Below are 72,089 nucleotides of genomic sequence, written 5' to 3' on the forward strand. Positions count from 1 at the left end.
CCCCACTTCACAACACTACTAAAATCCACCTTTTCCTCTCCATCCAAACTGCTACCATCTTAATACAATCCCTTATCCTACCCCACCTTGATTAGAAAGAGCACGGGCTTTGGAGTCAGAGGTCATGAGTTCAAATCCCAGCTCTGCCACTTGTCAGCTGTGTGACTGTGGGCAAGTCACTTAACTTCTCTGTGCCTCAGGTCGCTCATCTGTAAAATGGGGATGAAGACTGTGAGCCCCACATGGGACAACCTGATTCCCCTGTGTCTACCCCAGCGGTTAGAACAGTGCTCTGCACATAGTAAGTGCGTAACAAATACCAACATTATTATTATTAATTTGACAAGAAAGAGGGAAATAAAGGAGAGACTCCATTTTCCAGATGACAAAAGATTAGAGTCACTTTATTTCCCATTGGAAGAAGCTGTTTTACAAGATGTGAAGCTCCTAGAGTGAAGTTGGAGAGTGCAGATATGGCTCAACTCACTTTCAGTTCTAACTTACTTAACATCTGACCTTTTATGCTTTCTACCCCAGATCTGGAACTATATGGGTGTCGTGAGCTCCCTTTCTCGTCTCCCCACTACCCGCCCCCCCTACAGCCGCCATTTCATCCCAACCAGGACTTTTCTGGACCAGGTAAGCCTTGGTAATTCATAGTAAAGTCAAATCATACCTGTGATCACCAAGGTTACTGTGGAAAGTTTTTTTTTTACCTAGCTTTTACCAACATGCAAGGGAGAGACATACACACTGTCACTCCACCAAGGTCCAGTACCAGTCTGTAGTCAAAAGGAGCCTATTCTGTCAATGCTGCTTCTTTCTGCTTCCAAGTGCTGCTGCATTCTGTGGCTTTCTGCTCCTTTCGAATGCTGTTCTCCTGCTGCTTCTACTTCAGTGCTGCCTTCTCTGCATGTGCCTTTGTGTGCCACTCTGCATGCTTTTTTTTTGTTTGTTTGCTTGCTTGTTTGTTTGTTTGTTTTGGGGCTTTAGCATGCCTTCTGTATACCCCCTTGCAAGTCAAACCAACTGCCTTTTATCTGCCTTAGGCATCACAGCTGTGGCTCTATGTGGCAGTCATTGATTGGTCCAGGCTCGTTACTGGGTAGAACTGGGAGAGAAGGTCATACCTCCCTCTATGCTCCACCCCCCACAGGCCAGCAATCACCTGCCTCAGGTAGAGCCCATTAGTGCCTTAGCCAGTCTCTTTCTTCTTGTTCACAGAATCACAAACAGTCACTAATAAAGCAACTTGTTGTGGTTTTATCACAATGGGAAGACATCTCTATTACCATAACAGTGTTTGGAGAAAAGGTAGGTTAGAAAGATAAGGTTTGGTGGTTTCCAATCAATTCTTAGGGAAAAGATTAATCAAAGTAGTAAGTGCAGGTGTACTGGTTTTCTATTTTTCTTGTTATGTAGTGCATTTGTAGATTCTGTTGTTTAAATACAAATTTCCTCTAATTCCTTCCAAAAACATATTCCTCAATAAAAGATGACTTGTTAGGTAGTATTATATTTGGTGGCTCTCTCAGTGGTGTTCAAGGAGGCATATGCAAACTCCTGTTCAATCCTGGTCAGCTCCTTATCATTTTGATTCTTTCTGAATGCATTTTCTCTGGTAGAGGTTTTATATTAGTCATGGAAATACAAATGAGCTTGCCCCTGAATCTTCTAACAGTAGCAAGAGATAGAATCAAAAATGGTGGAGGACATTGCAGATAGCAAATGCAATGCTACCACTAAAGAACCTTCTTTCCTGCTTTTAGAATAAAGGGGACTCTTAGTCATACATCTGCTTAGTTACAAACAACTGGGATAAATTATCCACATCAATTAAAAGTATCATCTCCCAACTTGAACTATAAAATGGAAGGAAAACATTCAAATTATATAGCTATTCTACATAGGTTTCTTTGTGTTATACAATCTCAAACTCAAGGCCATTTATATTTTCTTCACTGAGTATTTAGGCTTTAAAAGTGCTTTAAATGTGATGGTCTCAAAACAAAGATGAATGAGCATTTTAATTTCAAAGCAAATGGCTAGGGCTGAACATTATCAGATTAATTCAAGCATGACTAACTGTAGGTTTTGGCTCACCAGAACAAAAGAAGTAATACAAATCATCATATTCCATCATTATCCGGATTTTTCGGGGTTTAGGTCTTTTGATCAATGGTTAGCAATGTAATTATTTATTTAAGTGTCTGATCAGGGAAAACAGACGCATATAATTATGCATGAGAGACTAAAGTAGTTTAGGACCTGCTTCAGTGATCCTCAAAGCATCTAACTTTGTTTTGTATAAATGAAAGTTGTTTAAAGTCAAATAAGTCAAGACAAGATTCAATAAAATATTTCCAAAATATTCCATCATTTCAAATCATGTCAAAAATATAAAGTGATTGTCTGGATATAAAGGTAGATAGAAATAATATTGCAATTTTCATCATCTTTTCCCATGGGCTTCATGAAGCAGAAATGTTAAAAATCTCTCTCAAATTTAATAGGAAAAAGTCTTCATTATTTCCAGTACTCATCTTGATGAGGGTCTCCTACCCTTTAGGCTAATACCATCTGACCATATACTGAACAAAACTGCATTTCAAAGAAGAATTAATTCTGACAAGTATAAAATGTAATTACTTAATGCGGGCTTTTGAAAACTAAATCAGTTAAGCTAACTGTCCAACTAATCATCATTTTTTTAAAAAAATATTGAAATTGTTTGTGAAAATTACCCATTGGAATTAAAGAAGATCATTTTCAGATCAAAATGACAATTTTGCTGTAATTCAATTTGATATATTTTGATTAACTTTTCAATATCTTTAAAAATAATAACTCTAAAATGCTTGCTCAAAATTGTAATTAACCTATTTTTCTAAGCACTCTGCTCAAGTTAGGATTTCTGTGTAAATGTTCAAGCTAACTGGAAAGATTATAAGCCTGAGGAAGAGAAGGTGGGGTGGAATGTTCTGTCATACATATGACATGCAACTATTCAGATTGTGGTGTACTTAGTCTCCCCTAATGACAGATTAGAAAGCTGGAGAGACTTAGATATTGTTTATGAAATAACTTGTCAGAGATCTAGAAAAGGGACCAAATATAATTTCTAGCATCTCCTTTGTCATCAATGCAAGGTGAGTGGGGATATGAATTTTCTCCAATAATAGCAATTATAACTTCTATGCCTCAGATACAAAACTTCCATATAATCAAATATAAATGACAAACCCTTACAAAATGTACATATGTATATGTACATATATATATGTATAAAACATATTACAAAGTTCTGTCTACTTGCTCCCCATCATGAATTTAAGTTGTTTTAGTATGGATGATAGGGTGGAGGAAGGGAAAATATCTTAAGATATAAATTTGAACATATGCATCCCTTGTAGATAGCAGTGAAAAGAGAAACAATAAGGAAAAAAATGTAATTTTGTCCTCACAGTTCACTGTGGATTCTATTAGCTTAAATGCCTGTAACTGGCACTGACCTTTACCATTCTTAGTGGCAATCAACAGTGTAGTTATTATCAAGGTCCAGGAAAATTGGCATAAATCATTTTTTCTTCCTATTCCATGTTTTAAGGTATTTTGAAATTTTATTCTTTCCAAATTATGTCTTGACATATGTGACATTGTAGAATATTGTTCAAACCCCCCAAAAAACTAGTTACTAGAGGTAATGATAATTGGAAGAGAGGACTGTGGATATAGAAAACTCACAAGGAGTTTGGAGAAAAAGGGTAGGATGGAGATGAGCTGATAACTTAAGAAAGCTGTGGGGTCAAGGGAGGTTTTTTTTTTTTTAGGATTGGGGGGGCATAGACATATTTGAAAGCAGTAGGGAAGAGGCCGTTGGAGAGTGAAAGGTTGAGGATGGCTGTTAAAGAGGTAAAGGGTGAGAGTTTTTATAAGTTGTGAATGAATGAGGTCTAATGTGCATGTGGAGGCGGTGACATTTGAGAGGAAGCAGGCCATCTCCTCTGGAGATACTGCTGGGAACGATGGAAAAGTTGAAGAAGTGGCTGGAAGGAGGGGGCATTGAGGAGTGGGATGGGTGATTTGGGGAATTCACATATGATGGTGTCAATTTTTAAAATAAATTAGATGGCCAAATTATTGGGGGCAAGGGATAGGAGAGGAGGAGGGACAGGGGGCCTGAGGAAGGAGTTAAATATCTGGAACAACTGGCAAGGGTCATAGGCATAGGTGTCAATAAGGGAAGAGAAATAGTTTTGCCAAGCAGAAGAGGGCAGAGTTATGGCAAGAAAGGATAAACTTGAAGTGGACAAGGTCAGCCTGATGTCTAATTTTCCACCATCAGGGTTCTCCGGCTGCAATAAGAGCAAAGGAGATGGATAATAATGGTAATGGCACTTGTTAAACATTTACTATGCATCAAGGACTGTTCTAAGGGCAGAAATAGATACAATTTAATCAGGTTGGACCAGTTCCTATCACACATGGGGCTCACACTGTTATTCCCATTTTACAGACGAGGTAACAGGCACAGAGAAATGAAGTAACTTGACTAAGTTCTCACAGCAGACATGTGGCAGAGCCACGATTAGAACTCAGGTCCTTCTGGCTTTCAGGCCTATACTCTATCCACTAAGACATGCTGCTTCTCCAAACATAAGTGCTCTAGGGTTGGGAGGTTGGGGGGTGAATAAAGACAGCAAGTTAGAGCAGTGCATAAAGTGATGGGAGAAGAGAAAAGGAGGGCATAGTTAAGGAAGGTCTCGTGAAGGAGATGTATGTTCAGTAAGATTTTTGAAGGTGGGCAGAGTAATTGTCTGTTCTAGTTGAAGAGGGAGATCAGACCAGGCCAAAGGCGGAATGTGATCTGAGGGCAACAAGGATTAGGTGAGACTGTGGTACAGTGAGGAGGTTAGCATTAGAGGAGTGACGTGTGTGAAATGGGTTGCCGTAGGGGAGTAGTGAGGTGATGTAGGAAGGGCAAGGTATTTGAATCTTGGAAGCCAATGGGGAGGAGTTTTTATTTGATGTGGAGGTGGATGGGCAACCACTGGAGTTTCTTGAGGAGTGGGGAAATGTGTCTTGAATGCCTGATCCAGGCAGCAGAGTGAAGTATAGACTGGAGTGGGGAGAGACAGGAGGCTGGGAGGGCAGAAGGGAGGCTGATACAATAATCAAGGCAGGGTAGGATAAGGGATTGTATTAGCCTGGTAGCAGTTTGGATGGAGAAGAAAGGGTGGATTTTAGCAATGTTCTGCAGGTGGAACCAACAAGATTTAGTGTTGGATTGAATATGTAGGTTGCACCTCTATGCAGATGATACCCAACTCTTCATGTCCAGCCCTGATCTCTGTCCCTTTCTAGTCTCATGTTTTTTCCTGCCTGCAAGACATCGCTACTTGGATGTCCTCCTATCACTTCAAACTTACAATGTCCCAAACAACTTCTTATCTTCCCACCCAAACCCTGTCATTCCCCTCACTTTCCTATCACTGTGGATGGCACCAACATCCTTCCTGTCTCACAATCTCATAACCTTGGTGTTATCCTTGACTTCTCTTTCTCATGTTTCAACAGACATACTCAATCCACCATTTAATCCTGTCAGTTCCACCTTCATATCATTAAAAATCACTCTTTCCTCTCCATCTAATCTGCTACAAAGTTAATCCAATCATTTATCCTATCCCAACTTGATTAATGTATCAGCTGATTTCCCACCCTCTTGTCTCTCCCCACTCCAGTCCATACTTGGTTGCTCAGATCAATTTTCTACAAAAATACTCAGGCCATGATTCTCCACTCATCAAGAAACTCCAGTGGTTGTCCATTCACCACTGCATCAAACAGAAGCTCCTAACTATTGGCTTTATAGCTTTCAATCACCTTGCCTACCTTACCTCACTACTCTCTTACTACAACCCAGCCAGCACACTTAGCTTCTGTATCGCCAGCTTTCTCACTGTACCTCATTCTTTTCTATTTCACAACCGGCCTCTTGTCCACATCCTGTCTCTCATATCCAACAGACAATTCCTCTCCCATGCTTCAAAACCTTATTGAATGCACATCTCCTCCATGAGGTCTTCCCTGACTTAAGCCCTCATTGTTTTTTCTTCCACTCCCTTCTGCTTTACCCTGACTTGCTCCCCTTATTCATCTCCTATTTCAGCCCCTCAGCTCTTATGTACATATCTTTAGTTTATATTAATGCCTGTTTCTCCCTCTAGACATTAAGCTCATTATGGGCAGAAAATGTGTCTGTTTATTGGTATATTGTACTCTCCCAAGTGTTTAGCATAGTGCTCTACCTACAGTAAGTGCTCAGTAAATATGACTGACTGACTATAATGTTTCCAGGAGAAGAGGGTGGTTCTACAGAATCTAAAACAGCTGAGAGGTCGAGAGGAATTAGGATCAAGTAGGTACTTTGGGAGATGGTTTGTAATCAGTTTTGCTGTAATGCATTTCTTCAACAAAAGCTTTGGATAAAATTCCATTACAGATTTAGGGAATGTTCTACTAATGATATAAGCCTGGGCTTTCATTTAACAATATTGTAAAATCTATGCATAATGACTTTATTGCTCAAGAAAGAGCAACCGAAAGCAATTTTAGTATATTAAGAATCACTTCATTTAAGGATTAGTTTTAGGTTTAATCAGTGGCAAAAAGCAATCTATATGAGATGGGCTGACCAACTAGCCTCTCGTTGGTTCCAGGACTGATTTTGTGGGGTACCCATGTGACATTTGATGTCACTAAGCCATACTTCCCCCGATTAGACTGTAAGCCCATCAATGGGCAGGGACTGTCTCTATCTGTTGACGATTTGTACATTCCAAGCACTTAGTACAGTGCTCTACACATAGTAAATGCTCAATAAATACTATTGAATGAATAATGTCATTGGAGCATTCTCAGTGATTTTGCCATGATCCTGCCCCCATCCCAAAATCACTCCCCAGCTCTATAGGGTGGAAGAGGCCAATAGAAAAGACTGCACATGTGGAGTTATAAGCTCTACATACAGCTTCCATCCACACTGCCTCTCCCATGCCACTCTCCAGGATTTAGCCTACATCTATTTAGGCCCCTGCAGTGAAGGAGAAGTGGTAGCCAGATGGAAATGGTAGGAATCCTAGGGCTTCCATCAATAGGGGGTTCAAAGAGCAACCAAAGATATGACAGCGAGAGATGGGAAAATTTATCCTGGAACTCTTGGTCTCATGAGAGCAGTGCCCAGGGAGTTCCACTGTCTCCTTTCATACTGGACTGTGATTTATTTTAAATGTTTTTTCCCTCTGTAGTTTCTAATCTCCTTATAGGTGGGATCACACCTACCAACTCTGTTGTATAGTACCCTCCCAAACACTTAGTTTTCTGCATTCAGTAAATGGTCAATACCCTCAAGTGACTGAATGTATAATGCAATAAGTTAGAGATTCTGCATATGGAAAAGGCACAAAGTTTACTTGCAGGTCTCATATTCTAAGTAGTAATATTTCTAGGAGGGTCTTTGGAAAGCCATATGACTCAACTTAGATTAACATATTTTGGACACAAAGTCAGGAGGACTAATTCTCTGGAGAAGACAATAATGTTAAGAAAAGTCCAGGAAAAATTGGAAGAGGCAGACCAGCACCTAGATGGATAAAGACAACAGTGATATCGGAAGAACCGTTAAACAGATTACGGACTATGGCAGAAGACAGGACATTCTGGAGAAAATATATTCAAAGACTTGCTATGAATTGGAAATTACCTGATGGCCTTTGATAATAAAGATAATATTTTTAGTTCCTTTATAGTCAATGCAACTACAGTCAATGTCAATTTTGCATCATAGTTGTATCACATCTCCGCAGAAACCGTGGACTTTGCTATTTTTGAAATTCCTGCCGAGCCTGTCCAACTTATGACATGCACTAGGCTGTGCTCCTCTGTAGAAAGCATTTATTACTAAAAGTATATTACCAACAAGCTTTGCCCTGCTTATGGCTGTTACATTCTACGTCCAGGGCAAGATATGGTCAGATGTTGGAGGGCTCAAAATAAGAACATTGTAAAGAGCAGTAATAACAGTACTAAATTTGATTAACCAACTACCATGGGAGTTTTAACTGTGAGAATACAGAACTATGCAGAAAGATAGAAAAAGATAGAATGAGATATTTGGGAAAAGATGAGATGGTGTGTTTTGCTTCTGCTCAGTGAGTACTTGAAACATTAGCTCAAAATTATCAATATGATTTTCTGTCCCTAAAACAGTAGAATAATTATGTTCCTTTTTGCTGGCAACAGTAATTTTATTGTCTGATGATCTCTATAAATGTACTACGATGATTATAAGAAATTTACACAATTAGATATGGATACATTAACAACCTTTGTCCAGTGGGGGAACATATATCATTATTTGAAAGTTAGGGTAGGCACTAAGGAATTTAAAAAAATGGGTGTTTGTTGTTATAATACTGCCACTATTTTAAAATAACTAATTACATAGCTGAAATGTCAAGTTTGAATATACATATTCATTTTTTATACCAATTAGGCAAAACAGCATGTCAACTTTAAGGACAATAATGGAACTGCAGCAGCTTTGAAACCTTCCAATATGCAAAGTATAAGTAACTCCAAGTTTGGTTAATTCAACACACATGTCCAGTTATCAGTGATATCTGCTCATCAGGACTCGTACATGACTGTTATAAATATATTAATAGCTGAATATTCATATTTTGTGCAGTGGTAAACATGTCCAGGATTTCACTGGCTGTGGTCTCAAGCAGTTCAGATGAGTTGTAGAGGTAACTAATTAATATTAAAAAAAAAAAAAAGCGATCAGATCCCTTTCAGGAACTTGGCACTAAATAATTCTATCAGTATTTAGTTTGGTAATGCATTTTTCTCCACCCAATCCAATCCTCAAACTAGTAGAATAAAAGAGGAGTAAATACACACAGGTAAAATGTTAACTGATTTCCTGGACTATTTTGAGTAATTCAGTGATTGTATACTAATTGAGATGTTGCGAAGATTCATCTCTGGAAGTCAACCCTTGGGACTAAGACTTAATTCATAACCACTGTGTCAATTCTGGTGTCCCAAGAACGATCACCTACTTACATGAAGGAACTTATTCTGTCTAAGAAGAAATATTCCTTCCTATATGGAAGATGATTAAGTAATGAGATTACTAAAATTAGGATTCATCTTTCCTTCTTGATCATGATGGTGAAGAAAACACACAGGGCAATGAGGAAAGATTGTAAATATCTACAAATCGACATTGATTCTACAAAAAATTGTCATTAAAAACTTCATTTTTCATGTTCTTAATCATTTTACTTAACCTTCTAGCTTGTTTCAAAACACCACAATCTTACTTTATAAAAATCAAAATCTCAGAGTATGTTTAATTCATAATTTCATGTTTTTCTCAAACTACTAAAGCAGTTTGAGACATACTATAATTTGTCATGTTGAAAAAGTTAAATAAGTTTAACAGATAATACTGATTCATGATGGGAATACAGGTCAGATTTCATTTGGTTAGCCATCTGTAATCTATGGATCATCTATGAACTGTGAATCATTCTAATCTTGATATTACTTTTACACAAGAAATATGTCAGAATCTTCTTCAACTAATACTGTACAACAGAGGGAAAGAAGATAGCATTCTAAGAAGTGCAAAAGAAGGAAAAAATTTGTAGAGCAAAGGAAAAATTATATAGCAAACTAAAAACTTATTAGGCTACATCTACTGGTGGTCTGAGGAATCATCATCTGTGATATTTATTAATAATAATAATAATAATGTTGGTATTTGCCAAGCACTGTTCTAAGTGCTGGGGTAGATACAAGGTAATTAGGTTGTCCCACATGGGGCTCACAGTCTTAAACCCCATTTTACAGATGAGGTAACTGAGTCACAGAGAAGTTAAGTGACTTACCCAAAGTCAAACAGCTGACAAGTAGCAAAGCTGGCATTAGAACCTACAACCTCTGACTCCCAAGCCCATGCTCCTTCTGCTAAGCCATGCTGTTTCTCATTAACCTGCTTATTAAGCACTTACTATGTGCAAAGCACTGCACCAAGTACTTGGGAGAGTTCAATATAAGAGTTGGCAGACATTTTCCCTGCCCACAGTGAGTTTACAGTCTAGAAGAGAAGCAGCATGGCTTAGTGGAAAGAGCTTGGGCTTGAGAGTCAGAGGAGGTGGGTTCCAATCTCAGTTCCATCACTTGTGTGCTGTGTGACCTTGGTCAAGTCACAACTTCTCCTGCCTCAGTTATCTCATCTGTAAAATGGGGATTAAGACTGTGAGCACCACGTGGGGCAAATTGTAAGTATTTTTAAAATTTAATTGTTTGGTCTCTATTTTTCTATAGCAATGGCATTTACTGAGTGCTTACAGTGTGCAGACCACTTTACTATTTGGGAGAGTACAGTGCAACAGTCACAAGCATCTTACACTCTAAAGGAGGAGACAGATATTAATATAAATTAGTTTAGATATGTACAATTACAAATATGTCCTGTGATGGTGAGATGAATACTAAGAGCTTCAAGGGTACACAGAGCCAAGTGGATGAGGTGATAAAGAAGGCAGAGAGTAGGGGCAAAGAGTGGAAGGCCTCTTGGAGATGTGACTTTATAAAGACTTCAAAGGTGGTGAGAGTGGCTGTCTTTGCTAAGGGGGTACAGATCCAATTGTCTAGGTGATACAGAAGGGATGGAAAATAGGATGGGGAATTGAGAAGTCAGGAAAGGTTTCCTGAAGGATATGTAATTTATTAGGATTTTGAGTATGGGAAGAGTGGTGGTCTGTCAGATTTCATGGAGAAGAGAGGGGGGATGTAACAAAGGGCCAATGGGGAAGGAAAAGATTGAGGCACAGTAAGGATAATGTTTTTGAAGAAACATTGTGCAGGCTGGAGTATAGTGGAAAAGATGCATAGGGAGAGGAAGGGAGAGATCTTAATTAACATCTTAAAAATAATGATGAAGAGTTTGGGGCAGAGGTGGATGGGCACAACAAACTGGAGACTTACTTATGTGGAATGGGGATGAATGTGCACAGGATGAATTTTCAGAAAAATGTTGTGATCAGCAGAGTAAAGTGTGGACTGATAAGGGGACAGCTTGAAGGCAAATAGGTCAGGAAGGGTGGAATAGCTAAGGTGGAATATGACAGGTGACTGGACTAACAAGGTAGCAGTTTGGATGGAGAGAAGGTATGAATTTTCCAGGATACATGTTCCATCTTGGCACTGCCCTCTCCTGGTTCTCCTCCAAACTCTGGAAACTCCTCAGTCCCTCCAAAAACTCCTCTTCTGCCTCCCATCTTCTGTGAGGTTCCTTAAGGCTCAGATCTGGGTCCCCTTATTCACCTTACTCCACTCCTGTGGAGAACTCTTTGTTACCATTTCTATGCAGGTGATACCCAAATCAACCTCTCTTGCCTTGATCTCTCTCCTCCGTAGAATCATATTCTTTCCTGCTTCTGGAAGCATCTCTACTTAGATGTACTGCTAGCACCCCATTCTGTATTAGTGATGAAAATCTTTGGTTTCCTGGGAGATTCTCTCTAGATTCATCTGGTTCATAACCTGAGATTTCATCAATATATACTTCATTCTATAGTACTATTCTAATTCGTGAAATAATTCCTTCAGCCAAATGTCTTGTTTATGTGACTAAAAAGCACAGGCATCAGCACACAATTCCCAGATGATTTCTCCCAAACTTTTGTTGAGGCTCTAACTCTGTTTAGCTGTAAGGTTTTTCCAATGCCTCAAAAGTCTACTTCTAGGTCTTTTAGAATGGAGGCCTAGAACAGAGAACAAAGGTATAGGTCAGATTAAACAGGATTTAATCTACTTTATAGCTTTATTTTGATAGTGATCAGCAAAGGGTCAGAAGACATGCTTGAATCCTGACAAGACTGAATATATCAATCTTGGATTACCCCAAGTATATAGTGAACTTCATAGGCAGCAAAACATGTTTAGCAGTTACCAAATGTATTTGAATGCTTATGTGTGCAGAGTTCTAAGTGCTTGGGAGAGTACAGTACAACAGAGATGGTAGACATATTCCCTGCCCACAAATTCACAGTCTATTGGGGGAGAAAGACATTAATGTAAATAGATTACAGATATGCACATAAGCACTTTGGGGCTGGGAGAGGGGGGTAAAGGGAACAAATCAGGGAGAACAGAAAGAAGTGGGAAAAGAGGAAATAGGAGCTTAGTCAGATAAGATCTCTTGGAAAACATGTGCATTCAATTAGGCTTTGAAGGTGGGGAGAATCATTGTCTATCAGCTTTGACAAGGGAGGAAGTAACAGGCCAGAGACAGGATGTGGGCAAGAGATCAGTGGTGAGATGGACAAGATTTAGGTACAGTGAGTAGGTTGACAGTAGAAGAATGAAGGGTGCAGAATGGGTTGAAATAGGAGAGCAGAGAGAAGAGATAGTAAGGAACATGGTTATTGAGTGCTTTAAAGCCAATGGTAAAAAGTTTCTATTTGATACAGAGGTGTTTGGACAACCACTGGAAGTTCTTGAGGAATACAGAACATTGCCTGAATGTTTTTGTAGAAAAATGAGCCAGGTAGCAGAGTGAAATATGGGATGGAGTGGAGACAGGAGGCTAATACCGTAATCAAGGCAGGATAAGATAAGTACTTTTTTTAACATGGTAGCAGTTTAAATGGAAGGGAAAGGGTGAATTTTAGAGATGCTGTGAAGGTTGAACCCACAGGATTTATTGACAAAGCAGTTGGATATCAGCTTTACAAAACGATCCCTGAATTTTTTCTGACTCCTTCCATTTTCAGAGAAGGTATATGATTTAGTCTGAAAATACACTGTGACTCATGTAGTGTAGGGTTGACTGAATTTTTCAGTAGTCTGTCCAGAAAGATTCTGGTTACATATTTGCCAGCAATTTCTATAGTCAGCTCTCTTACCTTTTATCTTTCAAGGCGTTAAATATAGTGGCATAATGTGCACATAAAATGTTCTGTTTTGTCATGACAAACTGTGATTAAACTATGAGTTTAATGTATTTAATATTTTTATTCATTATTCTGTGACCACATGGGAAGAAACATAGTAACCAAGGTTGAGTGATTTGATCAAGTTCACCCAGCTGACCATAGACAAAGTTAAGAATAGAATTCATATCCTGACATCTCATATGCAGGATACGTTACTTTTGAAGAGCTGGGAAAGTGACACTCTTTTCTGGCATCATAGGCTCTTTAAATCTATGCTAACAGTAAATTTACAGTTGCTTTTCTTTTGAGCAGTTCAGAGTTGTTTTAAGATCAATTTCTGTCACAGTTTGAGTGACAGTACAAAAACTGTTGACAAATTTGTGGAAATTATTTTCTTTTTTAGCAATTTGAAGACTCATATGCCAAAACGATTAATTTGCAAAACATGAAAAGTGCTAATTACTCCCATTTGTATTTTATCGAATAAAGGTATTTCCAGAAATTGTTGTTTTTTTTTATTTCTGATCATAAATGGAATTACCCATGTTCAAGTATTTACAATTAAGGGCTTGGGAAGTTTTAACATCAGCAGTGGGAATAGGGATTCTACACAAATATGGGTATTCTGTTATATTGTCATACATGCTTACTACAGTGCATTGTAGCTAATAATGATTATTATATTTGTTAAACATTACTAGGTGACAAGGACTGTACTAAGCACTGAAGTAGATACAAGTTAATCAGGCTGGACACAGTCCCTGCCTCACATGAGGCTCACAGTCTTAAGTAGCAGGGCATAATGACTATATAAACCATAGAGAGGATGAATTGTGGAATTTGGGACATTTCACATTAGGTTAATATGAGATGGTAAAAAAAACACAAATAGATTAAGATAGTGAGAATAGTGTTTCACACTAATATCTCAATCAACCTACATTTGTCAAAAATTTTGATTTTCACTAGCTAGTATATTTCTTAAATTTCTTGATTGAAAAACTTGAAGATTACATTTCAGTGAAACTTGGAGAAGTATCTCTCAACCATAGGCCATTTAATTGGTTATTAGATGTCTTTTTTTCTAAATTGTCTCCAAGTAGTCATTTATGAGATTTTACCTTATATCAGAGAGAAAAAGTTTCTCATAAACACAGGTCTTTTCCAGTTCTACACAAACTAATACCTTTCCTTTCTTCCGACTAGTGTCATAACTGATGGAACATAAGTCTAATTTCTCCGTACTCAGTTTTGGCTTAGCTAACATGTTTTTTGTTTGTTTTTTTTTTGACAATCCTTCTACAAGTCTTCCTGAAAGGGATTGGAGTACATCTGCAAAAATTGCTCCTATAAACTTTATTACGTTTTGTTGTTTTGGGAATGTTGATAAGCATTCTTATTAACAAAACTATTCCCTTCATTGCCTATTGACTAGATCGTGTACCTTTAAACAGCTGATATTCTCCACACCTTCAGCTCCACAGCGTTACAGTTAACTCCTTATAGGCAGGGAAAGTGTCTATCTACTATGTATTGTACTCACCCAAATGCTTAGTATAGATAAGCACTAAGATAGAGTTCATTAAGTAACACTGACTGCTTGAGAATACACATTAAAAAAAAAATTCCTAAAAAATGCAATTATTTTTCCTCAAGTCTGTATGATCAGCACCAAGCAAACGTTAACAGCACTGATTTTTCCTAGGGTGTGTGTGGGGGGAGATGAGGGGTCCTGAACCTCTCTTAAATGGTTGTTCTTGGCGTTTTGATGAACCCAGATGGGTAGGTTGACAACAAAATGTCAGGGGCAATGGGGATCCACCAAAATCTATGAAAAGCATATATCAAGCAGGCATATTCAGTGCAAGCAGGATGGTGTAATGGACAGAGCAAGAGCCTGGGAATCATAAGTCATGAGTTCTAATCCTGGCTCTGCCACTTGTCTGCTGTGTGACCTTGGACAAGTCACTTCACTTGTCTGTGCTTCAGTTACCCCATCTGTAAAATGGGAATAGAGACTGGGAGCCCCATGTGGGTCAGGGACTGTGTTCAACCTGATTTGCTGTATCCATCCCAGCACTTAGTACAGTGTCTGGCACATAAGTGCTTAACAAATGCCATAATTATTATTATTATAATGCCTGATACAAAAATGAAGTCTGTAAGCATCTGGTTACATCCCTTGTGTAACATTTGTATATGTAACTTTATATTTTATTGCTTCTCCCAATTTGTAATTTTTTAGTGCTTCTCTCTCCAGTTAAATTACTACTTTAAATTCCTTGAGGGCAAGGGTAATGTCTACTAACTTTAGTGTACTCTCCCAAACACTTAGCACAATGTTCTGCACAGGGTAAGTGTTCAATAAATACCACTGACTAACAGTAGGTACATACAAGATGACATTTTTACTAAGGACAGACCAGCTTTATCCTAGGTCAAGCTTACATTTTTGAGTCCTACAGTGAAAAATTGCATAAAAACCAAAATCCTTGTATTAATCAACTGTATTATCTGAGCACAAGTGCTTGGGAGAGTACAATATAACAGATCTTTGTCCACAACGACCTGATAGTATACAGGACAATTCATCCTAAGGTGAACTACATAATGTTTGAGGTATTTTAAAAGAAAGTTGAGATGTGGGGTAATCCAGTGACATTTTTCCAGAACATTGATATCCATAATTGTACAACAAAAATTTAATTGAATAGGAATAAAAAAAATACAAGCACAAAAGATTCACAGGTATCAACCAAAAAGTTCATTATGTTGCCAAATAATATGTTATTTGATTCTACCTGTAACTCCCACCCCATTTGTATCTGAGACAGCCACTCTTTAGAGGTCTTCAAAGAACTTCAATTATCACTAGGTCAAGGGAAGCATAAACAAATTCACTGACATAAGTTATTGATGAGATGGAAAGATGGAAATATATAGGGAAAGGATATGAAGGTGGCCACAATGGCCTCATCTCCTGCACTATACCCAACTACATGGCTAATCCAACCCCTGTGATGAAACTACTGGAAAATATTCCAACTACTTGGATGTATGTCCCATTGTTCTGATTCGGCATAGCACCTCTTCTGATCTTTTAGGATCAACAGCGACATTAGGAGTATTTTGCCCTTATCATGTTTAGCAATCTGCATGGCAGGGGTCTAATGCTTTGTCAATTTGTTTCTTTATTAAAAACAACAACAAAAAACCCCTCAACTTTATCATACAACATTTATATGTTTGAAATAATGGTTAGCAAATGCTTTTTGGTATAATAATTGTGGGTCTTGTTAAGTGAATATTTGTGCCAAACACTGTTCAAAAGAACTGGGATAAATACAAATTAATCAGCTCCCATGAGGGGTTCACAGTTTAAATAGGGTAGCAGAACAGGCATTGAATCCCCATTTTGCAATGAGGGAACTGATGCACAGAGAAACTAAGTGACTTGAACAAGGTCACACAGAAGACAAGCAGCGGAGTCAGAATTAGAACCCAGATCTGACTCCCAAACCTATGCTCTTTCCTCTGGCCTGCACTGTTTCTCCTGCATCTACCTATATCGATCTTGATGTTTTGCAGGTGAATCATAGTGAATGGTGATAGAAGAAAGAACACTTTGGTACTAGCCACATATTTGGATGCTTGATAATCAAAAACCTTACTTTTTTGCCCTTTTGACAGGGTAAATATATTTTAAGGAGATTCTAAAGCAGGGCTAAATTAAAAGTCACTCATAAGTATATCTGCTGTAGCATATTTCATACTTATATTCTTTAAACCATTTCCCTAACTGAATGTAATCTCATATTGCTAAATGGAGAAGCATCATCAAAATGCAGCCTATCCCCTTTTAGCCTTTCTTCCTCACTGGTGCAGTTGACTTATTTCAGTAGGAAAGAGCTGATTTCCATTTCATATTCCTGCAACAGAAGATCCTCATTTAGCAAATCTACCCTATCATTACATTTATACTGAACATTTCCCTTCATTTCATCAATCCCATTATCTCACACACTTGGAAAGGTTTGAATTGCCAACCAGCACAGTGTCATATTACCTTTATTTAAGGTTCAATTTTTATCAAAAGACTAATGAGGCAAGTTTGGGTCATATTCTTTTAAAATCACAATCTTACTGTTCCTATTTTTCTAAAGTATGGGCTCACTTTAATCATTCAATTTATTCTCAGTTTACTATTTTTAGGTAAATGTATAAATTTTAGATGATGGAATAAAGTTGTAGGCTTTATTAATTCAAAAAGAAACAAAAGCATGCCCCAATTTTTTTTTATATTAATGTCCATCTCCCCCTCTAAACTGTATACTCCTTTTAAGCAAGAAATGTGTCTGCCAACTCTGTTGTATTGTACTCTTCTAAATCTTGCTTCAGTGCTCTACTCACAATAAGTACTCAATAAATACCTTTGGTTTATTGATTTCTCTCCACCCAAACAAAGATTATAAATTAAGGTGCGATATCATCTCCAACCTCGTGCACCTATACTGTCTACTACTCAGAGGAGGAATATGACAATTCAGTTTATCCTTAATTGGGAGATACGAGGTGTTTGTGGGTGAGGAGAGGGCATGGGGTTAAGGAGAAAAGAATTATTCTCCTGAAAAGGGGCTCAAACTTCAGAAACACCTGTCAGTGCAAACAACATCTGGGAAACCTTTCATTGCAAGAACCTTAATTTTGAAAGACTTCCAGAATCCTGGCCCTATTTTAAATTCTAAAGGGATAGGCAGACACTACACTTAGCTAAAGATATGTAAGTGGCAAAATGACTGATAACCTGCCTATACTACCCTGCCTACTGCCACTTCAGTAATGTGTATGCCAGAGCTTCAGGTTATTTGTAAGAATAAAGGTCTTAGAAGTTAGTTCATCATATAATATTTTTTTCAAATACTTTTGTTTCCAAGAAACATGAACTGTCAGTTATTTTGGTTTTATATCAGCTGTGAAAAATGTAATCCCTATCAACCCAAAGAGTTAGGAAAAAGTAGAAAATGATATGCGACTTAAAATACTCAAGCATCTGTGTGCATATACATAAATACATATACACACACAAATATATACATACATATAAGTATATATTTCAATTGCAGAAATCCAGTAATCTGAAAATGAGTAGCTTCAAGATAGATGAAGAATGAGAAATAACTACTGATTTGAAAAAAAATATAGCTCCATAAAAGCTTAACTAACTCTGAAGGAATACCACAAATACAGGAAGCACAGGTTTATGTTATATAATGAATAAGTAACCCATGAAGGGATTAGAGATAAATACCCCCTTAATCACTTTTGCCATCTGGGATTTCAGGATTACTGACGGACCAAATTCAATCTCTGCTACTTACCCTCTAACACCTAATATCAGTTTTATTTTACCCATATACAGAATCAGCCACTTCACTGTTATCCATTTTAGCATAGAAGAACATTGGTTGAATTAGCAAATGATTGTAGGGAAAATTATGTATTGTATTTGCTCATGAGTCATGACATTGATTTGAAAACAACTCCTATCTAATTTGCTGGAAAAAGATCTGCTAGATCATTTAACAGCATCATGTGGTGCCAGGTGGCAATCTCTTCTGTTAATACTGTTCTATATTATCATTTTGTCTACTATAAAATTATTATCAAAATTAAAGCTTTTATGATTAAACAGAAGATTTCTCAATTAGCCTTCACAATTCCAGATTTACAAATAGTAATTGTCATGAAAGAAAGAGCAAGGAGTTATTTTACAACTATGATGTTTACCTACAATTTCCCTTCTTTTTAAAGCCTTTACTCCCAGGAACAAGTGGAAGATTATTTGATTATGTCTAACCTGACCAACTTCTATCTATCCCAGTGCATAGCACAGTGTTAGACATATAGTGAGGATTTAATAAGTACCATAATTATTATTGCTGTTTCTAATGATCAGTGATACTGAGTGTTTTCTGTGTGCAGAAGCACTGTACTGAGTGCTTGGGAAGATTATAATATAACAGAGTTAGTAGATATGTAACAGAGTTACTAGAAACATTCCTTTACCACAATGAGATTACAGTCCAGAGTAGGAGACAGACATTAATAAAAAAAAAATGCAGATATGTACATAAGTGCTGTGAGACTGAGGGATGTGAGAATAAAGGGTGCAAATCTGAGTGTAAGGGTGACACAGAAGGCACTGGTAGAGGGAGAAAATTACATTTTAGTCAGGGAAGACCTCTTAGAGACATGCTTTTAAAAAGTTGTGGAAGGTGGGGAGAATGATCATTTGTCAGTTATGAAGAGGGAGGTCGCCCGAGACCAGAGGTAGGGAGTATATGAGAGGTGAGCAGTGATATATACAAAACAAGGTACAATGAGTAGGCTGACAAAGGAGTGAAGTATACAGGCTGGGTTGTGGTAGGAAATCAGTGAGGTAAGGTAGAAAGTGGCAAGGTGATTAAGTGTTTTGAAACTGGTGGTAAGGAGTTTATTGGATATGTGGGTGGATGGTCAACCACTGCAGATTCTTGAAGAGTGGGTAAACATGGATTGAGTGGTTCTGTAGAAAAAATGATCCAGGAAACAGTGAAGTGTGGACTGTAGTTGGGAGACACAGGAGACAGAGGGGTCAGCAAGGAGGCTGATGCAGTAGTTGAGATACAATAGGATAAGTGCTTGTAGCAGTTTGGATGGTAAGAAAAGGGGAGATTTTACTGATGTTGTGAAGGTTGAACTGACAGAATTCAGTAACAGAATGAATATGTTAGTTGAATCAGAGATGTCAAGGATATCACTAGGAATAATGCCAAGGTTATCATCAAGAATAATGCCAAGGTTATAGGCTAGTGAGACAGGGAAGATAATAATGTGGGTATTTGTTAAATGCTTACTATGTGATGAGCACTGTTCTAAGCACTGGGGTAGATACAGGGTCATCAGGTTGTCCCATGTGAGGCTCACAGTATTCATCCCCATTTTACAGATGAGGGAACTGAGGCCCAGAGAAGTGAAGTGACTTGCCCACAGTCACATAGCTGACAATTGGCAGAGCTAGGATTCAAATCCATGACCTCTGACTCCCAAACCCGTGCTCTTTCCACTGAGCCACATATTGTCTGAGTCATGAAAAAGTCATGGGGTGGACAGGGATTGGATGGGCTTATAAGGTTTCTATTCTGGACATGTTAGTTTTGAGGTGTTGGACACCTCTACAAGTAGAGATGTCGGTGGCAGAAGGAAATATGAGACTGGACAGGGCTGGATATGTAGTCATGGGAATCATCCATTCAGAGGTGGTAGTTGAAGGAATGGGAGGATATGCAGAAGTGAGCCTTGAGGGACTCACACAGTTAGGGGGTAAGAGGCAAAGGAGGAGCCTGCAAAATAAACTGAGAATGCAGGGTCAGAGAAATAGGAGGAGAATCAAGAGAGGACAGTTTCAGTGAAGGCAAGGTTGAATAATGTGTCCAAAAGAAGGGGGTGATGACCAGTGTTGAAGGCTGAGAGGTTGAGGAGGATTAGGATAGTGTAGAGACTGTTGGATTTGGTAAGGTAGAGATGGTTAGTTACCTTTGAGAGGGCAGTTCGTTGGAGTGAAGGGTGCAGAATCCAGATTGGAGAGGGTTAAGAAGAGAATTGAAGGAGAGTATTAACTCTGTGATATTGTACTCAAGTTTTTAGTACAGTGCTCTTCGCTCAGTAAGTGCTCAATAAACAAGACTGATTGAGAAAGTGGAGAGAGTAGGTGCAGGCAACTTTCTCAAGGAATTTAGAGAGGAATGGTAGGAGGAAGATAGGATGGTAAATTGAGGGAGCTGTGGGATTGAGGAAGGGCTTATTTAAGATGGGGGGAAATGAGCATCTTTGAAAGCAGTGAGGACAGACATTGGAGAGTGTACAGTTGAAGATGACAGAGAGGAAGAAGGAGGGATGGGGCCAAAGGCACAGGTGGAGGAGTGGATTTTGAGAGAAGGCAGGAAATCTCCTCTTGAGACACTGTTGGGTAAGAAGGGAGAATTGAGGGAAGGGCAGAAAGAGGAAGGGAGTGGAGAGGAGCAAGGGAGATTTTAGGACTATCACGCCTGATATTTTCAATTTTCTCAATAAAGTGTATGGCCATGGCCATATCATTAGGGCCAAGAAATGGGAGGTAAGGGAGAACAGCGGATTTAAGAAAGGAGTTAAATGCCTGAAACAACTGGTGAGAGAAATGGGCATGATCGTCAAGGATGTACTTTTTTTAGAGGAAAGTCGTACACACAAAAAAGTAGGGAAATAGTGAATTGGCGGAACCTTACTCAGTACTTTTTAAGCAAAGAACCAGAAAAAATTGTAAAAATTTTAAAAAGCCATGCAAGTGTTCTGCACTGTAAGATAATGGTAATGGTAATAGAATAGAAAGATGAGAGGTTTTAAAAAAATCACACTGGTTTTTTGAAGGAGTATTAATCTAAGCCCATTGCTCATTAATTTAATGTTTGGAATTAGCAAAAAAACTCAATAATACTGAAGTGAAATTTGCAGACTTATTTTTTGATTTTCTGGATTAGGGCATGCTTACTCTAACAGATGTCCAATTAGGGCATGTCCAATACAGAAAACGTAGACTTTTATTAACATAATGGTTTCCTAAGACTATCTTTTTGCCTATTAACTACAGCTAAGAAAATGAGCATAAAAATGAACAGTGAGGGAAGAACCAAATACTGTATTGATAAGCAATGTGAGTGAAGATAACTTAATTTATAAATCCAGGGACCATCTGGTAAAACTAATCTTGATACATGAGGGAATGTCTCTGTTGCTGAATTGTACATTCCAAGCGCTTAGTATAGTGCTCTTCACATAGCAAGTGCTCATAAATACAATTGAATTCATGAATGAAAATATAAAACTCTAGATCGTAAGATGTTGGATTTTTTTATCCCTTGTTTATTATTGTTTAAGGGTTTGTCTATTCTAAATTGGCAAAGTTTATGATAGAAGCAAAGTTTTAAATATATCCTTCCATTAGGAACACCTTGTCCATTAACCTGAAAAGTTAGGATGTGTTCACTTGAATGGGTTTTTTAGTACAAGGGTTATAAACTTTGCTGGAATGGCTGAATGGAAGGCAGTTTTACAGATTTGTGGTGCTTGTTAGGAAATTAAGAGATTACTCCATTCATGTACAGACCAGATGGTTGGTGGTTAGGATATTTTGAGGAAGTCCATGTATATTTCCAGCACTTTTACAATTATCCATCAGTCTAAGGATTCATCAAATTCAATAGTATTTATTGAGCGCTTACTATGTGCAGAACACTGTACTAAGTGCTTGGAATGTACAATTAGGTAACAGATAGAGAAAATCCCTGCCCAGTGATGGTCTCACAGTCTAATCGGGGGAGACAGACAACAGTCTAATCGGGGGAGACAGACAACAAAGCAAAACAGAACAAAACAAAAACAAGACAACATCATCAAGATAAATAGAATCAAGAGGATGTACACCACATTAACAAAATAAATAGGGCAATAAATAATGTATACAAATAAGCACAGTGTTGAGGAGAGGGGAAGGGGGAGGGGGAGGAGGGGAAAAGGGGGGCTCAGTCAGGGAAGGCCTCTTGGAGGAGGTGAGCCTTCAATAGGGCTTTGAAGAGCGGGGGGAGAGTTAGTTTGGCAGATCTGAGGAGGGAGGGCATTCCAGGAGAGTAGTGAGGTCGCCAGGAGAACCAGTCCAGAACAGCTTGGGACAGAGGAAGGCTGCCTGGTCAGACAACTGACCAAGGGAATTCCATCTTTGCTAGTATCTCCCTAATCCTGTTGCTAACGTTCCCCAAAGTTCTTCTTTAACCTAGCTTTGTCATCAGTCATCACAAAGTGACTGTATGATAAATTAGTCAAATTCCTGACACAAGCTGAAGTGTTTCTGATCATTAATCAGTCTTCCTGTATTAATTCCCTAAATATTAATATAGAGCACACATATCAGACATCAACTACAAGACAATTCAAGTTCAGGTTTGAGTATCCTCTTCATGGGATAGCACTAAAAACAAATGTAGTATCAGAAAAATCCTCCTTCCGTGGTCTTCACCTTTGGTGAGGAATGTAATTGAAAAAAAGAAAGCCCTCCAGCTACTGAACCCATCTATATATGAAAAAGGTACTTTAATTTCCCTTCAAAACCTGAATGATAAAACTCATAGGTATATATATGTATAAAATGGTATTTATTTTTTATTGTATGAAAAGAACTGTACTAAGCATTTGGGAAAGTATGATACAATGGAGTTGGTAGCCATGATCCATGGCCACAAAAAGCTTACTGTCTGCAAGGGGAGACTGACATTAAAATAGATTAGGGAACACACACTTACAGCTCTTTGAATTTATAATAATAATATAAATGAGCCCGTTATTGGGCAGGGATTTTATCTGTTGCCAAATTGTACACTCCAAGCGCTTACCTTAGTACAGTGCTCTGCACATAGTAAGCGCTCAATAAATACTAATGAATGAATGGTACTTAAGTGCTTACTATGTTCCTGGCACTGTATTAGGCACCGAGGTGGTTACTAGCAAAGCAGGTTAGACAAATTCCCTGTCCCACATGGGGCTCACAGTCTCAATCCCCATTTAACAGATGAGATGACTGAGGCCCAGAGAAGCAAAGTGACTTGCCCAAGGTCACACAGCAGACAGGTGGCAGAGGTGCGATTAGAACCCATGACCTTCTGGCTCCCAGGCCAGTGCCCTATCCATCAAGCCATGCTGCTTTTCACTTATGTACTTCAACTAGATTGAAAAGACATCTTCCTTTTAATCAGCCCTGTGCGGCATAGGGCCTACATAGAACAGTTTAGATAAAACAATAATGAATAGTTAGAATGATCTTGGGGGCTTTCATGGTGAAGAAGCAATGAAAAATAACACTTGCTTTAGATAACTGAACTGGCTTCTGAGAATGCACATTCATTTAATATAATTTTAATGATCTGGCTAGCATGTTATTCTAATTGCAAGAATTATGTTTACAATGGGTACTGCACTGCATTACATTATGGTCCCCGTGCTCAGTGTGTGTGTTTGTGTGTGTGTGCATATGTGTATGTATATGTACTATTTATATATCTAATTTACTCTACCCAATATATGATTGTTCTAATTATTGTACAATAATCCATCCCATTAATGTGAAAACTTCTGATACATCAGAATACATTGCCAAAACCTTACTCTTGTAAGAGGTAAAGTTTAAATGTTACAAAATATATCAAAACTGAAAAAAAATGTGAATAAAAGCAAAAAGTATGACACCCTTTATATTAAGATATTCAGAAAGGGAATATTTTGCAATAAATGAAGTATAAAAAAGTTTCTAGGACATTAATATATTAGGCCATCAAGCTGGTGGAAACCAGCACCATGTGGGTCAAACAGGCCACTTAAGCATTTAGCTAAAATTACTGAGTACATTGCTTGCAAGATAATTGTAATGATATAAAATGATTCAGTTCAATGATTCCAGTGTGATTTAATGCTAATGAATCTTTTCTATGACCCACCTTGGGAATATTAACCTTATTGAGTCCTATAATTGCTAATGACTTTTTTGGAAGGAAAAAGGAGAACACACACATATCGGTTAAAATGAGTCTTCAGTAATCATAAAACTCATTCATTCAAATGAGAGTAAATAACAGAATTTTGAGATTTTATTATGATTTTCCTTGGATCATTAGGGAGTTCGGCAGAGTAATGATGTATCCCTCATTCTTCATTTGATTTTTCAAATTTTAAATAAATATATTCACTTTGTTCCACAAGGCAGCACTGGAAATATAGGAAAACAGTTTTATGTAGCATGTGTGCTCTCCATTTAGTTCCCTGCTCAGAAACTACAGCATAACTGAATGTTTGGAAAGAAATGGGAGATTTTTAAAAGTCACATGAAAATCCTTTCTCCTTATGGGTAAATCTAGATGAAAAGTTTATGCCAATTCAAGCATTAGAAATTAAGAAACCTAATTTTTTTTGAACAATTTTTTAATTTTGTATTTTGTTTCCCTAAATAAATGCATAAGAATGGAATGCAAGTTCTGAAGCAATAACACTAAAATATATATTCAGTAAATGTCAATCTGAGCAGGTGAGCAAAATCCTAGGCTAGGAAATAGTTCAGTGGCAGGCCAGCTCAGCTCAGTTACCTCATTTGCATGGGGTTAAGACTGGGAGCCCCAAGTTGGACACAGATTGTGTCCAACCTGATTATCTTGAAGCTTCCACATAGTAAGAGCTGAAGAGTGCTTAATAGTATTAAAAGAAAAAAAAGTTCAGAAACTCCCACATCTGTGATCCTAGACTCATAGATTTTAGAACTTGATTTTATTTTTCCTCAACCACCAAAAAATATTTACTTTTTTATCTATTTTAAACATTGAAAATATGTGCTTCACTTTTTTCTTTTTTTTAATGTGCAGGGGCTGTCTGTTGTACTCTCCCAAATGCTTAGTACAGTGCTTTGTACCCATAAGTGCTCAGTAAATAATAATGTTGGTATTTGTTAAGCACTTACTATGTGCAGAGCACTGTTCTAAGCGCTGGGGTAGACACAGGGTAATCAGGTTGTCCCACATGAGGCTCCCAGTCTTAATCCCCATTTTACAGATGAGGGAATTGAGGCATAGAGAAGTTAAGTGACCTGCCCACAGTCACACAACTGACAAGTGGCAGAGCTGGGATTTGAACCCATGACCTCTGACTCCCAAGCCCAGACTCTTTCCAGTAAGCCATGCTGCTTCTCTATGAGTGAATGATTATGAAAACATTAGAAAGTGAATCAGCTCACTTATAATTACCATCACAGCTCTAACATAAAATTTATAATTATGGTATTTGGTAAAAGCACTTACTATTATTTATGGTATTTGTTAGGTACTTAATATGTGCTAGAAACTGTTCTAAGCACTGAGGTAGATACAAGGTAGTCAGGTTGGAAACAATTCCTATCCCACATGAGGCTCACAGTCTTAATCACCATTTTAAAGATGAGGTAACTGAAGCACTAAGAAATTAAGTGAGTCCAAGGTCACAGCACACAAGTGGCAGAGCCCGGAACAGAACACAGGTTCTTTGGACTTCCAGGTCCATGTTTTATCCACTAGGCCATGCTGCTATTTGCCAAGCACTGTAGTATGCTGGAGTAGAGTATAAGATAACCAGAGAAGCAGCATGGCTCAGTGGAAAGAGCCTGGGCTTGGAAGTCAGAGGTCATGGGTTCTAATCCCGGCTCTGGCGCTTGCCAGCTAGGTGACTTTGGGCAAGTCACTTCACTTCTCTGTGCCTCAGTTAACTCATCTGTAAAATGGGGATTAAAACTGTGAGCCCTGTGTGGGACTACCTGATCACCTTGTATCCCCCAGCCCATAGAACAGTACTTTGCACATAGTAAGCGCTTAACAAATACCACCACTTATAAACAGGACACCGTCCCACTTGGAGTTCACAATGTAAGAGACAGAGAAAACAAGGAGTTTATCCCCTCTTAACAGATAAGGAAACTGAGGAACTGAAAAGTCAAATGACTTGCTTAGTCACAGAGCAGTCAAGTGATGGAAACAGAATTAGAACCCAAGTTCACTGATGTCCAGTCCCCCAATCTTTCCATTAGGACATGTTGCTTACCATACCTGTTGTAAAACATTTATTTTTTTACTGTGCACATTTGGCTTCTGTTTTGTGTAATGGACCTTAAGGGTAATCAAAACTGGGCAGGTAGAGACAGAGATAAAGTTTCTTGAATTTGAGTAATATTATATTCTGATCACAAGATTCTACCCAGAAACATAAGCATCACTGGCAATATCTACCAGGCAAATTCTAAGGCATTTATCATGTTTCTACTTCACGTTTTCTACTTTTTACCCCACTCTTGGTATCCTGATTTTCCTCATGGTTCTTGAAGAAGAAACTTGTCTCAGGGTCCTATCCCTCATGATCTCACATCTGGAATATTGCTCACTGAACATGTTGCCTGTAAGACACTTCAGACTGGGGATTAGAGTTCTCTCAAGATAGTTATCACAACTATTCTACTGTAAAGCCACTGGTAGTTCAGACCCAAGTTTAAGCTAAAGTTAATCAACAAGACCCTGCTCTCCCTTGCTGCTGTCTCCAGACAGGACCTCATCTTCTCCCATTCCCCCAGACTCACTGGGAAAAGAGGTGTTGGCTTCCTTCTCACACCTACTGCTGCTTTCACACCATTCCACTTTCCCCAACTCTTTTTTTCCGGTCCTTCAAAACCCACATCATCTAACACACATTCCAGATTCTAGTAACAGTCATCTACTGCCCCCCAGGTCCCACACCTCCAACTTCTTTAATCATTTTGATTTCTTTTCCACATTCTTCCTTTCTCAGGACCTACACTCATACTTGGGGACTTCAATATCCACACAGATGTTCCTAATGACCATTCTGCTGCCTACCTTCTATCACTCCTCAACTCCACTGACCTCCTACTCCACCTCACTTCACCCACTCACCAACTTGGACACAAACTTGATGTCATCATCTCTACCCTCACCAACTCTGAACTACAACCTTCTTGTCTTCTTTCCCACACATCTCTTTCTCATAAATCTGTCATGTTCCCCCACAGAGACCTCCAGACAGCATCCAATTTTTTCATCTTGTCCCATTTAGCTTCTATATCCATACTACCTTCCACGTTAACCAAAATAATGCTCTCAACTTCACCCTCTCTACTAAACTCACTAACTCCCCTATCCCTTTGCTAATCTCATACCACTAACCCACAGCTATGGCTCACATCTACAGCCTGCCTCCTTTGCCCTTGTGCATAAGCCTTAAAGAGCTTCTGTGGGAAATCTAGATTTGAGGCCAACTTCATCCACTTCAGGTTTATACTTGTGGGCTTTAATTCAGCCCTGAAAAATTTATTTCTCCACCCTTGACACCCATGCCCCTCATACTCGCCACTGGTTCTAGACATTTAACTTCCTCCTCAGGCTCACTGTCCCCCAGCTTCCCTTATCCCTTGCCACCTACTTTATTAAAACTGACACTATCAGGTGTGACCTCTCAGGGTCAAAACTGGAGAGTTTTCAGTACTCTACCAGTCTCAACTACAGGAAGGCGAGTCAAGGGAAGACATGTCCATTCCATTCCCAGCTTGGGCAGTGGCTAGCAAATGGAAGGCAATCTGGTACAAGTTAAAACTCACCTGTGCTGGGCAGCAGCAGCATGGGAGAGAGCCAAAGGTGGAACCTCAAGTTTGGAGAAGGTCATGGGTTCTAATCCCAGCTCCACCACTTATCAGTTGTGTGACTGGACAAGTCACTTAACTTCTCTGTGCCTCAGTTACCTCATCTAAAATGGGGATAAAGACTGTGAGCCCCACATGGGACACCCTGATTACTTTCTATCTATCCCAGCACTTAGAAAAGTGCTTAGCACATAGTATGCGCTTAACAAATATCATTATTATTATTATTAGTGCATGGAAGGAGGCAATGGCAAAGTAAGAAAACTCTTTGGACACAATACCAGAATGATTGCAGATGGAGGCATAGCGTTCTGGTGTTGGTATGGGCCAGAGACAATTTGACAGCAAAAGACAAGATCAGGTGTGATTTCCCTAAAAATCTCCCCTGTCCCTCCCCCGTCCTGCCCCTTCCTCTCCCATCTTTCCCAGGAGTATCTCAGGAGGACAACTCCTACCTTCTCTCAAAATCCACCCCCTCCACCTGTGCATCAGACTGCTTTCCTTCACCCCTTATCAAAACACTTGTCTCACATTTCCTCCTACTTTCAAACATCTTTAGTTGGATGTCCTCCATTACCTCAACACGTCCAAAACAGAACTCCTTGTCTTCCTACCCAAATCTTGTCTTCCCACTGAATTTCCCATCAGTGTAGATGGCACCATCATCCTGCCTGTCTCAAGCCTGTAACATTGGCATTATCCTTAACTCCTTTCTCCCATTCAATTTATATATTCAATCCATCCATAAATCTAGTCAGCCCCACCTTCACAACATCGCTGAAATCTGCCCTGTCCTCTCCATCCCAATTGCTACTATATTAATCCAATCACTTATCCTACCCCACTTTGATTACTTTATCAACCCCCTTGCTGACCTCCCAGCCTCCTGTCTCTTCCTACTCCAGTACATATTTCACTCAGCTGCACATTTCCCCATTCCTCAAGCAACTCTAATAGTTTCCCATCTACGTCCAAAACAAACAAACTTCACACCATTGGTTTTAAATCGCTCAATCATCTTGCCCTCTCCTACCTCATCTTGCTACTCTCCCACTACCACCTAGTCCACTTTGCTCCTCTAATGCTAACCTTCTCACTATACCTCAGTCTCATCCATCATACCGCTGACTCCTCACCTACGCCTGGGTCTGACCTGAAACTTCCTCACTCCTCACATCTGATTGATGATTACCCTCCCCATCTTCAAAGCCTTACTGAAGGCACATATCCTCCCAAAAGCCTTCCCTGACTAAAGCGCCCCCTTCTCTCTCCTCCCACTTCCTTCTGCATCACCCAGACATGCTTACTTTATTCATTCCCTTTCCAGCCTCACAGCCATTTATGTAAAAGCCTGTAATTTATTTCTGTTAATGTCCAGCTCCTTCTGTAGACTAAGCTTTTTTCATTCATTCATTCAATCATATTTTTTAAGTGCTTAATCTATGCAGTGGACTGTATTAAATGTTGGGAAAGTACAACAATAAAGAGTGGCAATCCCTGTCCACAACGAGCTCACAGTTTAGAGGAGGAAGACAGACATCAGTACAAATAAACAGACACCAATTCAAATAAAGAAAAGTACGGATATATACAAATAAAGCTAGTTGTAGGCAGGGAATGTGTCTGTTTATTGTTGTATTGTACACTCCCAAGCACTGAGTACAGTGCTCTGCACACAGTAAGTGCTCAATAAATACGATTGAATGAATGCTCAAGATGGAGAAATAAAAGTATAATTAGACTGTCAAACAATACTTAAACTGATATAATCAAGAATAAGAGGAGGACTGAAAGGAAAAAATGTAATCCGTGTGCAACCCTCTAAGTCTTTTCCATGTCAAGTGAAGTCCAAAGACTTCTTATCCCACATACCAACACTCTCCCAACCTACAAAGGCTTATTAAAATCACATCTCATCCTAGAGATCTTCCCCAGCTAAGCCCTCATTTCCACTACTCCTCTCCCTTGCACTTGGATTTGTACCTTTTGTTCATCCCATCCTCATGACCACAACACTTATGTAATCTGTAATTGGTTTTAATATAATCTCTATCTCGATATTATAAGCTTCTTTTGGGAAGGGAATGTATATATTTTTTTAATGTTTTTTGTTAAGGAATTACTATGTGCCAGGCACTGTACAAAGTGTTGGGGTAAATACAAGATAATTGTTTTGTATACAGTCCCTGGGTATTGGACTCACAGTCTCAATCCCCATTATACTGATGAGGTAATGGAGGGAAAAGAAGTAAAGTGATTTGCCCAAGGTCATGTAACAGACTTGTGGAGAGGCAGAATTAGAACCCAGGTCCTCCAATTCCAGGCTAGTGATCTTTCCATCTATTAGTGTAATAATAACTGTTGGTGTTATTATAATAACACTTGTTAAGTGCTTGCTATGTGCCAAGCATTGTTCTAAGTTCTGGGGTAGATACAAGTTAATCAGGTTGGACACAGTCTCTGTCCCACTTAAGGCTCAAACTCTAAATCCCCAATTTACAGATGAGGCAGCTGAGGCCCAAGAAATGAATTGACTTGCCCAAGACCACGTAGCAGAAAAGTGGCAGAGCTGGAATTAGAACCCAGGTCCTTCTGATTCACAGATGAGTGCTCTATCCACTAAGCAGTGCTCTTTACACAGATTCTTGTATACCATATCCTCAAATTGAAGGGTTTTTTTTTTATAATGGGTAATGAATTGTGAAATCTAGTAACTTGTCACAGGGGAAATGAGAGCTTTTGCTTTATCAGATATCATAAAAATAGATTTCATAAGGTTTGATTTTGGCAAGATTTCAAAAGAGCACATTCCTAGAGATTTAGAAAATAGGGGGAAGCTAAAATATTTGCAAAATCAAATTATTACTCATATTCACTCAGCATTAACTCTGTGCACAGCACTGTACACTGCTTTGGAAAGTATAATATGCCAATAATTGAAGTGCATAATCTTCCATTAAGATCCTGGAACAAACTTTTGCCTTCTGACTAACTGAGGAGGAGAAATCAACTTATGGATGCTAACTTCTGTTTCAGTGGGGACTGGAGAGAAAGGAAATGAGGATAGGGCTAGAAACGCCAGGGTTTGTGATCAATGAAAGATGGTCTGAATGTTAGGTCATTCTCCGTCTTCTCTCCCATGACCATGGGAGTGACGTTCTACTCCCATCTCCTCTTCCCTCCACAGTTAAAGGAAGTCTTGACAATTTCATCCGCTTTAAAATGCTGAATCATCCCTCTCTGCTCACTATAGCCCAGCCTGCACACTTTGCTTCTCTTTTTTGGCATGGTATTCGTTCACAGTTTATTGAGAACAGCTCTGGAATAGAAACAAATTAATCAAGTTGTACACAATATCTGTCCCAGACAGGGGCTAACAGTCTATGGAGGAGGCAGAATAGCTATCTTATTCCCATTTATGGAGGAGGAAACCAAGGCACAGTGAAGTAAAGCGACTTGCCCAAGATCACACAATAGGCAAGAAGTGGCAGAGCAAGAAACCATAAAACTCAAGTCAGTTGACTCCCTTAACACCATTTTATTGTGCCTCATTCTCATTGCTCTCCATGTCAACCCCTTGCTCACATCCTCCCAACTACCTGGAATTCCCTCCTGTTTATATTTAAGAGACTGCTACTCTCCCCATCTTTAAAGACTAGTAAAATCATATTTCCTCCAGGAAGCCTCCGATGACTATATGTAATTTCATTTTATTACCTGTCTCGCCCATTAGACTGCAAGCTCCTTGAGGTAAGGGATCATGTCTACCTTCTTTATTGAACTCTCCCAATTTTCATGCAGTGCTCTGCACAGTGTAGGCATCCAATACAACTGGATAGAAGCTACAGTCCCAAAAATTTAAACATTGGGAAGGTTGTTGGCAAGGTTGAGGACGTGTCCCTTTTTCAACCCTTTTCTGAGGCACCAAGGAAAACCTAGTGGCTTCCTTCAAGCAATGATTCGTAATTTAAAAGAAATAAGAGTATGGTTATAGGAGCTTCTTCAGGTGAGGGAGCATGCATCTTGGGAGAATTCAATAGGATTTTTTTTGCTTTACACTAGTGAGCACTAAATGAAAAGCACTGATTCAGTATTGGATTTGGCATTTGACAATTCTAGATCACTTCACCCTAGGATGGCAAATGACAACTCTCCCAAAAACTGGGTAAAGAGATGCATGTGACAATACGGGGATTATGTCAGGTATGAAAGTAATGTGATGATGTCATTGGGAGCATTTTGAGGAAGTATGCAAATATTGATGACCTAGAGCTATTCTCTATGGAAACCTCTGAACACCCCATCACCCCCACACACACATACACACAATTTACTCCACAGCCTTTGTGTTCTCAAGGCAGAATTGTGTAAACTTTGCCACATCAAGCCATGGAACTCAGCAGCAGCCACAGAGGCTTAGTGCTGACATTTTAAAAAAGACTAAAAAGGAATGAGTTCCTTATTGGCACCATACAGGGGACAGGCCAGTTGAAGGGACCCTGAACCAGAATTTCAGAGGAAAAATTATGGACTGATCTTTGTAACAGACAATTGCATGTCTGCTCAGCAATTTACAATATTTAGCCTGGAAACTGCTATTAAATTTGCCTAAAATTTCTAAAATGAAACTGCATGATATGCAGGAAGCCAGCAGTTTATTAAGAAAAGGGTAATAAACTTCACAGAAAAGCGGGCCATTGAAACTTAAGATCCAATATACCACTGTGGGGAACCAAAGTAAGAGGTCTTAAGGACTTCACCTTAGATTGATTCCTGCAGTGATACTAACTACTCAGGTTATGAACCTAGCAGTTCTTCCAAATTCAAAGATCTTCTCACCAGGTTGTTGAAGAGTTGATACTATTAGCTTCACAACATTTGTAGACCCATTTTGTTTTTAATGAAAGCATACTTATAAACCACATTCTGTAATGAAGTTTTCTATTCTATTTAATCTACTGCATAATTTGATAGGTTACAAGAGCCAGGAGATTCAAAATATGTACACTTGTTTATAGATTTTAAAAAATAATTTATCCCACATACTATATTCCATGAATTGTGGCTAAGAACTTGAAACCAACACATGTTTTACTATTTGAAAATTATTTCAGTCATCCACTGAGCTCTACCTTCAGCATTTTACCATGACAGGAGAGTGGATATTAAACATAAGCACATAGGAAGACATTGGCATATTTTGGAAAATGTTAGGAACTTTGGGAATTGAGAACAGGGTCTTTTCCTCCAAATAAATACTTCTGCCACCAAACTAGGTAGGAGGCTGTAAAAAATTGCATTAGACATGTCCAAACAGGGTCCTTGGCAGGGGCACAAAAATGGAGCTGGATCAAAAGGTTGTTAGGAAATGTGAAGTAGGTATGGGGTTGCTAAAGTCCAAATGACAGAGCCTCATTTCCTCTTTTCCCACTCCCTTCTGTGTGCTCTGCACACAGTAAGCACTCAGTAACTATGATTAAATGAATGAATAAACCTTGCACATGGATTCGCTCCCTTTATTCACCAGTCCTTCAGTCCCACAACACTTATGTATATACAAATAATTCATTTATATTTATGTCTGTCTTGTTGTGGACAGATAACACGCTCTACTGAGTCTGTTATATTGTACTCTTCCAAGAGTATAGTACAGTAAGTTCTCAAGAAGTATAGTTGATTGATTGGGCTCTGTGGTGGTGATTCGCACAGGCTTACTTTTCCCCCACTGTTCATTCTGCAAAGAAATCACATCAACTTCCCTGCATTCCTTTTTGTGTTATCTCAGCTTCCATTTTCATGTTGCTCCTTGCTAGACTCTCCTATCCCCCTCTCAAGATCGCACCTGGAGAGTTCCCAGTACTCTGCGAGTCTCGGCTACAGGAGGGAGAGTCAAGCAGAGGCATATTCATTCATTCCCAGCTTGGGCAGTAGCTAGCGAGTGGAAGGCAATCTGCTACAAGTTAAAACTCCCCTGTGCTGGGCAGCAGCAGCATGGGAGAGAGTTGAGGGCAGAGACTCAAGCTTACTGCACAGAAGAAGGCAACGGTAAACCACTTTGGTATTTTTTACCAAGAAAACTCTATGGATACACTATCAGAATAATTGCAGATGGAAGTGGGGTGTTCTGGGAGAGATATGTCCATGAAATCTCGATGTTTCGGACACAACTCAACAACATAAGACAAGACTCTCCTACTAGTCTCTCCTCCTGGGTTTATAAAATTACAATTGTTGCTAATCATACCTTCCTACTCAGAAGCCTGACAATCAGTTTATGTACCCTGGTGATCAAAAGCATGTAAAATGTGAAAGTGATAGAACCTCCTAAAGGGTGGGAATTGTGCTACTTTAACACATTGGGCAGATATAGAGGAGATACCTTTTTTTTTTATGGTATTTGGTAAGCACTTACTGTGTGCCAGTTACTGTAGTAGGGCGCTGGGGTAGGTACAAGCTAACCAGGGTAGACATAGTCCACGTCCCACATGGGGCTCACCATATTAATCCTTATTTTACAGATGACATAACTGAGGCAGACTTGCCCAAGTTCCCAAAGCAGATAAGTGGTAGAGATGAGATTAGAACCCATGCTCTTCTTGCTCTCAGGCCTGTGCGCTATGCCCTAGGCCAAGCTGCTTTTTATTTTCAAAATAAGAGCAAAATGCTATTTGAGCTGCAGCAAGGGGTCAGAAGTGCAGAATCATTCCAGTCTACTTAAGTATAAGGTGTATACATTACGCTTATTTAGGTCAAGGTTGTACAAGCATTCCTAATGAAAATAGGACACGAGCAGCAACAGCTATTTTAAAATAGTTGCTAGTTTCTCATTTTTACTTCCTACTGTATGCAGACATTGGGAAAATGCTTCGTGTAAACTATATTTGTTTTTTGTGATGTTCATGAGTGATCCTGTTCTCAATGCACATCCTACTTAAAAAATAAAAAAAATAGTTTGGAAATTGTGAACTGACAGAATTATTGTAGAATAGTCTTTTTCAAAATAGTATATTTGTAATGTAGATTGAAGCTGCATGATGCTTGTCTCTGCTGCTGTGTCTCAACCATGGTCACTCATTTTAAATAAACCAAAATCACTAAAAAAATTTTCACACATCCAAACTTTACCCATTCATGAAAACACTATTCACAACGTATATCACTTCAATATTTTCAATATTTTCAAATGACTTTTTTTAGGAATCCTACTGACCGTTTGTTATCATGGGGCTTTATTTTTTCTGCTCCTTTGAGCTTTATTAAATAGGGTTGAATAATTAATTTCATTTATAAAAGCCATCTCTTGAAAAGGTTTTGGTGTGCTCTGACTACTCAATCAGAAAACTCAGATGACTGCCACAAAGGTAAGAATGTTCAGGCATATTTTTAGAATAGAAGAGTGGAACAAAAGTATTGTACAGTATGTAGATTTTTTCTACCAGATAAAACCTCCTAGAATATATGTGTGATATTCCAAGATGTCTAGGAAGCTTCTGGCTATTTAAGTGGTAATCTCCACATGTTCTTTATTCACATTTGGCTTGCGCAAATCCTAAAATCATTATAATTTATGTGGCACCACTTTCTACACAGCCCAAACTAAAGAATTAATCTCATGTAAAATAAAAAAAAGGCTAAAAATGCTAACTCTTCAACAATCCAAATAGAAAATACCAGAAACTTTCATAAATTGTGAAGATTTTCCTAAGAATCCTAGGTAGACCTACTGGTACTAGAGGAATTAACTGTGAACACAAATTAACTTTTTCCCTTCATATTTCATGTGGGAAAGCACAGGTTATTTTCTTGACTCATATCTGTCAGTCAATCGTATTTGAGTAATTACCATACACACAGAACTGTACTGTTTGGAAGAGTACAGTGCAAAAGAGTTGGTGGACACATTCCCTCACCACAGTGAGCTCACAGTCTACAGTGAGAGACAGACCATAATGTTAATTAATAAATTATAGATTTGTTCATAAGTACTGTGGGGCTGAGGGAGGGGTGAAAAAAGGGAGCAAAATCATAGTAACGCAGAAGAGAGTGGGAAGAGAGGAAATGAAGGCTTAATCAGGAAAGATCTTCGGGAGGACATTGCCTTCAATAAGGTTTTGAAGGTGGGGAGAGCAATTGTTTGTTGTTTATGAAGAGGGAAGCATTTCAGGCCAAGGGCAGGATGTGGGCTTGAGGTCAGTGGTGAGATAGATGAGACTGAGGTACAGTGAGTAGGTCGGTATTTGAGGAGTGAAGTTTTTGGACTGGGTTGTAGTATGAGAGCAGAGAGTTGAGGTAGTTGGAGACAAGGAGACTATTAAGGTGATTATTAAAGTGACTGAATATCTGTTTGATACCTAGTATTTTTCTGTTTGATACCTAGTATTTTTTTTTTTTTGGTGGTCAACTACTGCAGGTTCTTGAAGAGTGGGGAAAAAGGACTGAACATTTTTGTAGAAAAATGATGTGGGTAGCAGAATAATCAATAATAATAATGATATTATATTATCATAATATAATAATACCAATACAAATAATGTTGGTATTTGTTCAGTGCTTACTATGTGCAGAGGACTGCTCTAAGCGCTGGGGTAGATACAGGGTAATCAGGTTGTCCCACGTGAGGCTCACAGTCTTAATCCCCATTTTACAGATGAGGGAACTGAGGCCCAGAGAAGTTAAGTGACTTGCCCACAGTCATACAGCTGACAAGTGGCAAAGTGTGGATTCAAACCCATGACCTCTGACTCCCAAGCCAGGGCTCTTTCCACTGAGCCACACTGTCTCTCTCTGGCATCAGGGAGGTTAACATGAAGGCAGGGAGGCAGGAGGTTAGCAAGAAGCCTGCTACAGTAATCAAGACAGGATACAATAAGTGCTTGGATTAGTGTGGTGGCAGTTTGAATGGAGAGGAATGGGCAGATTTAGTGATACTGTGATTGAACCAACATGATCTAGTGATAATGATAATAATAACAATAATAATAATAATAATGGTATTTATTAAGGGCTTGCTATGTGTCAAACACTGTTCTAAGCTCTGGCATAGATAGAAGGTAAGCAGGTTGTCCCACATGGGGCTCACAATATTAATACCCATTTTATGGATGAGGTAAGTGAGGCACAGAGAAGTGAAGTAGTAATAATAATGTTGGTATTTGTTAAGCGCTTACTATGTGCAGAGCACTGTTCTAAGCGCTGGGGTACACAGAGGGGAATCAGGTTGTCCCACGTGGGGCTCACAGTGTTAATCCCCATTTTACAGCTGAGGTAACTGAGGCACAGAGAAGTGAAGTGACTTGCCCACAGTCACACAGCTGACAAGTGGCAGAGGTGGGATTCGAACCCATGACCTCTGACTCCAAAGCCCGTGCTCTTTTCACTGAGCCACACTGCTTCTCTAATGACTTGCCCCAAATCACACAGCAGACAAATGGCGGAGTCAGAATTAGAACCCATGGCCTCTGACTCCCAAGCCTGGTCTCTTTCCACTGATCTACACTCTTTCTCTATATGATAGAGATATGATTTCCTCCCTCTATTCCCCCACTCACTCTTTCCTCCCACATATTCATTCAATCGTATTTACTGAGTGCTTATTGTGTGGAGAGGACTGTCATGTCTCTGCATTCAAAGCCCTCTTAAAAGACTAGTTCCTCCATGGCTTCCCCAGTAAATTTTATCACTATGCCAAATATGTAGCCATTTGTAGCACTTATGCATGTAATTATATTGAATTGTATATCGCATTGTACTCAATTGGTGCAAAATCACTACTACTTCATTATATAAATATCTGAAACATCATGTGGTAGTCATTTGCCACCCAACACTCTCCAACTTTTCCCTTATGAATATTGGTTCCTATGAAATATGCACCTTTACAGATCCCAACAGGAGAACCAAATCATTAGTACCAGGTGTGGTCATTTATCTCCCAGAATTGACTCTGCTAGTGTGGTGGGGGGGAAAAATAGCTTTATCCCCACAGTTATATGGGTTAGACATATTAGCTTGACCCAACATTTGGAACTGGAGAATGAAATAGGAGTGCAGCTGTTTAGATGGCAATTTCACATCTTTAGGTGTCTGCCCTTATTAGCAGGTGAACGTCTGTGGCAGGTAAGATAATCATATTGTTAATAAAGTTAGAAAGAAGCTTAGGAGGAGGAACCTATTTTCCTGAAATCAGGTCTAAAGGCTGAAGTAGAGATCATCAGCTACTGCCATTCTTCTAGCATCATTAAGTAAATGCTTGACTCTCCAGTAGGATAGTTCAAACTTGTTCATCAAATAGCATGCTTATAGCATGCAAAGTGTATAGGAATGGAATAGAAAACAGAATGTGTTCATTGAAGGGGAGCTTCTTTCCTGTTCATTTTATTAATATAACTACTTAAAAGATAAATTAAAGTTATGTTCAGGGAGAGGGATAAGGGTATAGGACTGAAGGATAGTTAAATCTATGTTATATATAAATGTGACTTTGCCACTTCATCACTATTCATATAAAATGAGCTTACTTAGTAAGGCACAGTTGTCTGTTTCCTAAGACCATTAGTGAACTGAAAGGGAAAAAAAAGGATTATGTCTGGGAAATTTGATTTAGTATTGGCATATTTTAGGTGTGAAATTGATTTTTTTTAATATTTAAACTAAATGTAGATTGATTTTGCATATGTTTTACAATAAACAAAAACTACAGCCAAAAGAGCTAAGCATTTCTCATTCCACTAAAATCTTTGGCCACCCACTATAATTGTGGCATTAAAATATCATTTCGTCATTTCCCTAACTAAAAACAAAATGCAGCATGATATGGACTTCTGCCTTGATAAAAACTATCAGACAAAAAAACAGCAAAGAATACAAACATTTTCAGGATGGGCATAATAATGAAAATGAAAAATGACAAAACTAAATCCATTCTTCTCATTCTATAATCGCAATCTGGTAGTTCTTCGATGATAAATTTAGTAAACATACATATCCTTCTACTTATATATCTTGACCTTGGCTGGCACTGCACTCTGAAGTAATGGGACCCATTCTAAGAATCAGAAAATGGAGGATGATCCAATAAATGGATAAATCAAATAAACTATACTTCATACTCTGTTTTAAAATATAAATTTAACTAAAATGATGATAAAAATGAATGGTGGAAAATACCTTCAACAATTCAAGCAATTTTTTTATCACTTGTGTATTGGAAAAAATTCAGTGACTAATGAATTAATGTTCCAGATCAATTTTTTAAATCTCTTTTATACATGCCAGTAAATGAATTCCTGTTTCAAACTAACACTTCATTGCAAACCTGATCAGGAGTTGGATGTTTATGTAATCAATATTTTAACCTGTTAAAACTTTCTGATCAGTTAAATCATTACTACAAGATTCTCTTCTTCCATGAAATAAGTTGATAATTATGAAAATAGTTTTGCTCTGCTGTTTCTTTATGGGAGAGTCAGGTGATGAAATAAATTGCTTATTGAAACAAATTAAATTCTAATGATATCTTAATCTTTTATATCCTAGACAAAAAGATAGCAAAGCAGTAATGGAATGTTTGGCTCCCTGAATAACAATGGGCAGGAAAAAACAAAAACAATTTGTATGTGTTTGGAGCATTACTGATCTTGGAGAGGATGACCATTACACTGACAAACTCCTAAAGCCTGATTAATTTACAAGACCCCAGTAGCTTTAAGCCCACCACCAGCCCTTGACACTCAGTTTTAATACTAGCTTCAGCATTTGCATGTTTTAATTTATATATTGTTCTGTTTAATCTTTAATCTCTGATCAGTTGTCTCCATTTTTAATCCTCCCCCACTGACACTTTTAGGGCCCTCTTACAATTCTATTATTCTACTCAGGGCCCTCTTAGCTCAACATCTTTTATGTACCCAAATATATACATTCTATTATTTTGACTATTTTGAGGTGCATTTTAGTTTCTGATCTACCTAAATACTTTCCTGGAAAGTAGAGATTGTATTGTCTACCTTTCTTACTCTTTGTAGCATTAGTGCAGTGTCCTATAAACTGGGGGTGTTTCCTAAACATTACTGATTGATTTACTGTAGTTCCTTTTTTTCCCCACAGTTTCATAGCAAATAATTTGTACTGCTTCTTTCCAAACTGGTTCCTCCTCTGCCTTTACAGTATCTCTAAATATTTTGTCTATCTTCCCCATTAGATTGTCCAACTGCTGTATGGGAAGAGACCATACAACTTCCTACAGAAATACTCCCCTAAGCACTTAATACAGGGTTTAGCATTCACTAGGGACTCAATACATGTCACTGACTGCTTAAAGAATAATCTGGGAGTTTGGGAGAGAAGAGAAATGGCATTTTTGTGTTATTTTTCTCTCAAAGTCATGTGGTGCCTTGGATTTAAGCAAGTAATACCTGAATAGTAGTGTGGTCTAGTGGATTAGAGAATGGGCTGGAAGTCAAAAGGATCTGGGTTCTAATTCCAACTCTGCTACTTGTCTGCTGTGTGACCTTGGGCAAGTCACTTCACTTCTCTGTGCCTCAGTTACTTCATCTATAAAATAGTGATTAAAACTGATCCTTATATGAGACATGGACTCTAACTTGAATGACTTTTCATTCATTTAATCATATTTATTGAGCGCTTACTGTGTGCAGAGCCCTGTACTTCAGCACTTGAGAGGGTACAGTACAACAACTGACACATTTCCTCCCCAACGCTAGCTTACAGTCTAGACAGGGGGAGACAGACATTAATTTAAATAAATATATTACGGATATGTACATAAGTGCTATGGGGCTGGAAGGAGGGATGAAGGAAGGGAGCAAGTCAAGGCAATGCAGAAGGGAGTGGGAAAAGAGGAGAGGGGGGCTTAGACAGGGAAAGCCTCTATGAAGAGATGGGCCTTCAATAAGGTGGGGGTGGGGGAAGAGTAACTGTCTTTGGGATTTGAGGAGTGAGAGTGTTCCAAGCCAGAGGCAGATTGTGGGTGAATGCTCAGGGATGAGATAGACAGGATCAATGCATAGTGAGAAGATTAGCACTAGAGAAGAAAAGTGTGTGGGCTGGGTTGTAGTAGGAGAGTAGCAAGGTGAGGGTACATGTTCCTACTGAGAGCGCACCTCCTCCAGGAGGTCTTCCCAGACTGATCCCTCCCTTTCCCTCCTCCCCTCCCCATTCTCCCTACTCCCTCCCTCTGCTCTACCCCCTTCCCCTCCCCATAGCACTTGTGCATATTTGTATGAATTATTTATTACTCTATTTTATTAATGATGTGTATATATCATTCTGTGAAGCAGTGTGACTCAGTGGAAAGAGCACGGGCTTGGGAGTCAGAGGTTATGGATTCGAATCCCTGATCTGCCACTTGTCAGCTGTGTGACTGTGGGCAAGTCACTTAACTTCTCTGTGCCTCAGTTACCTCATCTGTAAAATGGGGATTAAGACTGTGAGCCTCACGTGGGACAACCTGATTACCCTGTATCTACCCCAGCGCTTAGAACAGTGCTCTGCACATAGTAAGCCCTTAACAAATACCAACGTTATTATTACATTATATCTATGATTCTATTTATCTTGATGGTATTGATGTCTGACTACTTGTTTTGTTGTCTCTCTCTCCCCCATTTAGACTGTGATCCCTTGTTGGGCAGGGATTGTCTCTATCTGTTGATGAATTGTACTTTCCAAGTACTTAGTACAATGCTGTGCACACAGTAAGCCCTCAATAAATACGATTGAATGAATGAATGAATGTTCCTACAGTATGTACCTTGACTGCTACATAGCAAATGCTTAAAAAGTACTCTTAAAAATAACCCAAAAAAACCCACACTCCAGGACCAACTCAGCATAAAAATAAAAAATTGTGCATTGAGTAACAGTCTCCTGCCTCTACAAATTAGCACCCAGTGCAGTTCTTTCATTACATCTGTGCTAATCCAGTCTGGGAGATTTCAGGCCCATTACCATATAAATTACTCATAGAAAGAAAGTATTCCTACCCGTGAATAGATACTATTCTTTCTCATTGTTATTGCTAGACTTGAATTGGTTTCCAGTAGGTCCAGTCAGTTATCACTTCAGCCAGGTTTACCTTGCTTTGGATCAGCAGATCTAACATCACTACTTCATCTTGGGCCTTAAACCAAACTCCAGAAATATCCATTTGGAGTACTAATCACTACCTAACCCTCATTACCCCTGTCCATTCTCCCTTCACATCAACTATGCACTTAGCTGGGTACCCCTTAAATACTTTATAATCACCCCATCCCCATAGCACTTAAATTAGAGATAGTTGAAATAATAAAGCATAAGATAATTTATTTCATTCATTCATTCAATAGTATTTATTGAGTGCTTACTATGTGCAAAGCACTGTACCAAGTGCTTGGAATGTATAATTTGGCAACAAATAGAGACAATCCCTGCCCACTGATGGGTTTACAGTCTAATCGGGGGAAACAGACAAAAACAAGACAACTTAATCACGATAAATAGAATCAAGGGGATGTACACTTCATTAACAAAATAAATAGGGTAATAAAAATACATACAAATGAGCACAGTGCTGAGGGGAGGAGAAGGGAGAGGGGAAGGAGCAGAGGGAAAGCGGGGAAAGGGGGCTTAGCTGAGGGGAGGTGAAGCGGGGGAGCAAGGGAGCATAGGGAAAAGGGGAAGCTCAATCTGGGAAGGCCTCTTGGAGGAGGTGAGCTCTCAGTAGGGCTTTGAAGAGTGGAAGAGAGTTAGTTTGGCAGAGGTGAGGAGGGAGGGCATTCCAGGACAGCAGTAGTGGGCCAGGTATCGACGAAGGGATAGGCCAGAACGGGGGAGGGTGAGGAGGTGAGCGGCAGAGAAGCGAAGCATGTGGGGTGGGCAGTAGAAAGAGAGAAGGGAGGAGAGGTAGGAGGGGACAAGGTGATGGAGAGCCTTGAAACTTAGAGTGAGAAGTTTTTGTTTCGTGCGGAGGTTGATAGGCAACCACGGGAGATTTTTAAGAAGGGGAGTGACATGCCCAGAGAGTTTCTGCAGGAAGTTGAGCCAGGCAGCGGAGTCAAGAATAGACTGGAGAGGCAAGAGATAGGAGGAGGGGAGATCAGAGAGAAGGCTGACACAATAATCCAGCCGGGATATTATTAGAGCCTGTACCAGTAAGATGGCCATTTGGATGGAGAGGAAAGGGTGGATCTTGGTGATACTGTAAAGGTGAGACCGGCAGGCATTGGTGACAGATTGGATGCGTGGGGTGAGAGAGAGAGCTGAGTCAAGGATGACACCAAGGTTGTGGGCTTGAGAGATGGGAAAGATAGTCGTACCATCCACAGTGACAGGAAGTCAGGAAGAGGACAGGGCTTGAGAGGGAAGATAAGGAGCTCAGTTTGGGACATGATGAGTTGTAGGTGGCGGGCAGACATCCAGGTGGAGACATCCTGGAGGCAGAAGGAGATATGAGCCTCGAGGGAAGGGGAGAGAACAGAGAAGGAGATGTAGATTTGTGTGTCATCTGCACAGACATGAGAGTTAAAGCCGTGGGAGCGAATGAGTTCACCAAGGGAGTGAGTGTAGATGGAGAACAGAAGAGGGCCAAGAACTGTCCCTTGAGGAACCCCTACAGTTGGAGAATGGGAGGGGAAGGAGGAGCCTGCAAAGGCAACCGAGAATGAACGGCCAGAAAGATAAGAGGAGAAACAGGAGAGGACGGAGTCCGTGAAGCCAAGGTGAGTTAAGTTGTGGAGGAGAAGGGGATGGTCGACGGTGTCAAAGGCAAGTGTGAGGTCGAGGAGGATTAGGATAGAGTAGGATATGTCTCTCTCCCTCTGAAGACTGTAAGTTTCTTCTGGGCAGGGATTGCATCTAACTTTATTATAGTGTACTTTCCCAAGTATTTACCAACTATATTTTACTTTCCCAAGTGCTCATAAAGTACTGTGTATGCAGAAGGTTCTCAATAAATGCCACTGATAGATATCAGAATGAAAACAAATTGCATAGTTGGTTTACCTTTCCAAAAATCCAATTGCAAATCATACTCATATAATTTTGTTACAAAGATTCAGATCCTTATGGCATTTGGACCACATACTATTTTACGTGGCATCTCTCTTAATTAACTGTGATTTATTAAGCAGGCTGGGAAATATGTAAGTGGAGATCACATGTGCCAATTAGACAAGATTTTTAAAGTATGAATTATGATCAAGGAAAGATAAGTAAATGGCTTTATCAATAGACTTCACTGTCTGCTATAATTAGCAGGATTATTGGTGTGTTCTGGTTTAAATAGACTGGGAAGATTAGTTTAATATGAATTAAAACCTTACTAATCATACGCTGCAATATACTAGGAACCTACTATATCCATTTCATTAAATGTAGGGATAGTAGCTTAGCATTGATTAAATGATTTGACAAAATTGCTAGACAGAGATTAGAAACTTCAAACAAACTTCAAAAACAGGCTTCAGTGACATCTTTTTAGAGACGTAAAGATCTCTCATCACAAAAGCAAATTATATAGACTCTCTCTAGACATCCAAGATTAGTCTACAGGTATTGATTTCATTGCTTAAACACTTAGGAGTGTTTCAGACTAGTCTCTTAATAGAACTGTTTATTGAAGAGGTATTTTGTCATGCAGAAAACCAATAGCCTACAAAATAGATTGGTGGATTCTGCTACTTTTAAACATTCCAAGACATGATTTATGGTCCTCAATTGTCAAATAATGACTGCTATTTAAATCCATGAAACATGGAAGCGATAATAATTAGGTTTAAGTATTTAGTATGTTCCAGGCACTGTGCTAAACATAGGTATAAATAAAATAAAATCAGATCATACACAGTCTTTATCCCACACAGGGCACCCAGTCTAAGGTGGAGGGAGAACACATATTTACAGATTTAGAAACTGAGCACCTAAATCTTGTGATCTGCCCAGGTCACACCACAAGCAAGTGTAGGGCTGGGATTAAAACCAAGGTCTCGACTCCCAGGTCCATGTACTTTCCACAAAGCCGAAATTCTTCCTATAAGCACAATGCTTAATTGCATTTTACTTGACATTTAGTCATAGAATATTATTTTCAAACATGTGAATGTTATCTGGTTATTCCATTGGCATGACTAACAAATATCAGGCCCACTCCATCCACCTCAAGTTTATCCTTGGGTGCTTTAACTGTCTGCCCAGCAAAATTATTTCTCCATCCTTATCAACACCATTGCCCATTACCCTCACCTGATGTTTTTTCCACACATTTAACTCCCTCCTCAGGCTCTCTATACCCTGGCCTCCCCCATCCATCCCTTGTCCCCAGTGACCTGGCCACCTACTTTATTAAGAAAAGTGACACCATCAGATGTGACCTCCCCCAAATCACCCCTTCACCTCCTCAATCCCTCCTCCCCCACCCCCTTTTTATGTCTCCCATCTTCCCAGTAGTATCTCGAGAGGAGATCTACCTGCTCTCAAAATTCACCCACACATCCGACTCCATTCCTTCTCACCTATCAAAACACTTATTCACTCCTTTTTTCCTCCTCCCCAACAGCCATCATCAACTGCTCATAATTCAATGGCTTTTTTCACACTGCTCTCAAACATTCCCACTTCTCCCCTATCCTAAAATAGCCCTCCCTTGACTCCACAGCTCCATCCAGTTATCGCCCCATTTTTCTCCTGCCATTCCTCTCCAAACTCCTTGAGCAAGTTATCTATACCTACTGTCTCAAGTTTCAACGCCTAACTGAAGGCATATCTACAACAAGAGGACTTACCAGACTAAGCACCACTTTTCCTCATCTTCCATTCCCTTCTGCATCACCCTGACTGGCTCCCTTTGCTCTCCCTGCCTCCCATCCCAGGCCCACAGCACTTATGTATATATGTATAATTTAATTTATTTGTACTGATGTCTGTCTCCCCCTTTCTAGACTGTGAGCTGATTGTGGGCAGGAAATGTCATTGTTCACTGTTGTATTGTACTTTCCCAGCTCTTAGCACAGTGCTTTGCACAAATAAGTGCTTAATAAATACAGTTGAATGAATACAAGCAAATCAGGTTGGACACAGTCCCTGTCCCATGTGGGGCTCACAGTCCCAGTACCCATATTACAGATAAGGTACTCCCAATATTACAGATAAGATACCTGAGGCCCATAGAAGTGAAGTGATTTTCCCAAGGTGACAGAACAGACAAGTGGTGGAGCCAGAATTAGAACATGAACTTCTGACTCCCATGTTCATATTCTAATCATTGTGGCATGCCACAGATGATGTTTTTCTCTTTTCATCACCATAGGAGGTTAGAGAATATGGCATCCTGGATACATTTTAAAAAGATATGTTTATCTTCCAAGTAAAGGTGTCATAAGGTGTAGAAGTTTTCAGAATGAAATGGCCTCCTATAAGGTCCTTCACAGAGACAATCAACAGTATTAGAATGATTAATGTAAGCAGAGCAAGGAGGTATTGTTCAATTCATTGCCACCTTTTTACCAATTCTGGTGGCCACTACCCCTTCTTTATCCTCCTTGACCTCTCAGCTTCCTTCGACACAGTGGACCACCTTCTCCTGGAAACACTGTCTAATTTTGTCTTCACTGAGACTGTCCTCTCCTGAGTCTCCTACTAACTCTCTGATGATTCCTTCTTAGTCTTTAACAGGATTCTCTTATGCCTCCCACCCTCAAGGCACAGTTCTAGGTTGCCTCCTATTCTCCATCTACAATCATTCCCTTGGAAAATTAATTTACTTCCAAGGCTTCGTCTGCCATCTCTACCCAGTTGATTCCCAAATCTACCTCTCCAGTGCTGATCCCTCTCCTTCTCTGCAGTCTCACATTTTCTCCTGCCTTAGGGCAGCTTATTTTGGATGTCCTACAAGACCTAACATGTTCAACCCAGAACTTCTCATCTTCCACCCAAATCCTAAGATCCTACTTTCTTTCCCATCACTTAATACCACTATCCTCCCCGTCTCAAGTCCATAATCTTGAAATTATCTTTGACTCATCTCTATCAACAGTCCACATATTTCATGTTACCAAATCATGTTGATTCTATCTTCATTAACATGACTTTGCATTTTCCATACAAACTGCTACTACACTGATCAAGGCACTTATATCCCTCCTTGATTATCATAGTTTCCTCACTGACCTGTCTCCTCATTCTCTCAATTCCAATTCTTGCTTCACTATGCTGCCAGAATTATTTTGGTAAAAAAGTCATTTTGTTCACAACTCCCCACTCAAAAACTTCCAGTGGTTGACCATACATTTATGCTTCAAACAGAAACTCCTTTATAATGACTTTAAATCACTCAAAAAGCTCACTCTTCTCCTACTACAACCTAGTCCACACATTTTGGTCCTGTAACCACATCCATCTTACTCTACCTCAGCTGCATCTATCTTACCACCAAACATTTGCCTACATACCACAACTCCCTCCATCTTCAGGTATGACAGACCATCACACTCTCCACCTTTAAAGTCTTATTAAAGTCACATCTCTTCCTAGAGGCCTTCCTCTACTTAGCCCTCATTTCTCCTCTGCTCCCTCCCTTCTGCATCACCTAAATACTTAGATGTGTAGCCTTCCAGAACTCAGTATTTATGTCAGATTCAATCCCAAAGAACTTGTTTACATTTCCACAATTTATATTAAATATTTCTCCCTCTCTAGGCTGTAAGCAAGGGACACATCTATCAACTCTGCTGTACCGCAGTCTCTTGAGCACTTTTGTACAGATCTCTGCACACAATAAGCCCTCAAATACTACTGATCAATTGATTTAGAAAAATTCTTCCCTGTGTTTGAAAAACAAATCTCAACAAGTTTCTCCCTTTGCAGCCCCCTCTACAACTCCTCCCTTACTTTTATTATGTTAGGTTTTGTATTTTTATATGGTATTTTTAAACACTTACTATGTGTGCCAGGCACCATTCTAATCACTGGGGTAGAATACAATCAGGTTGGATACAGTCCATATCCCACATAGGTCTTACAGTCTTAATCACCGTATTACATATGATGGAATTAGAACCCTGGCCCTCTGACTCCAAGTCCCTTGCTCTATCCACTAGGCAATGCTTCTTTTCAATCTTTAACAAAGATTAAACTATAGTTCAGTGTTGCTTAATATTATAACTATATTGCACAAAGAAAATTCATGAATTACCAGGAACTTTGGAATAATTAAAGTCTTCAACATGCAAGTCTACAGAAATGCAAATATACAGAACATATGCTTCTATGTGTATCATTCATGATATATTCATATTTTCAATAACATCTTGACAGAATTGTAGGATGCCTATAATGGAAAGCAAATGAAACATTTTTTTTCTTTTCCTTCAGCCTCAATTACTGATGGATAATTACTCATTCACTGATGGATAAATTTTAAGAAGGAAATCATATCAGATGTCTTTACTTAGGATAAAATTTCAAAAAATGTCATCCTCACTACCACTAATTTGACCAGTTAAAGAGTTGAAATACTATTAATTTAAACCTTATAATGGAACAGAGAACTCAGATTATCACACCTACTCTTTTGTTCAGTACTGATTTTAGGTGAACAATTTCTAAAATTTTAGGCTCTGAACCATGAAATATTGGAACTTTCATTTTCCTTTTTTGATCTGCTTTGCTATAGAAATGGAGAGTAGAGTCAGAAATTTCTTATGGTATTTATTACGTGCTTATTATGTGTCAAGCACTGTTGTAAACAGTGGAATATAATCACGCTAATCATGTTGAACATAGTCCATGTCCCACATGGGACTCATAGTCTATCAGTAGTGAGAACAGATATTAAATCTCCATTTTTCATTTGAGGAAAATGAGGCTCAGAGAAGTGAAATGACTTTCCTAAAGTCACAACATACAGTCAAGTGGATTAGAACCCAGGTCCTCTCTTTTAGCACCAGGCCATGCTGCTTCCCAATTCTACTGCCTGATTAAATTTGAAAATTATAATAGTTCAATATACTGCTCTTAATTAATATTACCTAACCATTAAAGTAAGTAAATTAAGGTAGCAGTGAACAGAATTCCTGGAATCCAACCATGCAATATTGAAAATAAAAAATAGACCCTTTTGTTCACCAGTATCTATCACTTTTGATACAGGACAAAGCAAATGAGATAAGAATACAGTTTCTAGGGCAGAATATTTCTTAGAGTGACCAAGATAGCACAAGGGCAGGGAAATAGAGTAAATTAGGCATTAATTTGGTTAATCTTAAGAGAATTCTAGCTAATCTCAAATTCATTAACCATTATCCATGATCTTATTTTTCTAATACTCTAATTTAAAATTTATTTCTTGCCTTTTCAAGTGCAATATTTAAAAGAAAAAAAAAGGTGTAAAATAGGGACCCAACAAAGATTTCTATTATTCACGTTTAAAATTAGAGGGCTTGTTGCAAAACATATCCATGTCTTACATATTACTTCTTACAGATAATTGAAGTATCCACTTTTATACAGAAAAATAATTCTCTTCCCTAGAGAAGTAATGAAACTTTTTCTCCAATTTCTAAATGAATGAATCTAGTGAAGGCAGGAAAACTCTAAATATAAAATGAACATAGTGTATCTAAAATAAATTGATAGCCTAAAGCATGAAACCCTTTGACTTTAACATCCACTCTCCTACTTCCAAAACATTTTTTTTTCCATTTGAAAGTGATCAGTAGATTTTTCTTTTGTTTCCAGTAAACATTGCTTAAAAACATCTACATTACACTCTGTAATATATATAGCACAAGGATCTGAAATTTTCATTTCAGATATAAAATCAGACCCATTATAAAGAAATAACACCATTTAGTCTGAATCACTTCAAAATGAGTTAAGCTATCTTCTCCACCTATCCTTAATTCTCTTTAGAATATAGTACAAAGATCTACGTGGTTTAGTGGAAAGAGCACAGACTTGGGAGTCAGGGGTCATGGGTTCAAATCCTGGCTCTGCCACTGGTCTGCTGGGTGACTTTGGGCAAGTCACTTCACTTCTCTGTGCCTCAGTTAGCTCATCTGTAAAATGAGGAAGAAGACTGTGAGCCCTATGTGGGACAACCTGATTACCTTATATCTACCCCACCACTTAGAACAATGCTTGGCACGTAGTAAGCGCTTAACAATTACCAACGTTATTACTACTAATGTTAATGTATAAACTCAATTCCATTTATATTAACCAGGCCCATGATGAGACAAAAGATACCATCCAGCAGTTGATTCAATACTGCCATTTTTTCTCCTGAAGAGTTCACTTTGCTGGAATGCAATGGGATTTGTCTTATCCTATTCATTCAAAATTCATCAGCACCAGCTATACTCAGAGTGCTATTTGACCCGCCTGCAAGCATGCAGTTAAGGTGAAAAACTATAGCTCAATCAATGGTATTTTTGGAGTGCTTACTATGTGCAGAGCACTGTCCTAAGTGCTTGGGAGAGTACAATCCAACAGAGTTAGCCAACATGTTCTCTGTCCACAATAAATTTACAGTCTAGAAAGGGAGATGGACATTAATATAAATAATTTACAATATAAATACATAATTGCTGTGGGGTAGTAGGTGGGGCGAACAAATGCCCAAAGGTCACAGACCCAAATGCATAGATGACACAGAAAGGAGACAAAGATGAGGAAAAAAAGATCTTATATCTTGGAGCTACAACCTGCATAATGCTTTTAATTTCCACCACAGAGGAATTTATAATCTAATAGGAATGATCTACTCCTATTACATTATTTTTAGTTCTTTTGGGTGTTGGTGGGGGTGGGGGTGAGTGGAAGGGGAGTAACAATTATATTTATTCATTCAATCAATTCTTCTCCAGTTAAATCAATAAAATGTATTGAGTACTTACTGTGTGCCAAGTACTGTACTAAGTGCTTGGAAAGTACAGTTTGGCAACAAGTAGAGAAAATCCCTACCCAAAAACGGGCTCACATTGAGTGCTTACTGTGTACAGAGAATTGTACTAAGCACTTGAGAGATAATACAAAAGAGTTGGTAGACATATTCCCTGCTCACAAAGATCTTATAGTCTAGAAAGGCAGGCAAATTACAAATTAAAACAAATTACATATAGATCTAAGAGACACAGGGTCAGAAGCAAAGGCAATGAGAAAGGCAGTCAAATGGGGAAGTGAGGATGAATAGAGAAGTGAGTGCTTAGGGAAAGCCTGCACAAGTGATATTATTAGCTCAATTACACTTTCTTCCTTTCTCTCCAGCTTCCCAATTCTTCTCCAGTTAAATCATTTTGAAAAATAGTCCAACTCTCTAAGAGCAGTAATAATAGTACTGATTGAGCAATCACTGGTAAGTGCACCCAACTAAGTGTTTGAAAAGTGTGCAAAAAAGTGGTATTCCCTACATACAAAAAAAACCTATCGCCTAATGGGGTGGTGACTATGAGACACAAATATAAATTTTAAAAAAATTCAATAACCTATATTTCTAAATACTAAAGATATGTACCAATAAATTCCTGAGTGCTAGAAATGGCTGATGAGTTTATAAAACTTAGGGAACTGGAGATTTATTGTGAAAGTCTTAAAAGACACAGGGCTTATGGAGTACTGTACTAAGTGCTTGGGAAAATACAACAATAAACAGTGAAATTTTTATGAGCTTACAGTGCTGTGGGGCTGGGACAGGGGATGAACAAATGGAGCAAGTCAGGGTGATGCAGAAGAAGAAAGGAGGGCTCAGTCAGGGAAAGCCTCCTGAAGAAGATATACCTTCAACAAGGCTTTGAAGGGGTTGGGGGACAGTAATTGTCAGTCAGGTTTAAGGAGGAAGGGCACTGCAGGCCAGAGGCAAGACATGGGCTAGGAGTTGTTGGCAAAACAGGCTAGTTCAAGGCACAGTGAGAAGATAAGGACTAGAGGAATGAAGTGTGTGGACTAAGTTGTAGCAGGAGAGTAGTAAGGTGAGGTGGGAGGAGTTGAGGTGATGTAGTGCCTTAAAGCCAATACTGAAGAGTTGTTTGTTTGTAGGGAGGTGGATGGGCAACCACTGGAGTGTTTTGAGGAGTGTGTTGAAATGTCCTGAACATTTTTGTAGAAAAATGATCCAGGCAGCAAAGTGAAGTATGCACACATTAAGCACTAAAGGATTGACAGATCCAGGTGGAGATGTAAGAATAATTTTATGCTAAGCTGATATAGCACCTTTACCAAATGGAATTGAAGTTTCCCTAAAAATCAGTCAGGCCTGTACATGTCCAACAGCAAAGGCAGTTTTTGTTACAAGAAGTTGTGTAAAAGTTCCTACCTTCCCTTCAAATGGGATCAGGTGCATTGTCAGGAGTCCATCAACACCTCGCACTAACATGTTCCAAACAGAATTCCCTTATCTCCCGCCCAAACCCTGCCCTCTCTCAGACTTTCCAATCACTGGATACAACACCACTATTCTCCATTTCACAAGCCTTTAAGTAACCTTGGAATTATTCTTGACAAATCTCTTTCATTTCAACCTGCACATTTAAATTGTCACAAAATCCTGCATCTACCTGACAGCATCTTTAGAATCCACTCTTTTCTTTCCATCAATAGTATTTATTTACCACTTACTCTGTGAAGAGGACTGCACCTTAGAGCTAGGGAGAGTTTAATAGAGTTGATAGACATTCCCTGCCAAAGAGGATCACTTAAACCTCTACCACTTATAAATAACACTTATATCTCACTATTGACTATTGCATTAACTTCCTCACTGACCTCCCTGAATCCTGACTCTCACCACTCCAGTCCATGCTTCAGTATGCTTCTGGGATCATTTTTCTAAAAAAAAGATCCATCCATGCATTCCCTATGCAAAAGCCTCCAGTGGTTGCCCATGCATCTCTTCATCACCCAGGAACTTCTTACTATTAGTTTTAATCATCTCTTACCTCCTATTTTACCTTACTGATGTCCTATACCACCCAACCTGCACATCTTGCTCCTCTTACTGTACCTCGATCTCATCCGTCTCACCACTTACTCCTTGGTTCTCTGACCTGGAACTCCTTCCCACTTCCCATCTGACAAGCCTCCACTCTCTGATCTTTAAAGCCCTCCTAAAATCCCATTTCCTATTAAAAGTCTTCCCTGACTAATCCTTCACTTCCCCACCCCATTTGCCTTCCCTTCAGCACTGCCTATGCATTCCTTAATTACTTCAACATTCATCCCACCTCTATTATCAATGGTATTTATTGAATGCTTACTTTCAATATGTATTATTTTACTCTGCTGCCTTTAATGTTTGTCTCTCAAACTAGGTTGCAAATTATTTTAGGTCAGGCATCACATCTAAGGTTCTATTGCATTATTTTCTCCCAGTGCTTTGTATAGTGCAATGTACTAAGGGCTTAAGAGAGAACAATAAGCATTTAACAAATTCTACTGATTTGTGGATTGAGATTAAAAATCTTTTTCTGACTGATGTCAATGCATAATTTTTGAAAGGTTTGGGACAAGAAGATTTTTTGTTTCTATTTTAAATTATTTTTATTTCCTTCCAATATTATCTAATAGTATAAGTTTATAAAGCACATACTTTAATAGATTATAAAAGTATGCCAAATGAAAGTTATATTACAATTTCCACTGTAGAAAGAAAGTGATTATTTGATCATACCCTTGTCCATTAGTTGCAACTGTGAAAAAGCAAATAATATATCAATCATTACTAGTCTCATTTTAGAACCACAAAATATTTAGATATAAATTGACACAACTTTAAAATATGAACCTTGGAAATTAGTAATTTATAAGCTCTCTGTTTAAAATGAATAAAAATGTCATTTAAATATTTCTTTGACAAAAATGAACCTTGAATTGTACTAAAAATGAATACAGGGAAAGACAGTATAAGTTCAATACAATACTTCAGCAATTGCCTTTGAGCACATCAGTTAGTATCATTGCTACCATTTATGTTTCAAAGGGAAGAGTGATAGCATTTTTCCCAAGGGTATAAACATAAAAGCTGAGTACTCTAAGTGTGTCCCAAGGTCATAATGTCCCAGAACCTGTCAGTTGTTGTGTAATAAATCACCACACATTTTTTTCTACAGAACAGATACAGCCTGCATAGATGCACAATCTGACAATATGAAAAAAAGCAGATTATTTTGGGGAAGAAAAAGTTAGTGAATATATAGACACACACACATATGTTACCAGACAGTGATTTGAGTCAGTTTATTATGACATGGACATATTCATTTTTAAAACAAGATATATTGGAGTGTTCATTTTTGTTCCCATGTGCAGAGATGGTTTTCCAACTTTAACATCTATTTAGGGTTTTAAGAACAAAATCTAAGGTACTCAGACAAGATAACATTTACAATCAAAATATAGAATTTTAATTGCAGTAGCATATTTCGCTCAATAGTTTTTCTATTCAAATTAAGTCCCATTGCAAAATGGATATAAACAGATTCAACTACTTATAGTACTATTATACTGAGACAGTATGGGTAAGGCTAATTAAATAATAAAATTAAAACCAAGTCAATTGGTAAGGGGTCACTTTTCCTTATGTTCTCATTCTTTATATAATGCTTATCAATTACAAATTGACAATTACTGCTTCTCAATTATAAGTATAATCACATATAATTATAATTGTACTTATAATTGAGAAGAAGCATTGCCTAATGAATACAGCATGGGCCTGAAAGTCAGAGGAACCTGTATTCTAATCCCAGGTTTTTCACTTGTCTGCTTGGCCAAGTCACTTTGTGTTGTGTCTCATTTAGGTGAGGCACTAAACTGGGATTAAGACTGAGCCCCATGTGAGACATGGACTGCTCCAACCTAACTAATTTGTATCTACCCCAGGGCTTAGTGCTATTGTCTGGCACATAGAAAGTTCTTAACAATTCCTACCTACTCAATGTACTTCAATCTTGACTCTCACCACTGACCTATAACTCATATCCTGCCTCTGGGCTGGAATTCCTTCATATCTGATAGGTAATGACTTTCTCCACCTTCAAAACTTTATTTAAAAAACAATTCCTCCAAGAAGCATTCCCCAAACCCTCATTTCCTCTTCTCCCACTCCCTTCTGTGTGTCTACTGTGCTTGGATTTGCACTCTTTAGTCACCCCTCCCTCAACCACACACCACATATGTACAGGTTCATTATTTATTATATTATTTTATGTTTCTCCCTCTAGACTGTAAGATAACTATGGGAAGGGAATATTTCTACCAATTTTTATGTTGTACTCTCCCAAGAGTTTATTACAGTGCTCTGCACACAGTAATTAACTATAATTAACTTATTACAAATGCCATAAAACCTTCAGTGAACTCAAAGCTATAAAGAAATGAGGACATGAAGATACAGGAAATTCTGGAAAGGTCTAAAACAGCCTTTTCACAATACAATTTCAATCTGTTTTTGGTTTTTCTTGTATCTACAATCATTGTCCCTGGAAGGTTTTTGTTATAAAGGAGGGTCAAAAAAGTTTTTATTCATGAGAATCATTTGCCCTTTATAAAAATGGATATAATTTTGACTACATTCCATTCATGTCAGAGCTACATTTGAAGCTCCACTGTGTTTTGGAAATGTCTACACAGTGGCACTTTCTTTTCAACTCCAGTGGCCCCTACTCCCCTTATCCTCTTTAAGTGAATAAAGCAAACTATGTAGTGAATTGCTTTGGTCAGATAGGTGACCGCTCAGCGTTATACTTACAAGGGGATAAAGAAAAAAAAATGTGGTGGATTGCTTTGGACAGGTAGGCTACTGCTCAGAGTAATACTTGTTAATGACAAATGTGAATTAAGAACAAGGGTTTCACCTTTTCCCTATAAATGGTAGAAATACATTGAAAACATTTGAAAATTGGAGACCTAAAATGGAATGTTGATGACAAAGGCTGTGATGGAATGGCTGCTTTCCTGTATAATCTTTTTGTTGTATCCTCAGAAGAGTGCCATTAAATATATTCATTTTAGTGTTAAAAAAATCTAGATAATTATGGGTACAATTTGGAATATATCATACAGTGCTAGAATTATTTTTTTAAAGTTTTAAGCCCTGTATAGGTGAAAGAGATTATCTGTTTTGGCAGGTGAATATAAAAGATGACCTAATAGGTCTTTTTCCAACTCAGTGATCCTATATAACAAAGGTTCTTTTGCTCGCACTAGTGAATATACAGAGAGAAGTTAAATATCCTTTACATTATTTAAAAAAGAGTGAATGACCTTGGTGTCCTGACCAACAATCCTTTGAAAATTAGCACACTGCATATATTCACAGACTTTTCTATGTCAAAAATGAATGTAGAAACAGTTATAAGATTACATTGAAATGTTTGAAGATTGTGTACAATTGTATTATCGAGTCCTTACCGTATGCAGTGCACTGTACTAAATGCTTAAAGTACTTAAGTGTGTTCCATTCGGTCATATAGCTCTTTAGGTAAGTTTTCTAAGAAAACCATTTTAGGAGGATATATGTTAAAGTATACATTTTTAAAACTATTTTAAATTACTCTATATAAATTGGAAATTCTTAGAAGCCTGACAGTAGAAGACAGCAGAAGTCAGTAGGATGCGCTACATTAGATAGTTTTAGACATATTAGCATTCAGAGAAGCAATTATTATTAATAAAAATAATGACAGTAATGATAATGATAAAAACAGTTAAGTGCTTAATATGCACCAAGCACTGTACTCATGATTGGGGTACGTACCATCTAAGCGTATTAGGCAATTTCCCTGTTCCACATAGTGCTCACAATCTAAGGGGGAAGGAGAAAAGGGATCTAATCCACATTTTTATAGCTGAGGAGACAAAGCACAAAGAAGCTAAGTGACTTGCTCAAGGTCATCTGTGTTGCTCACTCAAACTAGCTCCCACATTGAGGAAGGGGAAGAACCACCCAGGTGATTCACTCCTAAGTGCCCCTCCCTGAGGAAGTTTTAATTAATGTCTTAAATGGCATTAACTGATGGCAAGTAAATCAGAGGAAAGTATTTGGAATGATGTACATGTCCAGGTAATTAGAGTGGATAAAACTCTCAGCCACTTTGGAGATGAGCTTCCTATAGCCAGCCCTGGGAGTGGAATGGTAGGCTAATCCCCAAGTAAATCCAATACCTTTGAGGTATGCCTGGATTTGAGTCAAGGTGGAGGATGCAACAATAACAGTTGAGGAATAAGGGGTCACCTGGAGGGACCTTCAAATCCTGCCTGACCTGAAAAGGGAGGACTGAAGGACTTTAGGATGCAGCAGGTGATAAAGGCAGTTTGGGCACTCCTAAAATGATTCCAGTACTCTTTCCTTGGGATTTTGGCCTAAAAACCCTCAAAAATGTAAGTGTCACAACAGGCAAGTTCCAAATCCAGGATTAGAACCCAGGTATCCCAACTACCAGGCTTGTGCCCTTTCCACACTGACCATACTACTGCTTCATATTTGGGAGATAAAACAAATCAAAATCAAAACAAAAAACACTCAAATGTTAAATGCTTTTAAAAAACATAAAATATACTTCTGACCCCATTACTTCATTCCTTATTAAAGCACTTGACACTTCCCTTCTTCCCTCTCTTACTGCCCATATCCCATCATTAACTTCCTGTTAGCTTCTTCAGAATGACCTAGTGGAAGGAGCATGGGCCTGGGAATCTAAGAACATGGATTCGAATCCTGAATCTACCACGTACCTAATATATGGTCATGGACAAGTCACTTTCACTTCTCTGTACCTCGGTTACCCATCAGTATACTGGGCATTCAATTTACATTCTTTTACATTCCTTCCTAATTAGATTGCAAGCTCCGTGTGGAACTGGTACTGTGTCTGACCTGACTGGTGTCTCCTCTAGTGCTTGGAACAGTCTTGACACATAGAAAGTGTTTCACAAGCATCACCACTGTTTTCAAGCATGTTTACATATCTTCTATCCTAAAACACCCTCCCTTGGTTCCCCCAAGTTATTGTACCATCTCCCATTTCTCTCCACACGCCCACATTTTCCATGCCTGCTGTCTCCATTTCTTTCCTACAATTATCTTCCTGATCCTCTCCATTCTGGTTTCTGCTCCCTTCACGCCACAGAAACTGCCTTCTCAAAGGTAACCACTGATCTCCTTGATAAATTTAACAGGCTTTGCTGCATCCTAATCCTCTTAGACCTCTCATCTGCCTTTGATTCACCCCATCCTCACCACAGCACTTATGTACATATCTTACAAATTACTTATATTAATGTGTCTCTGCCCCTCTAGACTGTAAGCTGTAACACTACCTCACAAGCCTTGACATTATCCTTGACTCATGTCTTATACCTTTTTTTTAAAGAAAAAAATGGTATTTATTAACCACTTAATATGGACCAGGCACTGTACTAAGTGCTAAAATAGATACAAGCTAATCAGGTTAGACATAGTCCACGTCCATTCTTCTTGAAACCCCCTTCTCCTTGAAACTGCATCCAACTTTGTTTTCACTGACACTGTCCTCTTTAGGTTCTCCTCCTTTCTCTCTGACTTCTCCTTCTCAGCCTCTTTGCAGTTCCTCCTCTGTCTCCCATGCCCTGATAGTGGGGGTCCCTCAGGGCTCAGTTATGGGTCCCCTTCTATTCTCTATCTATACCCTTGGAGAACTCATTCACTTCCATTTATTCAACTACCACAGAGAGGCAGCAGGATTTAGTGGATAGTGCTTGGGTCTGGAAGCCGAATAATCATAATTATAGTATTTGTTAAGTGCTTTGTGCCGGGCACTGTACTCAGTGCTAAGATAGATACAAGCTAAACAGTTTGGACATAGTCCACAACCCATGTGGGGTTCCCAGTGTTAATGCCCATTTTACAGATTAGGTAATTAAGGCACACAGAAGTGACGTGAATTGCCCAAGGTCACAAGTAGCCAAGTGATGGAGCCGGGGTTAGACTACCATGTAGGTTCTCTATCCATTAGGCCATGGTGTGTCTCATGCAACACATATATTTAATCTTTCACCAAATCCTCTCACCTCTACTTTCAAAATATCACTAAACTCTACCCTTACCTCCCATTCAAACTTCCACCATGTAAATCTGAGCATTATTCTATTCTGCCTTGGCTACTGCATCTGCCTTCTGCCTTCCCTTAGACTCCTCACTCTGCTGCCCAGATAACTTTTCTAAAAAAAAAAAATACATAAATTTTCATGTCTCCCCCTCCTTAAGAACATTCAGGAGTTACCCATCAGACCACCATCCTCTCCAGGTGCTCTTATTAAAGGCTTATTAAAGTAAAATCTCCCTCAAGCAGCCCTTCCCAGTTTAGCCAACTCCCTCTCCCCTCTGCAATGTCTTGGGTCTGTACCCTTTGGACTTTTGGTATTCACACCATTCTCACCACCACAGCACTTATGTATATATCTACAAATAATTTATACTAATGTCTCTTTGCCCCTCTAGACTGTAAGCTCATTGTGGACAGGGAACATTTATGGCAGCTCTGTTGTACCCTCCCAAGTACTCTTGTGCACAGTAAGCACTCAAAGCACTCAAATGATATTAATGCTCGAGATAGCAATTAGATGTGCTTAAAAAAAACAAGAAAAAATCTAACTCCAGAACAACAACAAAATACTACAAAAGAAAATCCAAAATATTCTAAGCATTGTTCATGTGAAAACAATATGGTCATACTTCCTTTACTTTTATCTTCAATTATATTAAATTGAAAGCTTTATAGAAATGAAACATCTCCACAACCTTCCCACCTATCATTCCACTCTTCTGCTAACATATTTTAAAGTTATTCAAATTACAACAATCATATGTCATCTTTAAAGATTGTTAGGGGAAAAAGTAGTATCTAAATGGCAGGATTACTCAATTTGTCCACTTCATTAAAGTCAGTATTTGGAATTATTATAATCAGGGTTAGGGAGATATGCCTAAGAAGAGTTATACAATGCAGATATTTTGGTGTTTGGGTCGATGATTAAGATTTACATAGAAAATATATCTGTTTTGCATTTAGCAAAACATTATAATTTAGAATTAAAATCATCCAGAAAATTGTGTTTTTCATAGTTTAACAGCTTCTTCTACATATATGGTGGAAATCTCCTTTACCTTAATATTCTTTCCCATTTATGTGGAAATTCATGTTATGTGCATTTTGAGATCAAGGTGACTTTTATAGTAGGCATGCATTACAATATATACATGGTCATCAATATTTGAGTGACAGAATGTAGTCTAATCTAGGATTCTGTTTTAACAGGCAGTTTTGCAATAAATCTGACTGAGCATGTGCCAATATATTTTTTAATCTTATAAAATAGCTAAATGCTTGCAATCCAGTCTCTCCTAAAACTTGCAACTATATATCCTTGTGGAGAAAGTTTCGACAAAGCCAGGAGTCACTCTCTGTTGCCCCTTCATGAGGGAACCGTAAATATATAGCCGAGCCAATCGGAGGGAAAGACTGGGGAAGGAGGTAGGAGACTCAGGAAAATGAAGGGATGATCTTAGCTATTTTGAGGCAAGAAGGAAGTAAGCTGTGTGCCTGGAAGAGTAGGACACAGGGAAGAGTTCCTGTGAAGCCCAGACTGAAAAAGAATGGATTGGAGAAGATCCTGGATTAAGGTGAGGATACCATGGAGATTCAGGGTCCACTGGCTATGACTACAGAGGAACCTCTGAAGGTACACCCTACATCAGAACAACAGAGAGGTTCCAACTGAAACCTGGGATTGTCTCAGAGAAAAGAGGGAAGAAACAGAGAAACATGAGCCATGGGATGCTCACTGGAAAGGCAAAGTGCCTGTGTGCATGGTTGGGGGGAGGGTGGTTGAAGGGCAGGTACTAGATCCAGGGAAGGATTTTTTTAGCTGTTACTTTAAAAAACTAATTACAGATTGTTGAGATCTTAGATCTTGGAGTCTGCCTGTAGTGGGATCTGGAGAAGAAGCTCCAGGTGCCAGGGAGACATATCCCTCCCCTCCTTAAAAATCTCCAGTGGTTGCCTATCACCCTCTGCATGAAACAAAAACTACTCACACTTGGCTTCAAAGCTCTCCATCCCCTTGCCTTCTCCTACCTCACCTCCCTTCTCTCTTTCTACTGCCCACCCCATACGCTCTGCTCTGCCGCTCACATCCTCACCGTCCCCTGTTCACGCTTATCTCGCCATCAACCTCTGGCCCACCTCCTACCACTGTCCTGGAATGCCCTCCCTCCTCACCTCAACCAAACTAACTCTCTTCCCCTCTTCAAAGCCCTACTGAGAGCTCACCTCCACCACGAGGCCTTCCCAGACTGAGCCCCTCTTTTCCCTCTGCTCCCCCTTCACCTTCTGCTCCTCCCCCTTCCCCTCCCCTCAGTTGAGCCCCCTTCCCCCCTCAGCACTGTGCTCATCTGTATATATTACCCTATTTCTTTTGTTAATAATAATGTTGGTATTTGTTAAGCACTTACTATGTGCCGAGCACTGTTCTAAGCGCTGGGGTAGACATAGGGGAATCAGGTTGTCCCACATGGGGCTCACAGTCTTAATCCCCATTTTACAGATGAGGGAACTGAGGCACAGAGAAGTTAAGTGACTTGCCCACAGTCACACAGCCGACAAGTGGCAGAGCTGGGATTCGAACTCATGAGCCCTGACTCCAAAGCCTGTGCTCTTTCCACTGAGCCACGCTGCTTCTGAGTTGTACATCCCCTTGATTCTATTTATTGTGATAATGTTGTCTTGTTTTTGTTTCATTCTGTTTTGCTCTGCTGTCTGTCTCCCCCGATTAGACTGTGAGCCTAATTGCGCAGGGATTGTCTCTGTTGCCGAACTGTACATTCCAAGTGCTTAGTACAGTGCTCTGCACATAGTAAGCGCTCAATAAATACTATTGAATGAATTTATTGAGCACTTACTGTGTGCAGAGCACTGTACTATGTGCTTATTCACTCTGCTGCCCCAATCATTTTTCTACAAAAACTTTAAAGACATGTCACCCATTCCTCAAAAAACTCCACTGGTTGCCCATCTACCTCACATCAAAAACTCCTCACCATTGACTTCAAAGCATTCCTCCACCTTGCCCCTTTCTATCTCACCTCACTTCTCTCCTTCTACAATCCAGCCTGCACATTTACTTCCTCTAGTGCTAACCTTCTCAGTGTGCCTTGATCTCACCTGTATCACCACAAACCCCTAGCCACATATTGCCTCTGGCCTGGAATCCCCTCCCTCCTCAAATCTGACAGACATTTACTCCCCACCCCTTCAAAGTCTTATTGAAGATGCATCTTGGAGGGGCCTTCCCAGACTAAGTCACACTTTTCCTCATCCCCCACTCCCTTCTGCATCACCTTGACTTCGTGGCTCAGTGGAAAGAGCATGCTCTTTCGAGTCAGGGCTCATGAGTTCGAATCCCAGCTCTGCCACTTGTCGGCTGTGTGACTGTGGGCAAGTCACTTCACTTCTCTGTGCCTCAGTTCCCTCATCTGTAAAATGGGGATTAAGACTGTGAGCCCCACGTGGGACAACCTGATTCCCCTATGTCTACCCCAGCGCTTAGAACAGTGCTCGGCACATAGTAAGTGCTTAACAAATACCAACATTATTATTATTATTATTCTCCCCTCTGCCAGTCCTACAACACTTACATGTTGTAATTTTGCCGTAATTTTATTTGTACTGATGTCTGTCTCCCCCACCTCTCTAAACTGTAAGCTCATTGTAGTCAGGGAACGTGACTTTTTGTGGTATTGGACTCTCCCAAGTACTTAGGACAGTGATCTACACACAAAAAGTGCTCAAATATGATTGAATGAATGAGGAGAGTCACGAGGTGAGGATCCATGAAATGGGGAGGAAGCACTTTCTCCATGAGCTTCCTGCAACCAGTCCTAGAGTGGAGGTTGTGGGATACTCTTCTAACAACTCTTATATCTTTGGGGACACATATGGGATTCATCGAGAAGCAGTATGGCTTGAGAAGCAGTGTGACTCAGTGAAAAGAGTCCGGGCTTGGGAGTCAGAGGTCATGGGTTTGAATCCCAGGTCTGCCACTTGTCAGCTGTGTGACTGTGGGCAAGTCACTTCACTTCTCTGTGCCTCAGTTACCTCATCTGTAAAATGGGGATTAACTGTGAGCCTCACGTGGGACAACCTGATTACCCTGTATCTACCCCAGTGCTTAGAACAGTGCTCTGCACATAATAAGCGCTTAACAAATACCAACATTATTATTCAATAATCAGGTGATAACAGTGTTATAGGGGTGCATGGACTTAAGATCACTGATCAGGTTCCCAACACTTGTTTGGGGGAGGACTTTAGGATCTAGCAGAGGTTGACCTGGATCCAGGTGTTCTTTAAGTGACTCTTGGGGCCCTTTCATCTGGGGATTTAGGACTGAAAACCTGCAGTAACATCACATACCATGACCACAAGTGGGATTGATTAGGGTGGCACTCATTTGGGGCTTCAGTAAGTTTCAAAATCCCTGAAACAGGGAATTGGAAGTTAGAGAGACATCCTCCTTAAGCGAGTAATACAACAGCAATATCAGAAACAGCTACTGGGAGCAACAGAGAACAACCCTCCCCAACCTTCTTGGGTGGTGGGGTAAAGCAGCAAGCTGCTACAAGTTTTTCCCCTTTTGAAAGAAGTAAATTATCAGTGCTGTACCACAGTGTTTCAATTGCAGAATTATTTTTTGGAGATCAGGTTCTTAGAGTTTTATTTTGAATTTACAGGGCAGCCAGAATTTATCATCCCCAGAGTATTCTAGAAGCCCAATGCACCATTTTCAGTATTACTAGAGATCATGAAATTGATATTTGTCCAAGGAAAGGCAAGCCAGAGGGAACGATGTTGCTTCTCGTGTATATAGCAACTTAGAGAGCAAGACCCGTCATGACTTTGCAATAAACAGTTGGACTTGGTGGTCGCTCAGCATAAGGAACAATAAATCCTTGGTGTTTCAATACAGGAAGATGTCTGCAGCTCATAAATTGGATAAGATGATAGGGGGCAAAAACTTTGACTCTCAGAGATGGATGACGACAAGAACATCATAGATGCAGCAAATGAGGATCTGAGAGTACATACGTGATTTAGCTTCTATCTACCCTGGTGCTTGGTACAGTGCAAGCACACAGTAAAACTCATTGTGGGTAGGAAATGTGTCTGTTCATTGTCATGTTGCCCTCTCCCAAGTGCTTAGTATAATGCTCTGAATACAGTAAGTGCTTATTAATAATAATAATAATTATGGTACTTAAGCACTTACTATGTGCCAAGCACTGTTCTAAGCACTAGGGAAGAAACAAGGTAATCAGGTTGTTCTATGTGAGACTCATACTTTTAATTCCTATTTTGTAGATTAGGTAACTGAGGCACAGGGAAGTTAAGTGACTTGTCCAAGGTCACACAGCAGACAATTGGCAGAGCCAGGATTAGAATCCACGATCTTCTGACTCCCAGGCCTGTGCTTAATCCACTACACCATGCTGCTTCTCTCAACAGTAAATAAATATGACAATGAAATCATTGAAAGTGCTTGAAATCATAAAAAGAGAAATTATGTTTTTAATTTTAGTAATACTATGTTTTATTGCAAACAGTTTTTACTACCCCATGTTATTGAACTAAATGATGATTTAAAAGTCAGTGGGGGTGGAAAAACAATTTGGGTAAGATCCTTTGGACTCTGTTTGGAATGGACTATCTGGACTCCAAGATATTTTTGGTCAGCACACCTGCTGCCCAGAGGGTGCCCCATGCTGATCTTTCTTATTGCTTGGGAACCCCACCACAGAGATTGTCCCTGGGGAAGCCTCAGAAGTTGAGACACCCACAGGGTCAGGTCTGTATGAAAGCTCTCTCGGCTGAGAGCTGGGAGGCAGTTCTAAGCAAGGACAAGGTGTAAAGTCTACCAACAGCAGTAATGTCTCAGTTGTAAGAGGACTCTGTCCCTGACCAAACTGGAAGCCAACCTTCAGTTGTAGTGAAATCAGCATTATGTCAGGGCAGCAAACTCCCCTGGGTTTTGAGAAGGGGAGAGCAGGATTGTCAACCCCCTTGATTGTAAGGAAGAGGAGAGTAACAACATAAGATGTGACATCTCAGTTTATTCATTCAATAGTATTATTTATTGAGTGCTTACTATGTGCAGAGAACTGTACTAAGCGCTTGGAATGTACAATTCGGCAACAGATAGAGACAATCCCTGCCCATTGAAGGGCTTACAGTCTAATCGATGGTATTCCATGCTCAGCCCAGAGAGCACTTACTATTACAAACAGCGTAGTCCCTGAACAATATGATCTGAGCTAACAGGTTTGTGAGAGGTGTATGGATCGAATCACAGAGGAACATTCAGACTGATTAACTGGAGACAAGTCAGTCTTGACAAAGGGACCTGAGGGATAAGAAGTGGACAGATCAAGATATTCCCAGGACATGGAAAATGGCTTTTCAGTCAACTTTTTAAGTCATGAAATATAATAAATATTCTATTTGGCAGGTCAAAAATAGCTTTGATGTGAGGGAAGCAAACTGCATCATGAAATGATAAAATTAGGATAAGGTACAAACAACCATATCACCAGAAATGTGAGATCATCACCTTTGTCCATCCATCTCAGACACTACTTGTCACCATGAACATTAAATAACTAATCTCATTTCCCAGCAATGGTCTTAGAGTGAAAGAACACAATTTCAGGAATGCAAATCAACTGACTGTCCTTGTCCTGTATTCAGAAGAAAATATATTACCTCTGTTAGGGGTAAAATTGGTTCCCTTTGAATTGGCATCATTTTAAACTATAACTTACTTATCCAATATGATCACATAAAGGTGCCACAGTATCTCACCACCTCATCCATTGCCTAAGTGGTTTAAATGCCATTAATCTCTAGCCTAAGAATGAGGAGGCAGAGCTGGAGAGGGAGGTGGGACATTCTGGTAAATCTGGATTCTAGCCATTCCTCATTCCTCAGCAGCCTTTGTGTCTACCTCAAATGATACCATCTCTTCCGGAGCCCCTGTCCATCTCATCTCTGCACCCCTCCCTTAAAGAAGTCAGAAAAAAAGGAGGTTGGACATTCCAGTGATCCCAGATTCTTACTCCTCCTACAACCACTTCATTGTTCACCTCCATTAGTAATTCAAATATAATCCCTCTGAGGAACCAGCTGTGGCTTCAGTTTTTATTTTTCATCCTGTTCCTCCTCTTTTTGTGGTGGTGGAGGGACAGTGAAGTTTGATAGTCAAGGTGGTGGTAGGACTGTGAATCTTGGTTAGTAAAGTTGGTGGTAGCAACATGGTTCTCTATGCCAGGATGGGAGGATATGGGTTTTACTGGACAACAGAGCTAGGGCACGGAAGTATACTGGTTTTAATTTTCCAGAAGCATTCTCTCAGTCTCTGTGTTCAACTATGATTACAATGAATCAGAAGACTGTCAGAAATAATGGTAATACAGTGATGGGTGTATGTGGTGGCCCGAATTGCCAGGAACCTCAACTCAGCCAGGGGGTTCACCTGTGCCTCATATAATATTTATATAAATATGGAAGCACTACACAACTTTTTCTTTGCAAACTTTTTTAAAGTGCATTTTTGGAAAAAAAACTAAAAAAAATTGAATGATAGCTTAGATCCCTGGGGATTTAATTCATCTCCTGTTCTTTCTCTTACCTCCCTGGCCAATCTTTTTTTATTCTTGTTTATCTTTCTCTGCCTCCTACACTCAAGTGTCTCTGCTCTAGGTACCCCTTTTCTAATTGTCTTTCACTCCTTTGGGGAGAGACTGGCTCCCAGTGCTTCAACTACCACTTCTCTGAGGACGATTTTAATCTATCTCACTAAACCTGACCTAGCTCCTTCTCTGATATCTTGCATTTCCTCCTGCCTCCAGGACATATGAATTTGGGTGTCCCACCAACCCTTCTAGTTCAATATGTCCAAAAGTGAAGTCCGCATCTTTCCCTGCAACCCTTTCTATCTTCTCCTTGACCTCTATTATGGTTGTCAACAGCATCAACTCCCTGTTTCAAACCTGTAGCTTCAGCATCATACTTCACTCCTCCCTTTAATTGCAATCCCCATATCATTCTTCACTAAATATCGTTAGCTCTGCTTTCAAAGAATTTCCAGAATCTGTTCCTGCTATCATGCTGGGTACTTATTTTCTTCCTTGACTACTGCCTGCACCTTTCACAGGCCCTGCTTCCAGTTTCTCCTCACTCCAGTTCATATATCACTCTGCTGATCAGAGCACAAGAAACCAAAATCTCATTTTTCTGTGCATGTCTCTCCACTTTTCAAAAACCTCTAAGGTTGCAATCCTTTCTACATCAAACTCCTGAGGTACTCAACTCTTTTCCCAGTACTTTTTCTCATTCGTCTCACATATGACCCACCTGCATGCTACATTCTTCTCAAGCTAACTTATTCACTTTGCCCTTCTCTCATATCACCTGCACCAACATCCTGCTTACACTGAACCCCTGACTGTAACGCTCTTCCTTTATTCATTCATTCATTCATTCATCATTTATTGAGTGCTTACTATGTGCAGAGCACTGTACTAAGCACTTGGAATGTACAATTTGGCAACAGATAAAGACCATCCCTGCCCAAAGACGGCCTCATTTTACAGCCAATGGGTGACTGCTCTTAATAAAATAAAGTTGTATCTTTTACAAGGCATTCTTCAATCAATTCCTCATCTCCTCTATCACCATATTAAGAACTGTGCCATGTAGGCACTTGGGTAGTTATTCCATGCCACCACAGCATTTGTTTACATATCTTTATACTGCCTCTCCAGGATCCTGAACTGGTTCTTCTCCACAGCACCAAGAAACAGCCATCCCTACCTGCGTGGTAGCAGCCAAAGGAGTAAAACAGCCGCAGCTTGATACTAACTAAACAAAACTTAGGAAGGCTATGGCAGCTACTACTATCATCATCTTTGTGGTTACAGTTGTGTCTGTTGAATTTCGCATTATGTGTAATTTGCATATTTTACTGCAGTGTTTTGTTTCATCATTCCTTGTGGGTCTGCCACCAGTCCCCTCTCCTCCAATTTACACTCAGATTGTGAGTGTCCTGAAGGAGAAGAAACATGTCTAATTCCCACCTGTCATTCAGAACACTGCCCAATGTTCTGAACATAGTGGGTGCTTAAAAATCTATCTTTACTACGGTAAACTATTTGAAGGTAAACATCATGTATACTCTATTAAATAATTGTTATTCTATTCTATTCTCTACATACAGTAGACACTCAAATGCTACTGACCAATCATGTTAGTCACACCAGCCTCTGCACAAAGTTTGGCATAAAAATAATAATTACTACAGTAATACAGCTTGTGATGTTATGCCCATAATTTTCATACAAATTATAGTTTTATTGATGTTTATCATATGCTATAAAACATGCAGATAAATTTCATATTATTTTCCAGAAAGGATCCTAATTTATAACATAAGTCTATGAGAAAACATTTCACACTAGCCAACCATATTTTCAGAGAACATAACCCAGTTGCAGTGTGTGGCATGCTTGTAGAATGTATTTCTAGGAAAACTTATAATGACTGTTAAAACACATACTAACATCCTAGATTTGCTTTTACTCCATCTGCCTAGGGTCTACCCCAAGGTAGTTTAAATGTGCTTTAATCTACGTTCTATCTCAACTTTTCTTCTGAACAATTTACCAATTGCTGTGGTATCCCAGCTTGCTTCAGCATACTTTATTTTCTCTTTTCACAATGCATTCATATTGCCAAGGTTTTTATTCAACTCCAGTTATTCCACAAACTACTCTACTGTTGAATAACATATATATTTTCACTGAATGGCCCATTCTCTAACCTAGAATTCTGTAGACACTTTGACCATGTTCTATTTCCCCTTCACACAGATATCCACAAATGTTCTTGAATTCCTTTGTACCCTTCAAGTAGCCCAGAAAATGCATATTCTTGACATACTAGCAACTTCTCATTCAATATGACTACAGAATATCCTTCTTCCAGGTAGTTGAGCTGTATTAAAATAATGTGATAATAATGATGGTATTTATTAAGCACTTACTATGTGATGGGCTCTGTTCTAAGCGCTAGAGTGGATACATGCAAATCTAGATGGATATAGTCCCTGTCCAATGTGGGGCTCACAATCTCAATTCTCAATTTATTCATTCATTCAATCTTATTTATTGAACACTTACTTTATGCAACGTACTGTATTAAGCACTTGGGAGAGTCAATACAACAAAATTAGACACAGTTTCTCCCCAAAATGAGGTAACTAAGGCCCAGAGAAGTGAAATGCCTTGCCCAGTGTCAATAGGAGACAAATGGAGGAGCTGGGATTTGATGATGTGATTAGGTGATGTGTACATCTGATTCCCCACAACTTTTATACCCTAGTTTTTAATGAAGTGTATGTCCTGGTTAAATAGCACTCATCATTTTTCCTGCCCTTAAGGTTATTTTGAAAATGGATAGTTGGACTGTGTAACTAATGCTTTATGCAGGAGTGATTGAAAAATAATACTAATTGTCTGTATACCTTAGCAGGGGCCAGACTGGTAATTTGTATGATTCAGATTTAAAAGTTTTGCAGAAGTTAAAAGTTCCATCTTTCCTCTGCATTATAAGATCATATTTCCTCCCAACTTTGATTTTCATTGGTTAATTTTTACTCCTGATAATGAATTTTCTAAAAAATATCAATTCCAAAATTAGTTATACAATGTAACTAGATAATCTGCCCTAGTTAAATGCAATATGCCTCTTACTTACACATTCACACTACTGGGAATTAACATCTCCCCTAAATATACCCATTAAAATGTAGACCTTATCTTAGTTTACATTGACAGTAAAAGTTATGTTGAAGAAAGTCAAGTTCCTACATTCATTCAATCATATTTATTGAGCACTTACTGTGTGCAGAGCACTGTACTAAGTGCTACAAATGTAGTTATTTGGTGCTTTGGATACTTTTCTTAGCAGTGTTTTTAGGAGATACAGAATTAGAGCTAGGATAATCCAATTACCTAGCCTATCCTGCCTTGATTACTGTATCATCCTCCTTGTTGACCTCCCTGTCGCCACCTGTCTCTCCCCAGTCCAATCCATACTTCACTCTGCTTCTTGACTCATTTTGTACAAAAATGTTCAAGCTATGCTTTCCTTCTTCTCAAGAACCTCCAGTGGTTTCCCATCCACCTCTGCAAGCAGAAACACCTCACCACTGGTTTTAAAGCACTAAATCACCTTTCCCCCTCATACTTCACTACTGTCCTACTACAACTCAGCCTACATACTTTGCTTTTCTAATGCCAGTCTTCTCACTGTACCTTGATCTTTTCTATCTCTTGGCTGCTCTCTCACCCACATCCTCCATCAGGGATGGAACACCCTCCCTCCTCAAATATGAGAGACAAATTAGCCCCCCAGTCAAAGCCTTAATGAAGACATATCTCCCCCAGGAAGTCTTTCCTGAATAAGCCCTTCTTCTCTCTTCTTCCTCTCCATTCTGTATCATCCTGACTTGATACTTTCATTCATCACCCCTCCCAGCCCCACAGGCACTTATGTACATAACTGTAATTTATTTATAATAATGTCTGTATTGATATTAATGTCTAGACTGTAAGCTCATTGTGAGGAGGGGATGTCTTTTTATTGCTATGTTGTACTCTTGCGAGCACTTTGTATAGATGCTTTGTGCTTAGTACAGCTAGTATTCAATAAATAGTACTAGCAGTGCAGCTTAGTGGAAAGATCACGGGCTTGGGAATCAGAGGTCATGGGTTCTAATTCCGCCTTCACCACTTGTCAGCTGTATGACTTTGGGCAAGTCACAACTTCTCTGGGCCTCAGTTACCTCATCTGTAAATTGGGGATTAAGACTGTGAGCCCCATGTGGGACAACCTCATTACCTTGTAACTGCCCTAGTGCTTAGAACAGTGTTTGGTACATAGTAAGTGCTTAACAAATATCACTATCATTATTATTAATAATAAATATGACTGATAAAGAATAAACAGTGGAGAACTTGTTTCTTCCACCCAGCTCCCTATTGTAAGAAGAGGGAACATCAGGCAGCTTTCTGAGCTGTAATTGCTTTCTGCCTGCATGAGGAAGAAGGGAGGAACATGGAAAGGTCTCTTCTCTCCTCCTTTTGGAATTTTGTTTCTAGCACTTGCGCTATTCACATGGCCAAGATAAATGGGCTTTTCAGCTTTCCACTCTAATTTTTTTGAAAAGGATGGAAATAGAAGTGAAATAGGAGTGAAACTCTACAAAATGAAGACAATCCTTTCCATCCCATGTGTGGTCTCCCTTTAGTTTCATTTGGTTTCCCCAGTCACAGTAAATGACCAGAGACTAATTAACCATCCAGCTCTTTTGTCAACTATTATAAGGTTCTTCTGCTAGACTCTAAGTTCCATGAAGGCAAGTATCTGGTCTTCCAGCTTCCTTGTTCTCTCCCAAATGCTTATTACAATGCCCTACCAGATAGGCCCTCAATTATTATTGACTATTAGTGTCCATTAGCAAGTTCTCTCGAAAACATACATCCCTTAGAAAATGTTAAAAGTGGTTTATTTTATGTCCATTAGTACTCTAAGAGTTATTCACCCCCCATCTGCCCATCAACAGTGAACACAACAAAGCTGTCACTACAGAAAACACAAATTTGTTCATAGAAATCTGCAACATGTTTTTCTTAATCTGTAAATTTAACT

The 72,089-nt window shown here is 39.2% G+C and overlaps 1 non-coding gene across 1 annotated transcript; it reads left to right on the forward strand.

Annotated features, from left to right (window-relative positions):
- Positions 1-34,123: 34,123 nt before the first annotated feature.
- Positions 34,124-34,260, forward strand: LOC114815639. The gene has a single exon (XR_003763436.1). It is a non-coding gene; the product is annotated as a small nucleolar RNA SNORA7 (small nucleolar RNA).
- The last annotated feature ends 37,829 nt before the right edge of the window (positions 34,261-72,089 follow it).

The sequence above is a fragment of the Ornithorhynchus anatinus genome, chromosome 1 (genome assembly GCF_004115215.2).
Source record: "Ornithorhynchus anatinus isolate Pmale09 chromosome 1, mOrnAna1.pri.v4, whole genome shotgun sequence".
Taxonomy (NCBI): domain Eukaryota; kingdom Metazoa; phylum Chordata; class Mammalia; order Monotremata; family Ornithorhynchidae; genus Ornithorhynchus; species Ornithorhynchus anatinus.